The sequence below is a fragment of the Heloderma suspectum genome, chromosome 2 (assembly GCF_057233095.1).
Source record: "Heloderma suspectum isolate Gila_16-S chromosome 2, 16-S_ref, whole genome shotgun sequence".
NCBI lineage: Eukaryota > Metazoa > Chordata > Lepidosauria > Squamata > Helodermatidae > Heloderma > Heloderma suspectum.
In genome coordinates this window covers 367906720-367967937 of record NC_139459.1, presented here as the reverse complement: position 1 = coordinate 367967937, position 61218 = coordinate 367906720, and the positions used below count along the sequence as shown (strand labels likewise).

Here is a 61218-nt window from a genome sequence, read left to right as displayed (position 1 = left end):
CTGTTTCCAAGTGGTTCAACAACATTTACGTCTCATACTAGGTCCGGGGCAACACCACTTAGGATTAAATCCAGGGTCGCCTCCCCTTTGGTTGGTTGCATGACCAACTGTTCAAGGACACAGTCGTTTAGGGCATCAAGAAATTTAACCTTTTTGTCATGACTGGAACATGCCTTGTTCCATTCAATCTGGGGGTAATTGAAGTCACCCATTATTACAACACTTCCTCATTTGGAGGCCTCCCTGATTTCATTTTCCATCTCAAGGTCACCCTGAGCCTTCTGGTCTGGGGAACAATAGCATGTTCCTAGTACTAAATTAGATTTGGAACCCGGTATTGTCACCCACGGTGCTTCTGTGGAAGAGTCTGCCCCTTTTAGGTGTTCTACTCTGCTCAACATTATGCCCTCTTTGACGTACAGGGCAACACCTCCTTCAGTACACCCTTCCCTGTCTTTCCTGTAGAGTTTATATCCAGAGGCTGTAACGCACTGGTTCTCTCCATGCCATCAGGTTTCTGTAATGCTCACTATACATAGCTTATCCTTTAAAACCTGGCACTCCAGCTCTTCTGTTTTGGCATCTAGGATTTGCATACAAACACCTCTACACAGGATCTCTCCCAGATGTCTGTGGCATGTGCATCTTTTTCCATGTCACTTTGGCCTCGTTGATCACTCATTATGTTTCACCATATGCTCATGTTCTATTTCCTCCCTGTCTATATTTGGGCAATAGAAAACATTTTCATCTCCATTCCCTAGGGATGATTTAACCTGAACCGGATGCTTCTAAGCTCCTGTTGGTTTTCCCCCAGGGTTTAATTTAAAAGCTGCTCTGCCACCATCTCTGTTTCGTGCCAGCAGTCTGCTTCCATTTGGGTTTGAGTGCAGCCCGTCCCCTTGTACAGGCCCGGCTAGCTCCAAAATGTTCTCTAGTGCCTAGTAAATCTGAACCCCTCCTCCCTGCACCACAGTCTCATCCACACATAGAGACTTCTCAGCTTTGCCTGTCTAGCTGGCCCTGCACATGGAACAGGTAGAATTTCAAAGAAAGACACCTTGGTCGTCCAGGATTTCAGTCTCCTGCCTAGCAACCTAAATATGGCTTCCTGGACCACATGACTACATTTCCTTACATAGCTGGCACCAACATGGACTACGACCACTGACTCCACCCCGGCACGATCTACTAGGCTATCTAGACGGCACATGATATCCTTGACCTTTGTACTAGGCAGGTAATTTACCATGCGGTCTACACACCCATTACAAACCCAGCTGTCTATATGTGCAATTATCGAATCTCCCACTACCACAAGCCCCCCTTCCCCCAGAAGCACGTCCTCAGTGCGAGAGGACATATGTTAGTCTTCTAAGGGATTATGTCCCTTTTCCTCAGAACGACACCCTCCTTTCCTGAGACCCTTATTCTCCGTCACCGCAGAGGAGCTCTCACCCAGGGAGTGGGACCCCGCTATTAGGTTCCTGAAGGTCTCATCCATCAACCTCACTGCCTCTTTTAGCTTCTCTAGCTCAGCAACCTTGCCTTCAGCAGAACAAAGCTGTTCCCTGAGAGCCCAGAGATCATTACACTGAGAAAACGGAAAAGATTTGTGTGTGTGTAGGTGGGGTTTTTTTTTTGCAACGTTCACTTAGCATAGCAGATAGCACTTGTGGGGTAGGGGGGTAATGCTTTAATGGCTAACAGGACAAGTAGGGGAGCAAAGACGCACAGAAACTACTTAGATGGTACATGTATATTGATGAGGCATATTGTATTATTATTCCCGGTGTGCGAGTCCTTCTGGGAAATAAAGTGACTGTCAGAGGTTATACAAGGGTAGACGTTGTGGCTTGGAATTCCCCTGTCTGCGGAAAAGAAGTAGAAAGCAGCCATCAACTGCATAACACAAGCACAAAGGCCCACTTAAGAGTAAACAGCCTACATCAGAGATAAGAGGGAACTTTTAAGAACAGGGTGGCCTAGAGTGTGACGTAGACCAATAAATCAGAGAATTTTGGAATATGTATTAGGAAGGAGGTCACCAATTTAGAAAAAGGTATTTAAGTCCGAGCAAAATGAGACTCGGGGTCCTCCTCCTGATTGCAGGGCCTTGTTGAAGGTCCTGTATTATGAGACATTTCCCTTTGCTGGTGAAGGAACATCTCCCTTTGCTGATAAAGTACAGGTGCGAGTGGTGACCAAACTGACAGCTGGAGGATTTGTAAGTATGTCTTATCCTTGCTTTGCCAAGTGAAGTTTGTGTGTTTGTTAAACTTGCCTTAATGAATGCATTTAGCGTATGTTGTTTTAATCCATATTTGTAGAATTTAAGTTAATCTGAGTCAATGCAAACATTCTAACTAGAATCCGTGAAGGACCCTAACCTACAACATCTGGGCCAAACTAGGGCTGTTTAAAGTAAATGTGACCAGATATCTAACACTGGGGACCCTGAAATTTTAGCCTCTAGTTTTTCCCTTTCAACACACCCGCAACTTCTTTCCAGAAGGCAGATAGTCATATATGTGGCCCACAGTGCAATACACTGGATAGCCCCCACACCCCTGCTAGCTTTCTACTTTCATAACTGGTTCTATTACTACTACTACAAAACTTAGTTGCTACTATGAGAAGGTTGGGAATTTATTTATAGTCATTTACTTATAGTTACTTACAATGAGTAGAGAGGGAAGAGTTGACTGCTTTAGCTTTCTTGCCCTGTTGCTAAGCTCACACAGGTGCTGAACTTGCTTGTGTGCTGATGCTTTGTCACTGGTGTTCAGATGTTTTGTCACTGCGGCTCCTCACTCTCAGAGAGCTGCCTCCCTTGCACGCCTCCCTCCTTATATAGACAGGCCCAGCTGCTGCTGCAGTGAATCTGATTGGACGGTTTCGTTTCAGAAAAACAAGGGAGGCTGTATATGAACTATTGGTAGGCACTGGCTTCCAGTGGCTGGGAATGGAGGTCAATTGGCCCCCCTGGGAATGGAGATTCCTACTTAGAAAAGAGGATTCTAGAGAATAGTGAATGGCAGACCTATTTAGGGGAGGTGCTCTGTTCAACGGGTTGTTGGAGGGGAGAAGACAAAGGGTAGGTGATTTAGGAAGGATGTGGTTTGCAAGAGCTGACTCCTTTCTCTGTGCATTTAAAAAAACACACTAAATGTTAAGCTAAGGTCTTTAACTCTTATACTTGGGGTAGGCCTTTTTTCCTGCATGTTTTCTAAAAAAAACTAAATGATGTTTAACTTTCAGACGTGGGATGAATCTTTTTCTGTGCTTTGTTTAATGAACTGATCTTTAAGGCCTAAAACCTGAGCCTACACTGAGCCCAAACTGAAGCTAGTCTGCACTTCGTTTTATTAGCAGACTCCTCCACTAGTTAGTCCTGTACAGTGGCTCTTGTCAATATAGAGCCATGAATTGATTTTATTGGCCCTTTCTAAGCTTGGGTTTAGTTTAAATATGTGGTTGAGGTTCTCTTCAACCACTCAGGAATCTCTGTTAGAGCGGCTGCAAGACCTACAAGTTCTTGCTGGATTCCCCCCACCCTGGATTTAACTCCCAACTTTAAGTTTGTAAGGGTTACCCTTCTGGGATTTAGCTCCCTTCACTGTGCCCTTGTTTTGGCTTCAGCTGATAACTTATGAGTTGTAAATGATTACCTGGGATAATTTAACAGGTAATTAAATAATTATACTTACCTTCTCCTCGCACAGGTGCTTAACTCGCTTACATGCTCATGCTTCATCACTGGGGCTCCTCATGCTTGGACATTAAGTAATGTCAAAAATTGTGCTTGCTTACAATCGAGCCCCCACCCCCCACTTTTCCATATTGTTTCTGGCCCAAATCAAGATGGGGAAGATCGTGTGCCTGGACGCAGCAAAAATACCCCATGTTGTCCTGGTCCTGTGTTGTCTTTGAAACAACTCAGCCTCATTGCAGTGCTAGAGGAATCCTCTCATGCCTCTTGGGCTCCCCTGGGGTGGAAGCAGCTGACACTGGATGTCTGATGTAGAAAGGGACGTGGTTTGCAAGGGCTGAATCCTTTTTGTCTGGTTTTAAAGTTAAATGATAAGACGAGCTCTCAAACTTGGGATGAGTCTATTTCTGAGCTCTAAGGTCCCAAACCTGAACTTTTGTCGAGCCCAAACTGAAGCTAGCCTCCATTTTTTTTGTTTATAAGCAGACTCTTCCACTAGCTAGGCTTGCACAGTGGCTCTTGTCAATACAGAGCGATATATTGCTTTTCTTGCCCTCTCTTAAGCTTAGGTTTAGTTAAATGTGCAGTTGAGGTTCTCTTCAACCACTCGGGAATCTCTATTAGAACAAGGATGCAAGAAGTGTAAATTCCTGCTGGATTTCACTGCTGAGATATATCTCCCAACTGTACATTTGTACAGGGTTACCCTTCTGGGATTTATCTCCCTTTGCTGAGCTTTTGTTTGGGGGACAGTATAAAGGCTGGAACAAAACAGGCCGGAATTCTCTCTTTATATTAAAAAAAAAAGCATGCCAAACATAGTGGCATGTGTTAGAAACACTTGAGAATATTTTAGGACTAAAACCTTTGCAATATTATATTATTAACTCCATAAAGCACAGATCACATCTGGAACAGAATGGCCCGGAACAGACACCTCCAAATGCCTCCAAATGAGCCAAATCAACCAAACACATAACTCCATGGCAGGGGTGCAATGAGCCACAGAATGTCCACAGAAACCATGTTCTGATATCCATTCCAGGCCATAGCCCATATTGAAGAAAAATGGCCCAGAACGGCAACTTCCAAGTGAGCCAAATCAACCAAACTCATGTGTCAGATATTACTAGAAAGGACAGATATAATAAGCTCCAAAACCTTTATCATCTTCAGAAATTTCCTCTGCTTTCAGAAGTGGCACATCTAAGACTTTACAAATGGCTGCCAGTTGTCTCCTGTAGGCTGCGGTGAAAAGGCCTTTCACAGTAGTTGACGATGCCCAATAGTTGCCCCTTTGGGGGAGAATTATTATTTCTTTAATTTCTATACAGCCCAGTAGCCGAGGCTCCCTAAGGCGGTTCACAATTCATTAAAAAATACACAAACCACAACATTATAAACTCTATAATAAAATATTATAAGAAAAAGTGGTCTGAAATATTTTCAAGATACAAAATTTAAAACAAATAAATCTGAGTACACAATTTCAAGACAGCTGACAAAAGTGCCCCCTCATAGGCCATTAAATGCATGGGAGTAGAGGGCAGTCTTAACTTGGCACCAATAAGAAGTCACTTTGGTGGCAGGCAGGACTCAGTGGGGAGATGGTTCCACAACTGGGGGTCACCACTGAAAAGGCCCGCTCCCTTGTTGCCACTTGGAGGAGGCACTCGGACAGAGGCCACAGATGTTCATCGTCGCGTCCGGGTAAGTTCATGTCGGGAGGGGTGTTCCATCAGGTACTGCGGTCCCAGGTCATGTAAAGCCTTACAGCTTATAACCAGCACCTTGAATCAGGTTCAGAAACATGCAGGCAGCCAATTCAAGGGGGCCAGAATTGGTCTTACATGCTCAGACCTTCTGGTCTCAGTTGTTATGACTACTGCATTTTGGACAAGCTGCAGCTTCTGAACAGTCTTCAAGGGCAGCCCCATATAGAGTGCACTGCAGTGTTCTAACTTGGAGATTACCAAATAGATTACTGAAACTGAAACCAATTTCAAGACTCCACCCTCCCCATCTGGATTTGGGCCTGAAAGACCGATGGAAAGTGTGGGTGCATGGAAGGTAAGTTGTTGTTTTCTTTTTCTTTTAATTGTTCTTTATTTCATTTCCATTACAATACATACACATTATCTATCTGTACAACTTTGTTCAACAATTGCATAATAAAAGTATACATCAATTTACAAGTTAACCATGTTATTAAGAACGATAAGATGTACATATTTTATTCTTAAGAATAAATATATAAGCTAAACTGAACTTTCGCTGCAATTTTTTGTTTGAAAACATGCATTACAGTTTGTTAATACATATACCTTCTTATTTGTTATTTTAATCATGTATAGTACTTCTTGTGTTCTTATGATAACCACAGAGTTTTGTAGTAGTAGGGAATACTCCATTGTTTCTCTGCATTTGTATGAACAATAAAATTGTACCATTCTGCCGTAAAGCTGTCCTTTTTTCTTTGTCCTTTTGTTAATTTAATATTATTTGTCAATTTTTCTAATAATGCAATCTGCCATACTCTGTTGTACCATTCTTTAAGTGAGATTCCTTTTAGGTATTTCCGTTTGCTGGCTATCAACAATCTAGGCGCAGTTGTTCGAAACCTTATGTTTTATGTAATAAATTCTCATTATTACCTTGAAATATTCCCAGTAATGCTAATTCTGGTCCTTTTATATAAATATACATATGTTTTATGTCCTTTTATTTTACTAATTTCTAGAAAAACAAAGTCCCATATTTTCTTTACTTTCCCACATTCTCACCATATGTGTTGTGTAGTGCCTAATTCTTTACATCTCCAGCAAAATTTATTGTCGTCTGAATTACGATAAGCGTAGTGGAGTGAGATACCAGTCTTGCATTGTTTTAAAAGTTTATTCCCTGATTTTAGAGGATAGTGTTTTAATTGGAAATCTCTGCCAAATTGTATTCCATTCTTCTTCAGCAATTTGAATTTTCCAGTTTAGTTCCCAAACTGAGCACAGGTTTCCAGATGTCCCCATATCCATTTCTAATAATATTTTATACATTTTAGAGATAACACCCTTAGTTTGGTATGTTTGATGAACTATTATATTCTCAAAACTGGCTAATGGTCTACTAGCTTGTTCCATTATTGTTTTATTTCTGATAAAATTTCCCAATTGGTACCAGGAGTACCAGCTAATTTGCATGTTGTGCAACTTTTCTTTCCCATATTTTCGTTCTATTGGTTTTGAATTGATATAAAAGTCCCTTACATAGTAAAAACCTTGTTTTGAATACCCTTTCACATTAATGTGACTTGTTTTGAGTTCTGAATCAGTGGTGATATTTGTGGAAATAGCTTTTCTTTTCTGTTTTTTATTATCGAAAGCAATCCATTTAACATGGATGTGTTTGGAAGTTCACATTTCCATAATTCTTTTTAAATTAAGAGAATAGTATTTAAATTTTTGATGTTCAGCCAATTACTTTCTATTTGTATCCAATGTTTTTCCTGCCTTTCCCCCCCTAATACTGAATGTGCACGGCAAAGATGAAATGCCTCATATTTTAAAGTTAGGTTAGGAACACCCCATCCACCATTCATACATTGCCTATATCTCAAGTTCTTAGCTATTCTGGGTTGCCTGGAGTTAAATATAAAGTATTCCAATTTACTTTGCCATTGTTTCAGCACTGTTTTAGGGACTTCAATAGGTAAAGTATAAAATAAATATGTAAGTTTGGGCAGAAGAATCATTTTTGTTAATGAAATTTGACTAGAAAGTGATACATTTAATTTATTCCATTTTATAATTTTCCGTTTAATGTTGGTCCAAATTTTCCCATAATTAATAAGAAATAAATTATAATTTTTGTTATATTTATTGCAAAATACCTGAAATATTTATTTACTAGAGGGATTCCAAGCTGTTGAGAGATTAAAAGTTGATTTTGGGGGGATATGTTTGGATTCATTAATTCTGATTTATTATAATAATTAAGCCTGCTAAATTTTAAAAGTTATCTAATTCATTCTGTAAGAATGGGGCAGCTTTTATTGGACTTTGTAGGGTTAATAGCATATCATCTGCATAAAGATTGATTAGGTGTTCTGTTTTTCCTATTGCGATTCCTTTTACATTATCATTATTTCTTAAATAGTTAGCTAAAAATTCTATAACAAGAGTAGATAAAGTTGGGGAAAGGGGGCAACCTTGTTTAGTTCCACTTCCTATTTTGAAGTATTCCAAGTCTGAGTTATTTATTTTTCTACAGGCCCATGATGGGGAATATACAGCACCAATGGCACTGGAAAATTTGGGACCAAATTTATAAAATTTCAATGCATTTAATTTTCCCCCACAATTAACACTGCCAAGAGCTTTATATATGTCCAGTGCCACCAGAGTCATGGTGGTTTGTTTTGTTTACAATAACCCATCACGCTAAAAACCCTTCTAACTGGATCAGAAATATGTCTGTTTGGTATACAACCAAATTGATCTGCATTTATTAATTTTTCCATATAATTTTAAATTCTGTTATTCAAGACTGAGGCAACAATTTTATAATCTGTGTTTAATAAGGAGATTGGCCAATAAGAATCGGGTTTTAATGGCTCTTTCCCTGGTTTGATTAAGAGTACGATGCATGACTTTATCCATGTTTCTGGGAGAGGGGCTCCTTCCAGAATTTCATTAAATGGTTCATGCCATTGTGGGATTAAAGTGTCTTTAAATTGTTTGTAGAATTCAGCAGTATATCCATCTACACCTCATGATTTCTGTGTTTTTAGGCTTGAGATGATATTTTTTATTACATTAACTGAGATTCTTTCCTCCAGCATTAAACTATCTTGTAAAAGCATTTGGTTTACTTTAGCTTTTTTCTGATATTCTTCTAACTTCATCTGATCTATATTAATAGTTTTATAAAAAAAAATTTAAATTACGAACTCTTATTTTATTTTGGGTAAATCAAATATTCTATCACCTTCTGAATTCTTTATGGCTACAATTTTATTCTTCATTCTATGATTTCTGACCCTATTCGCTAATAATTTGGATCCTTTCCCATCAAATTCATAATATTTTTGTTTAAGGTATAACAAGTTAATTATTGTCTCATTTATATCTAATTTATCAAATTCTTGCATTTTCCTCCTAATTCTTTCCTAATTTTGATTGGTCCGTACTGTCTGCATCTATCAGTATGTTTTTCAATGTCTAAATTCAAGCTTGCTGTTTGCATTCTTCATTTTCTTATTCTACTTAATGAGTGTGGAAGAAATACCTCCCAATGTGTTCTCTTTTATATACAATTCTAAAATTTCCTGTATTTTTTTCCTACTTGATTTGGTTGCTAGTGTGGAAAGAATCCTTTCACCCTTACCCCTAATGTGTTATGTGTACCCCAGAATGGCAACGCAGTTATAAGAGTGCTGTGACATCACCTTAAGGTGTCCAACAGATGCTTGTGTTTAGCATGAACCAGAGTTACTCCATATTTGTTCACTAGGTCATACTGTCTTGGCTCCACAGTCTTGTGAGAAACAGATTACAGCCTGTCAGCAGTTTCCCTGAGAATTGTTAGGGAGGGTAAGGTTCCTCCCCAGGTTGCGGGCTGATAACATTGTACTTTGTGCAGTAACTGCGTATCAGTAGCTGGCAAGCGTCCATCCTGTCCAGAGAAGGAACATTCAGCCCCTTTTCAGATAACAGACTCTGTGAATGTCTCCAAGTAATGCAGCCACTAGAGCATGGCTAGAGTTCTTCCTTATATGTGACATATTTCTCTGTATAAAAGCCCGCCCCACTGAACATTCAGGGCTCTCTGCCCCTTTGCTGACAGAGTGCCGTGCTGGCCATGCAATAAAGTGCTTTTAGATCCAGAAGCCTTACCTGTGTCTACTGTGATCCATTGTCCGGCTAGACAACGAACAAGGAGTGTGTTCCACTCATACAACACTAGTAAAGTTGGATGGAGTTTCCATGATGGTAAAAGTATCTCTTTACACCCCTCAGTTAATTGTACATTTAGTGTAGCATGAACTGTGACCTTAATTATATTAATTGTAGTGTTACTCACATTAGATAATTCTACTTCTGATATTAGGATAGCATCAATTCTTAAGTATCATGCACTTTTGAGTAAAAAGTATAACTATAGTAATTTGGATTGCATTCTCCCCACACCACACTTCCCTTAGCCCGTGATTCTGAAATATCCTGAAAGCTTTCTTTGCATTTTCTTGTTTTACAAGCTGTCTTGATGAATTTAGTGGAGCTTTTTCCTTATTCTCCAGTTTTCCGGGATCTACCCCTTGGAGATTCCAATTCAGGTCTCCCCCCACTATAGCTGTCGCAGTAGAAAACTTTTTCAGCTTATTAGGTGTGTTGTTTATAAAATTAAGTTGCCCTGCATTTGGTGCATATATTGAAGCTAAAGTATATATTCTATTTTGGTTCAATTTCCCTTCTATGAAGATATAGTGACCTCTAATGTCTCTGATTTTTTTGTAACTGAAAATCAATATCAGATGTGATTAAAATAGCCACGCCATGCACTTTATTGTTTCCATTGCCTAGAATTGTTTAACTCATTTTTTTTGTAGGCATGAATATGTGTTTCTTGTAAGAAAATATTTGCATTCATCTCCTTTAGAAATTTCTATTTCATGTTATTATTGTCCCTCCTCCTTTGATATTTGAGTACTTATCTGTAACTTACTTATATTATCGTTTATATTTCTAGTACTCATATATATTTGACCATCAAATATAGATTCTTTCACAGCTTAAACAACAGCAAAACTACCGAAACCTTGAGAGAACAATCCCACAACTCCCCCTCCCTGGATCCTTCTGCAGTATTTCCTCAACATGGGCTGCTAGACCCCTTAGGAATAGCTTTCCCCCTGAACTCCCTGTTTTAATACAGGAGAGCTTCCTGGGTGATCATATCTCACCCAGGTTTTCTCTTTAAGCTTACAGTGAGCAAGATATATAATGCAGTTAGATATTAACAATGGTTATATCTGAGTCTTTCATGAGACATCCTCAATTTTTAAAGTATAAAGTTTCAAAACAAACTACTATTCTCTCTTCTTTCTCATCTAAACCTAATTGGATTTCTATGTATGATGTTACTTACAGTCCCTCTGCTAGCACACAGTCCTCTTAGACTTTTTTAGGAGTTTATTTCTTCTTACACCGAGTTGTTCTTTGGAATCTCGCTGGTAGTAACTCCTCTGTCAGGTTCTGCTGGTTTTCTTCTCAGTGTTTTCCACCTTTGAGCTAACTCCCATTCCTCATGTTCCACATTCCTGCTTCCTCCTTTCGGGATTCTTCAGATGCAAATTCTATAGGTAAGTCTATTTTCAGAGCTTTGAGTGTCTCTGCCATTTCTTTTAAAGTAGTTGCCACCATTAAAGTAATGGCCGCTATTATGATTACTTGTATTGCTGACAGGAAACCAGTGGCAAATATCAGCTTCTTGTAGCTTTCTAGTAAATGGGCAAAACTCCTGTGGCTTTTTAAAAGTTTCTGAAGCAAGATCTGGCAAGATTGAGACAGGCTTTCTGTTAAATTGTATGTCTTTTGCAGATTTTATCTTTTGCATAAATTCTTCCTTTTTTGCATATCTTGCAAAGCAGATTATCATGAGGTCTGCCAGCATTTGCACTTTTGGGTCTTAATGCTCTGTGTACTCTTTCTTCTTTTATTTGAAAGTCTGGTAGTAACGATGACATCCATTGTGCAAAAAAGGGTTTTAGTTCCCCAGTTTCTGCTGATTCTATCAGTCCTCGTATTCTTACATTAAACTGCTCCAATTTTCTGCTTGTTCTAATGTCATCTTAATCTGAATATTTTCTTGTTGTAATTGTTCAATTTTATTCTTTGCTGCCACAATGCTATGGGCCTTAGATTCCAGTTCTCTGGCTCTGTGGAGCTTGAGCCAGCCTGAGAAAGATTTAACTCTGGTCTTAAATTAGCAGGTTTTTTGATCAATCAATATATGTTGGCTGAAGCTACACAGATCGGAAGCAAAGGCTGCTGCCTTAACAGACACACCTCGTGATCAGTGAGGATGTTGTGCAATGTCACAAACTGTGCTTGCTTATAACATAACCCCACCCCCCACCCCCAATGGACACACAATTTTCCATATTCTTTCAGGCCCAAATCGAGATGGGGAGGATCGAGTGCCTGGAAGCAGCAAAGACGCCCCATGTTGTTCTGGTCCTGTGTTGCCTTATGAAGCATCTGGGCCTTGCTGTCTTGCAGGAGGAATCCTCAATGAGTTGACCCATCCCTGCTCGTTGTGTGCATCAGTAGCAGACCTGTACATGAAGTGCTGTCTTGACCTCAGGAAATCACATGTCCAAACTGAAGGAATAGGCACTGTACATGGAGTCCACTAGATTTCCTCTGCAACATCAAATGCATCTGAAAACTGTGGAATACTGGTAACATTCTACCTTTAGAATGATGCGGAGCACGCATGACATAACTCTGAGAGCAGTTGGTGCCATCGGCTTTAATGGGGCAGGAAAACCGTAATAACTTTGGACCCACTGCTTAGAACCTCACAAAGCCAATGGAAACCTCCCTCCCTTAATAAGCCAAAATACAAAGGATAGATTTTCACCAAAGTTTGAAAAAAATGATCTTGCCTTTCCAAAAAATGGAGATTTACATTTTCTCTGCTGTGTTATTAGTTTGATGCTGAGTGAGATGTTTCTTCTGACTGAAGCTCTTTTCACACTGCAAATGTTTATATGGTTTCTGCCCTGTGTGAGTTCGTTGATGAGAAGTGAGGGTTGTCTTATGACTGAAAGACTTTCCACAATGCAAACATGTATATGGGTTCTCCTCTGTGTGAGTTCTTTGATGAGAAGTGAGAGTTGTCTTATGACTGAAGCTCTTTCCACACTCTAAACAACAATATGGTTTCTTCCCTGTGTGAGTTATTTGATGAGAAATGAGAGTTGTCTTCCGACTGAAGCTCTTTCCACACTCCAAACAATGATATGGTTTCATCCCTGTGTGAAATCTTTCATGATAAGTGAGATGTATCCTCTGACTAAAGCTCTTTTCACACTCCAGGCATTTATATGGTTTCTCCCCTGTGTGAGTTCTTTGATGACGAGTAAGACGATTCTTCTCACTGAAACTCTTTTCACACTCCAGGCATTTATACGGTTTCTCCCCTGTGTGAGTTCTTTGATGACAAGTAAGACGATTCTTCTCAATGAAGCTCTTTCCACATTCCAAGCATTTATATGGTTTCTCACCTGTGTGAGTTCTTTGATGACAAGTAAGATTATTCTTTTCACTGAAGCTCTTTCCACACACCAAACAATTATATGGTTTTTCACCTGTGTGGGTTCTTTGATGACAAGTGAGACGCTTCTTCTCACTGAAACTCTTTTCACACTCCAGGCATTTATATGGTTTATCCCCTGTGTGAGTTCTTTCATGACAAGTAAGATGATTCTTTACACGAAAGCTCCTTCCACACTCCAAACAATGATATGGTTTCTCCCCTGTGTGAGTTTTTTGATGACGAGTGAGATTATGATTGCTCTTGAAGCTCTTTTCACACTCCAGGCATTTATACGGTTTCTCCCCTGTGTGAGTTCTTTGATGACAAGTGAGATGCTTCTTCTCATTGAAGCTCTTTCCACATTCCAAGCATTGATATGGTTTCTCCCCTGTGTGAGTTCTTTGATGACAAGTAAGATGATTCTTTACACTGAAGCTCTTTCCACACGCCAAACAATTATATGGTTTCTCACCTGTGTGAGTTCTTTGATGACGAGTGAGATTATGATTGCTCCTGAAGCTCTTTCCGCACTCCAAACACTGATATGGCTTCTCCCCTGTATGAGATAAGAACATAAGAAGAGCCATGCTGGATCAGACCAAGGGTCCATCTACTCCAGCATTCGGTTCACACATTGGCCAACCAACTGTCAAACAGGAACACACAAGCAACACATGAGCGCAACAGCACCCTCCCACCCACGTTCCCCAGCAACTGGTGTACCAGGCTCACTGCCTCTGGTACTGGAGGTAGCACACAGCCATCAAGACTAGTAGCCATTGATAGCCTTTTCCTCCAGGAATTTGTCCAACCCCCTTTTAAAGCCATCCAAAGTGGTGGCCATCACTACATCCTGTGATAGCGAATTCCATAGTTTAACTATGCGCTGTGTGAAGAAGTCCTTCCTTTTATCTGTCCTGAATCTCCTGCCAATCTGTTTCATGGGATGAACCTGGGTTCTGGTATGAGAGAGGGAGAAAAATGTCTCCCTATCCACATTCTCCACACCATGCATAATTCTGTACCCCTCTATCATGTCTCCCCTTACCCTTCTTTTCTCCAAGCTAAACAAACCCAGCTGTTGTAACTAGCCCTCATAGGGGAAATGCTCCTAGATCATTTTAGTTGCCCTTTTCTGCACCTTTTCCGCCCCTGCTTTCTCTCATGATAATTGAGAAACATTTTCTGACTGAAGCTCTTTCAACACTCTAAGCATTTATATGTTTTCTTCACTGTACGAATTTTGCAATGAGCTTCAACTTTTGATTCAGAATTGAAAGTTTTCCTATGCATATAGAACCTATTCTTTTCCAGTCTTTTATGTATTATCTCTTGGATTGTGATATGATGGGAGCCATTACCCTGAGAAACAAAGGAATTGTTCCCTATTTCAGTTTACTTCAGTTTTCTTTCTCTGCTCACTGCGGTTTTAAATTTGTCCCTTTTTGGTGACATCCCACATGGTTCTCTCTTATTCTCACCTTCCCACCTGTCACCTTCTGCAGTGAAAACATGAAATTGCTTAAAGAGTGAGTTAGCAACAGAACTTCAAATAACTGAGAACCCCTGATTAATGATTTTGATAAAGGAAAGAAAGGAAAAGACTTAGATGGGATGTACTCCTTACCATGGAAATAACCAGCTCAGGTGCTCAGCTATGAATTTCTGAGACTTTCAAGAAAGAAGCAATCCTGAATAGCTGCAGGCTTAGCATCTCCTTTACTGAGCCCCCATCCCAAGTCACCCACTGTTACATTTGAGATGGCTCAAAGGCAAAGAGAAGCAGGTATCTTGCCCATCCCTCCACCCCAGCTATTATGGGTTTCTGTGTGTGAAGAGAGACTGTCGATTGAGTGGGAGACTAAGAGACAAAGAGCTGGGGTTGGGTTCTGTAAACTAACTTCAGTTTGGGTGCTGGCTTCTGAGAGTCTACGTTGGGTCAGTTCTGTGTTTGTATTTTTTATGCTCTTCAGAGCAAAGTAAACCCCAGAATTCTGTTGCTCTCAGACAGAGGGAATCAGCTCTCTTTTGCCTCCCTCCACCTCAGCTAAGGAAGATGTGAGCTGGGTATCTGGGTACCTATATGTGAAGTCAGACTTCAGTTTGATAGAAAGAGACTAAGAGAGAAACAGCTGGATGTGGGTTCTGTAAACTAACTTCGGTTTGGGTTCTGGCTGGCAGTCTAAGCTGGGTCAGTTCTGTGTTTGCATTTGTTGCAGCTCTTAATGTTTCCTGACAATTTCTTGACCAGATGCTAACTGAGGTTTTGATTCTGTTGTTGTCTTCCAATATTTTGTATTGATGTCTCACCAGTATTAGCTCCTCTGTGGATTGCTGTTTAAGGGACTGGCAGGATTACGAATGACTTAGTACATTAAAATAGACAAGTGTTGGTAGACTGAAATAAGTGATTTGGAGGTGCTGAAATATGCAGTTGAACTCCTCAGGGCCCCAGCACACCAGGCCTTCAACTATGCCTGATCTTCCTCATCATGACTGCACAAGAGCTTTACCAAGAGAGGCCACGATCCCACGGTTCTCCTCCATGGTTTGCCAGTGCAGGGCTCTCTGGTCAAGATCAAGCAGTGCCCACTCCTCCTCCGTGAAGCACACAGCAACCTCCTCAAAAGTCACCAGAGCCTGGAGGAAAAAAGAAAATGTTTCCTTCTCAAGGCTTCCCAAGAGGCATAAGGTTGGCTACGGTGAGAAACAGGATGATGGACTAGATGGGCCTTTGGCCCAGTCCACAGGGCTCGCCTTATGACCGTAGCTTTGCCAGAAGGGAACACAGGGAGAGAAGTTCATTCAGGCACTGGGATGGGAGGAGGGGACAGAGGGACCCAGGCTGCTCCTGGCCTGTCTCCTCAGGGATCCTTCCCCCTACCTGATCCGGTTCCACTCCATCACAAAGAGAAAGAGATGGGTGGGTGCCCACTGCTGGCGTCGCTCCAGCCCCTGCAAGAGAGAAAAGTCATGGGAAGCTAGGAGCACGCAGAGTCTCCAAGGTTGACATTACAGTCCCAAACTCTTGGGAAGGAAGCCCCTTGGAACATGATAGGAATGAAGTCCCAGTCAAATAGATAGAATTGCACTGGAAATGATGCACCTGGTACGTTACACCTGGGCGTTACAAGATGTCTCATCCTTGATTTGCCTTTTGATAGTTCAGTTGGATAATTGCAGTTCGATTTGCCTTTTGATAGTTCAGTTGGATAATTCAGTTGGATAATTTATTTCAGATAAATAAATAGGCACAAATCAAACTCTTGATTTCCATGTATAAAGTCTTCAAGTGTTGGAAATTAAACATAGTTCTGAGTTGTGGAAAAGGCTGGAGACAAGCATCTTCCCCCAAAAACAATCCAGGGGAATCATAAAAGGGAGGCTAAGGTTCCCTTAGATTCTCCAGAGAGCCAGACCAGGTAAAAATAAAGCCACCCCCAAATTATTCCTCACCCTGCAGGACGACACGTTCGATACCATCCTGCCTGATCCCTCTCTGTGGGGGGCTCTGCCTGGTGTCTGGTGGAGCCCGCTCTGCTGCAGGGAAGTCAGGCCCCACTTCTGCAAACAGACTCTGCACCTGAAAGAGGAATGACGATGCAAGAAACGGAATGAGGAGAAGGATTAGAGAAGGAACGGGTGAGGCAAAAAAGTTCGAGGTGAGGTATGGGGCCTCTCTCCTTGGGAGATTTCCGGAAGGGGTTGGGCAATTAGTAGGGAGATTTCGGATATCCCCCCTCACATTCCTGACCCCCTGGACAAAATGCTCTCACCTGCTGCTCTTTCTGCTTCTCCTCTTCTGCCTGGCTCAGGAGGAAGCCTTCTGCCAGGGCCACCGCCTGGGAACTGGTCTCCGCTCCACATTCTCTCACCCAGCTCGCCATCTCCCCTGGCAGGACAGTCAGGAACTGCTCCAGGATCACCAGGTCCAGGATTTGGTTCCTGGTGTGTCGCTCTGGCTTCAGCCACCGACAGGAAAGATCGTGGAGTTGGTGGCAAACCTCTCGGGGCCCCTCAGACTCCTGGTAGCAGAACTGCCTGAAACGCCGGCGCTGCACATCTGAGCTGACCGTGTCCTCAGCCTGGATCTTCTGCACCGTTCCTTCCCAGAATTCCCCATTGCTCCCGCTCTTGATGGCATCAGAGTCTCCTTGTGCTTCAGCGCCAGCTGAGCCTTGCTTGGCCATCTTTGATCTGTGACCCAAGAATCCTCAAACTGGTCCAAAGGAACTCTTTCCTCTCATGTATCTGGCCAAAGACTGTCATTGGAGGCAGGGCTACTAAGGCTCCTTAAAGGCAAGGCTTTGTTCTGCTAAAGAATCATTACCGTGTCAGGAAAAGACAAAATGTGCAGGACTTCAACTTGTAAGCAGGTCTTGTCCCGGAAGGGAAGTCAGCCAAGACTGAAAGAGAAGTTAGAGGTTTGAGGGGGTTCCTTCCCCTGAGAGCCACTGACCACAGCCCCTCACTGGCAGGAGTGTCAGAACACATCTCCTTCCCTCCCCGCACACAGGTCCATCTCTCACCAGTCATCCCCCAAAAACTACATTCCCCCTCTTGGCCCTCCCTTGAGGCTTATCTGCTTTTCATCTAAGCCCCCAGCCACACACCATCTCTGTGACACCTGCTGCCGCCGCCATCTTCTCCTTGAGACTCTCTTTCATTAATCTATCCTAAAATTGCTTTAAATCAAGGCTGTCAGTCATTTAAATCCATCTTTGTTGATTAGTCTTCTGGTTTTTAAAAGTCAACGTATTAAGCAAGAGGATTTATAAATACGTACAAGTTAAAAATGCTGATGAACACATATGTTTCTCTTTTAGTAGACTTTGTTTTACATGATACAATTAAAAAATACCCATCACAGTTCTGCCTGATTTTGTGAGGAATACGGCCTCAGCAGATGGAGGCTCCATTCCTAACTATCCTAGCTAGGCACTGCCTCACTGGAGGCACGAAATGTTCTCACAGGGCAGCATCCTCTGTTCGAGGAGACCGCAAAGTTCTGGTATTATCATTATTATTATTTATAAAATGTATTATACAACCAACAACATACACAAACACACACAAATGGCATCATCAATTGGACAATAAAAAGTGACCAAACTATGCACAAAAAATACTTCCAAGAAATGGACAGCCCTCCTTGTTATAAAGCTCATACCCTTATTCTTCTCAACCGTCCATAAAAGAGTTATATAGATGAAAATCACTGCTGATGCACCAAAACTTCCCATAGATTTTCATGAGATATTGGTATATTGAATCCATCAGTATCCCTATTAGCATGGGAAATAAACGGATGCCAAATTGCATAAAAGTCTTCCTCGGGTCCCTCATCCTTTCCACATGTAACTCAAGGTTTTCCATGAGTGCAAGTGACCGTAGTTTATCCGTCCGTTGTCGACTGGACAAGACATTTTGATTTCTCCAGTTCTGTGCAATCATTAATCTTGCTGCTAAACAACAAAAACTGATCAGGTCTTAATGCAATAGCGATCTGTTGGCATCTATAGAGATAAAACATCCAGAGAGGAAGATTGTTCTAGTGATTGGTTGGTAATTATCTGTTTCAGCAAACACTTTGTGCCCAATCTCAAAACACTTGAGGGCAATGCCAACACGTATGAATTTGTTGTTGTTCAGTCATTCAGTCGTGTCCGACTCTTCGTGACCCCATGGACCATAGCACGCCAGGCCTTCCTGTCCTCCGCTCTCTCCCGGAGTGTGCTCAAGTCCATATTCATTGCATCAGTGATGCTATATTCCAGGTTCCTAAACAATATTGTTCTTTACAGCATTGGATTTTCTTTTCACCACCAGACACATCCACAGCTGAGTGTCCTTTCAGCTTTGGCCCAGCTGCTTCACTCTTTCTGGCGCTACTTGGAAATTCCCTCTGCTCTTCCCCAGTAGTATATTGGACACCTTCCGACCTGAGGGGCTCATCTTCCGGCGTCATCTCTTTTAGCCTTGTGATACGTTCCATGGGGTTTTCTTGGCAAGAATACTGAAGTGGGTTGCCATTTCCTTCTCCAGCGGACCACATTTTGTCAGAACTCTCTGCCATGACCTGTCCGTCTTGGGTGGCCCTGCACGGCATAGCTTATGGCTTCACTGAGTTACGCAAGCCCCTTCGCAACAACAAGGCAGTGATCGATGAAGGGGAACACGTATGAATACAGAAGCCAATGTCTTCACCACAGTGCCAACATTTATCTGGGGCATCGTTATTAATATAATGTAATTTAACAGGAATTAAATACCAATGGCTCACAAGTTTAAGGTTATGCTCCTTTAAGCTTCGAGTATGGGGCGGCATATACATGTAATAAATAATTTAGCGGACAAAGAGTACATTGAAGGTCTCTCCCCCGTTCTCTTGAAAACATTGGCTTCTAAGGTAACACCCAACTCTTTTTTCCCAGACCTCTTTCATATCAAGAAAAAATGGATGCATCCCCGAAATCAGGATATTATCAGTGTTCGCAGCTAAACCCTTTGAGCCAGTTTCTGTTTTTAATATCACTTCCTCAAATGGAAGGCGCTCCCTAGGCCCCTGTTCCCAAACCTGTTTTTGCAGAGAAATTTACCACTTGGCATATTTGAACCAGGTATGAGCAGCATCACCAAGCTGCATCCAAATTTGTTCCCCAGATTTGCGGAAAAATTCAGCATATAGATCCCAAGGTTGGTATAAACCCTGCTGTTTCAGAAGTCAAAACTGTAACCACTCATCTATTTCACAGAAAAGTCAGTGATTAAGAAAAGGGATAAGGGGTGATGGTGTAGGAATCAGATATTTCTGCTGTACGTTCCAGATCCCAAAATCATTATGAAGAAATGGATTAGGGATTTTTTCAAGTTTAATTTTTTGGGATGGCAGAAAGAAAACCCCTATAATTTTGACCAATTCACCATCAATTTCCCAAACTGCCCAGACACATTTCCGGGAACCCCCTATAAACCGTATTAGTTGTTTAAGCTGAAAGACTACATAGTAGCAACATAAATTGGATGTCCCAAAACCACCCTCCTTCTGTCTATGGAAACTAGTAGAGTTAGGAACTCTAGGTTTTTTGCTGTCATTAATAAACTTTGACAAGACCTTTTGCCAATAGGACAAAAGATGTGTTGTAACCTCTCTAGGGATAGTTTGAAAAAAGTTAATTTAGGGAGCAAGAACATTTGACAGCAACAATGCTAACCAATAAAGATAGTTTCAGCTTTTCCCATTCCTTCAATTTCTGCCTAAAATAATACAAAAGAGGCTTATAATTCAATGACTTGGTCTTGTTCAATGTTTTAGGCATCACAACTTGTAAATACGTTTATCGGTAATGAATTCACAGGAATTCCAGTGTATGTTTGTAAATAAACCCTATCTATAGCTGGTAAATCTAAAGGCAGTATTTTAGATTTATTTAGATTGACTTGCAAGCTGGCCACTTCACCATAGCTTGAAATCATTTCTAAGATTTTATGGATTGTTTTTGTTGTTTATTCGTTCAGTCGCTTCCGACTCTTGGTGACTTCATGGACCAGCCCACGCCAGAGCTTCCTGTCGGCCGTCGCCACCCCCAGCTCCCCCAAAGTCGAGTCTGTCACCTCTAGAATATCATCCATCCATCTTGCCCTTGGTCGGCCCCTCTTCCTTTTGCCTTCCATTTTCCCTAGCATCAGCATCTTCTCCAGGGTATCCTGTTTTCTCATTATGTGGCCAAAGTACTTCAGTTTTGCCTTTAATATCATTCCCTCAAGTGAGCAGTCTGGCTTTATTTCCTGGAGTATGGACTGGTTTGATCTTCTTGCAGTCCAAGGCACTCCCAGAATTTTCCTCCAGCACCACAATTCAAAAGCATCTATCTTCCTTCCTTATGGTCCAGCTCCCACAGCCATAGGTTACTACGGGGAATACCATTGCTTTGACTATGCGGACCTTTGTTGTCAGCGTGATGTCTCTGCTCTTCACTATTTTATCAAGATTTGTCATTGCTGTCCTCCCAAGAAGTAAACGTCTTCTGATTTCCTGGCTGCAGTCAGCGTCTGCAGTCATCTTTGCGCCTAGAAAGACAAAGTCTGTCACTGCCTCACCGTTTTCTCCCTCTATTTGCCAGTTATCAATCAAGGTTGTTACCATAATCTTGGTTTTTTTGAGGTTTAACTGCAACCCAGCTTTTGCACTTTCTTCTTTCACCTTCGTCATGAGGTTCCTCAGGTTCCTTTAGGGATTACCAGTTTACAGTTGGATACAGAAACCGCCACATCATCAGCAGAGAGAGTCAGAAGACTGGAACAGAGGAAATGTTCGCCCAGGAGGAAACCACAAGTTTTGTGCCCCACAGAAAAACGGAGGCACTGCCCTGCTGAGGAGGCCCAAGGGGCTTCACGGAGCCGGCCCGTGACTCCGAACCCGCGAGGGCCTTGGGGGAGAAGCCCACAGCGGCTGCTCACCAGTGGGGCCCACAGTAACCTCTGAGGTTTGCTTTTTTGCTGTTCAGACCTTTAGCGCCTCTTTGTCTTTCTCCCTTATTTCCCCGCTCCCCATCGATTGAGGGACTGATTGCTTATCAGGCGTCTCCTGCGTCCCGAAAGGTCTCCTCTCCAGCTGCCCCTCTGTGCAGACCCGCAGCACAGGGCTTGGCCAACAGCTTTTGCTGCCTTCAGCAACGACCCGACAACCCACCTTCACCTCTGCCCTCCGCTCCCACCGGAAGTAAAACGTCCGTATTAGGCATTTAATTAGCTACGGCTTTGCTGCCCTTCCAGGGGCCGCCAGATCAGCCGCCGCCGCCGCCGCCGCCGCCAAGGGCGGAGGCTCGTCGCCCCCCGCCCAACCCGGCAGAGAACGGGGGGAGCGTCCCGGCCCATGCAGACCTGCCCCGGGGGCCCCGCATCTGCGGGGGGGCGCCGACCCCGATTAACGGGAATAGCTCAGGCAATGCGGGGCAGGCGAATGCGTGGCTCAGTCCGCGTGGACGCGGCGCGGCAGCTCTCCCGCCGCCCCCGCCGCCCCGGGACCCGCTTCGCCCCGAAGGCCCACGGCGGCGGGGGCCTCACCTGCTCCCGCCCAGCAGGCGCCGAGGCAGCGCCGGCAGGAAGTCTTCGCCGCCTCCCCTCTGCAGGGGCAGGCGGGCCTCGGGCGCACGCTTCCGCCGGGCGCGGCCCCTTCCCCTGCCTCTCTAGGAAGCGGCCGCGGCCGGCCCAGCCGCAGATCCCTCCTCGGCGCCTCTCCCGGCAGGGCCGGGCAAGCGCCGCCTGCGGGCGGCCGCCGCCGCCGCCCTCTCCCGGGCATCCTCCCTCGTCGCGGGACGCGCCGGGCCGGCAGGGGCGCGACCGTCTCGGGCCAGCGCTGCTCGCCCTGCTGTGGCCAGGAGGCCCGAGGGGCTGCACGGCGCCGGCCGCGACTCCGCGCCCGCGAGGGCCTCGGGGAGAAGCCACGGCGGCTGCTCGCCAGCGGGGCCCGTTCGGCTCTGCGGGGCACGTGCGCAGCGGCCTCCTCCGAGGCTCCCGCTCCCCGCTGGAGCCGCTCCCCGCTGTAACGGCTGCTGTACCCAGTCGTAAGGGCGGAGCTTCGCCGTTGCGTGGCCGTTGTTGGGAGCTGTATTTTGACGTGAAAGCGGTTTTAGGGTGAGCCGCCCGAGAGGACTCTACCCTGGAAAGCCGTATAGAAAGCCTTAAATGATCCGTGGCACTTGTTTGGGGAAAAACCCCAATTTAAGCACAAAGTTAGGGGCCTTTAGAGCCCCCTTCACTTCCCTGAAATTAGCTTGCGTTACCTCCTTAACTCTCTTGTCTTAAAAGGTGGGTAATATTGGATGGACTGTATCTGAAGTATGATTATTACACTCATTACAGTGGGGGGAAGCTGTCAGGCAAGAGGGCTTCAGTTTGCCTCCCCCTCGGACTGGGCCCACCTGCTTGCCAGCCTTCACACTCCCCCTGGGCCCAATCCGCCAGGAGAAGACAGCAAGGCAAGGGAGGCTGATGCTCTCTCTGCTCTTGCAAAGGGCCTCCACCAAGAGGAAGAAGACAAGGGCCTGATAGGGTGTGGCCTCAACAGATGCCTGCTAATGGCCATTCCTGATTTTACAATGGTTCTGCAGTGAAACTGAATCCAAACACTGGGGGAAGAGCCAATGGCTATCAGAGGTGGTGACGCAGGGCTCTGCTGGACAGGGTCTCCCTCCACCCCTGAAAGAGGAGGGCTCCTGTTCCCACTCTTGCTCCTGGGAATCAGGTGGCAGCAGCATCCTGGAGTGCCTTTTCCTCCAGGACTGCGATCTGGCCTCCATCATCCCTGCTCAAAGAGCGCTTTTGATGCAGGGCTGCCAGTAAATATGTTGCAGAAATGTTTGACTGCAGGATGAACTATCCAGAGAGCAGAGGACAGTGCAGTTGACTCAGTGGGACGGGACGAAGATCTGCTGGGCGTTGCTGCTCCACCTTGTGCTGCCATGACCAAAAGAGGGGCCTGGACTCAGTGGCGGTGCAAGGTGCCCCAATGCTCGAGGCGGGGGGATGCCTGCTGCCACTGCTGCAACACAGAAGCAGCAGCACCCTCTGCCTCCTCTCCCTCCACCCCAGATGAGAGATCGAGTGGGTGGCGTCTCCAGTGGTGTGTTGCCCAGGCCTCAGTGCCATGCTTTGAGGCCTCTTTCCTCAAAGCACGGCATTGAGAGTTAGCCCTGGAGGTTGCCTGTAGAGAAGCTGCTGTCTCAGAGTCTGTTTAAAGCAGGAAAAAGTGCAGGCTAGCTTCAGATTGGGTTCAGTTTAGGATCAGGCTTTAGGCCTTAAGAAGCAGTTCACCAAATAAAGCAAGTTTAAGGATTCAGCATATCAGTTAAGTTTTAGAAAACACAGGAAAAAAGGATCCAGACCTTGCAAGCCACGGCCTTCCCAAATCACCTACTCTTTGTCAGCTGTCCCCTCCAACCCCATTGAACAGAGGATCTCCCCTCAATAGGTCTCCCATTCGCTATTGTTAAGAATCCTCCTTCCTGAATAGGAATCACCATTCCGGGGGGGGGGGGGGGGCAACTGACCTACACTCCCAGCCACTGAAAGCCAGTGCTGATCAAGAGTTCACACACAGCCTCCTTTGCTTTTCAAAGGAGGCCCTCCAATCAGATTCACTGCAGCAGCAGTTGGGCCCATCTAAATAAGGAGGCAAGCTCGAGAGGGAGCCAACTCTGAGTGCAAGGAGCCCCAGTGACAAAGCGTCAGCAAACAAGCGAGTTAAGCAACTGTGTGAGTTTAGCAACAGAGGGAGGAAGCCGGGGTGGTGAACTCTTCCGTCCTTACTCCATACTCACAGTAACTGTAAATAACTATAATTTCCCCAACTTCTCGTAGTAAACAACCAAGTTTTCCAGGGAGAAAACACCCAAATAAAAAAACAGTTATGAAGGTAGAAAGCCAGCAGGGGGGTGGGGGCTATCCAGTGTATTGCACTGGGTGCAATAAATGATCTGGAATTAGGAGCGAGCAGCGAAGCGGCCAAGTTTGCTGCTGACAGCAAATTATTTAGGGTGGTTAAAACAAAAAGGGATTGTGAAGAGCTCCAAAAGGATTGCTCCAAACTGGGAGAATGGGCAACTAAATGGCAAATGCTGTTCAATGTAAGCAAGTGTAATGTGATACATGTTGGGGCAAAAAATCCCAACTTCAAGTATAGCCTGATGGGATCCAAGCTAGCGGTGACCGACCAGGAAGGAGACCTTGGGGTTGTGGTGCACAGCTCAGTGAAGATGTCAACCCAGTGTGCGGCTGCTGTAAAAAAGGCAAGCTCCATGTGAGGCATAATTAGAAAAGGAATTGAGAATGAAACTGCCAATATCATATTGCCCCTATACAAATCCATGCTGCAGCCACACTTGGAATACTTTGTCCAGTTCTGGTCACCACAACTAAAAAGATATTGTAGAGTTGGGAAAGTGCAGAAAAGGGCAACTAAAATGATTATGGGGCTGGAGCATCTCCCCCATGAGAGAAGGTTACAACAGCTCTTTGTGACATATCTTGACCCTACAACATGGAGAGACAAAACCCTTAAATCACCCATGTGTTCATTACTATTTTAGAGCTGAAGTCTCTGTCCCATGTTGCATCTATGCTCAGAACATACATAGCCAAACATAGCGTCAAACAACAAAAACAATCCTAAGTCAAAACCTCCCACCCTAAATGACCCAGTCTGGGCTTAAGGCCAGGAGACAGTCCCCAGATACTGAGAGCACGCATCCCTGGCCTTCCCGAAGGGATGAAGCGGAGAGGGCCCGTCAGCGAATGATGACTGCCCTCCCCAACCTGTCATTATTGCTGAGTGCCCCCAAATGCATGCATATGCCTGCACAGAAGGGACTGACTAGGCCTTAAACCTCTGAAGATAGAGTAACAAAGGCAAGAGCTACAAAGAAATGGGCTTGAGGGCTAAGATCTGGAGCACAAATATGGGCGCTCTCGCATCAGTGGTCATGTTCGCTGGTGACGTGCAGTTGTTAGAGTTCTTACAAGATGGCCAACTCCTCTTTTCCTTTCACCTAAGAAGTGGTTCCATGTTCTCACACTGCCCAGGCAGTAGAGGATTGTTCTTTCCTATTTCTTCCTCCTCCCAGTGTCCCAAACATTTTGCCAGCCCAAGTCTGCTTTAGGGGGCAGTAAGTGACCCTCCTCATTATCATCTTCAGAAATTTCCTCTGCTTTCAGAAGTGGCACATCTAAGACTTCACAAATGGCCGCCAGTTGTCTTCTGTAGACTGTGGTGAAAAGGTCTTTCACAGTAGTTGACAATACCCAATAGCTGCCCCTTTGGGGGAGAATTATTATTTCTTTCATTTCTATACAGCCCAGTAGCCGAGGCTCCCTAAGGCAGTTAACAATTCATTAAAAACATATACAAACTACAACATTATAAACTTTATAATATTATACTCAAAAGTGGTCTAGTATTTGTTTAAGATACAACGTTTAAAACAAATGGAATTCAGTACACAATTTCAAGAACAGCCCTATTCAAGACAGCGGACAAAAGTGCCCCCTCATAGGCCATTAAATGCGAGAGCAGTCTGAACCTGGCACCAAAATGAATCCACTTTTGGTGGCAGACAGGCCTCAGTGGGGAGATGGTTCCACAACTGGGGGTTCACCACTGAAAAGGCCCACTCCCTTGTTGCCACCTTTCAAGTCTCTGTCGGAGGAGGAACTTGGAAGCCCCTGATAATGATTGTAGTGTCCGGGTAGGTTCATGTCGGGAGGGATGTTCCATCAGGTACTGCGGTCCCGGGTCATGTAAGGCCTTACAGCGTACAAGCAGCACCTTGAATCGGGTTCAGAAACATGCAGGCAGCCAATTCAAGGGGGCGAGAATTGGTCTTACGTGCTCAGACTTTCTGGTCCCAGTTGTTAATCTGACTGCTGCATTTTGCACCATCTGCAGCTTCTGAACAGTCTTCGAGGGCAGCCTCATGTAGAGTGCACTGCAGTGTTCTAACCTGGAGATGACCAGAGAATAGATTACTGAAACCAGGTTATCCCTGTCCAGAAAAGGGCGTAGAGAATGAAAATGTCCTGCAGCATGCCTGCTGGTGGAACTCTCAATGTAGTGGGGAAGGCATGTTTTTTTTCTCCATCATACTGCAGTTCAAAATCCAGGACAAGGAACTCTCATGCAATGCAATCTTACCCTAGTAACACAAAAAACAGCATAAAGATGATGGTTGCTAGAAGAGGGCTCCTTCTCACAGTCTCCTCCCAGAGACTGATGTCAGCAACAAACAGACCTGGAGTCAACACACAGGAGAATTCCTCTGGCATTACATTTAAGACTGAGATGCTTATCATAGAATAGTAGGGTTGGAAGGGGCCTACAAGGCCATCGAGTCCAACCCCCTGCTCAATGCAGGAATCATTCTTCTTAAGGCAATACAATGCCTTATTGCTTCTTAAGGCAATACAATGTGCGGCATCATTCCTGGTCCCAGGGACTCTGCCCTCCCCATCTGGATTTGGGCCTGAAAGACCGATGGAAAGTGTGGGTGCATGGAAGGTATGTTGTCAGAAAGCACAATTTGTGACATTGCACAACATCATCACTGATCACGGGACAAGTCAATTAAGCTATGGGCCTTAGATTCCAGTTCTCTGGCTTTGTGGAGCTTGAGCAAGCCTGGGAAAGGCTTCTCTGGTCTTAAGTTAGCAGGTGTTTTGATCAATTAATATATACTGACTGAAGCTACACAGATCAGAAGCAAAGGCTGCTGCCTTAACAGACATGCCCCGTGATCAGTGAAGATGTTGTGCAATGTCACAAATTGTGCTCGCATATAAAGTAGCGCCCCTTGCCCAATGGACACACAATTTTCCATATTCCTTCAGGCCCAAATCGAGATGGGGAGTGCCTGGAAGCAGCAAAGACGCCCCATGTTGTTCTGGTCCTGTGTTGCCTTATGAAGCATCTGGGCCTTGCTGTCTTGCAGGAGGAATCCTTGATAAGTTGACCCATGCCTGCTCGTTGTATGCATCAGTAGCAGACCTGTACATGAAGTGCTGTCTTGACCTCAGGAAATCACATGTCCAAACTGAAGGATTAGGCACTGCACATGGAGTCCACTAGATTTCCTCTGCAACATCAAATGCATCTGAAAACTGTGGAATACTGGTAACATTCTACCTTTAGAATGATGCAGAGCACGCATGACATAACTCTGAGAGCAGTTGGTGCCATCGGCTTTAATGGGGCAGGAAAACCGTAATAACTTTGGACCCACTGCTTAGAACCTCACCAAGCCAATGGAAACCTCCCTCCCTTAATAAGCCAAAATACAAAGGATAGATTTTCACCAAAGTTTGAAAAAAATGATCTTGCCTTTCCAAAAAATGGAGATTTATAATTTCTCCCCTGTGTTATTAGCTTGACACTGAGTGAGATGTTTCTTCTGACTGAAGCTCTTTTCGCATTCCAAGCAATGATATGGTTTCTGCCCTGTATGAGTTCTTTGATGAAGAGTGAGACGTTCCTTCTTTCTGAAACTCTTTCCACATTGCGAACAGTTACACTGTTTCTCTCCCGTGTGATTTCTTTGATGAGAAGTAACACTGAACTTCTGAATGAAGTTCTTTCGACATTCAAAGCAATTATATGGTTTCTCCCCCATAAGAACTCTTTGATGATCAGTGAGAGTTCTTTTCTAACTGAAGTTGTTACCACACTCTAGGCATTTATAAGGTTTCTCCCCTGTGCGAGTTCTTTGATGACAAGTGAGTTTATGATTTCTCCTGAAGCTCTTTCAGCGCTCCCAACACTCATATGGTTTCTCCCATGTGAGTTCGCTGATGACGAGTGAGATTACGATTGCTCCTGAAGCTCTTCCCGCACTCCAAACACTGATATGGTTTCTCCCCTCTGTGAGTTCTTTGATGAGGAATGAGATTACGATTGCTCCTGAAGCTCTTCCCACACTCCAAACACTGATATGGTTTCTCCCCGGTGTGAGTTCTTTGATGACGAATGAGATTGCACTTCTGAATGAAGTTCTTTCCACATTCAAAGCAATGATATGGTTTCTCCCCTGTGTGAACTCTTTGATGATCAGTGAGAGTTCTTTTCTGACTGAAGTTCTTACCACACTCCAGGCATTTATATGGTTTCTCCCCTGTGTGAGTTCTTTGATGTTGAGAGAGATCGATCTTCTGACAGAAGCCTTTTTCACACTCCAAGCATTTATATGGTTTCTCACCTGTGTGAGTTCTTTGATGACGAGTGAGATTACGATTGCTCCTGAAGCTCTTTCCGCACTCCAAACAATTACATGATTTCTCCCCTGTGTGAGTTCTTTGATGTTGAGTGAGATGTATCCTCTGACTGAAGCTCTTTTCACAGTCCAGACATTTATATGGCTTCTCACCTGTGTGAGTTCTTTGATGACGAGTAAGATGATTCTTCTCCCGGAAACTCTTTCCACATTCCAAGCATTTATATGGTTTCTCCCCTGTGTGAGTTCTTCGATGACAAGTGAGATTATGATTGCTCCTGAAACTCTTTCCACACTCCAAACACTGATACGGCTTCTCCCCTGTGTGAGTTCTTTGATGACAAGTGAGATAACGATTGCTCCTGAAGCTCTTTCCACACTCCAAACACTGATACAGTTTCTCCCCCCTGTGAGTTCTTTGATGGGACTTGAGATGCTTCTTCTCAATGAAGCTCTTTCTGCACTCCAAACACTGATATGGCTTCTCCCCTGTATGAGATAAGAACATAAGAAGAGCCATGCTGGATCAGACCAAGGGTCCATCTACTCCAGCATTCGGTTCACACAGTGGCCAATCAGCTGTCAACCAGGAACCCACAAGCAACACATGAGTGCAACAGCACCCTCCCACCCATGTTCCTCAGCAACTGGTGTATATAGGCTCACTGCCTCTGGTACTGGAGGTAGGACACAGCCATCAAGACTAGTAGCCATTGATAGCCTTTTCCTGCAGAAATTTGTCCAACTTCTGTTTATAACCATCCAAAGTAGGGGCCACCATTACATCCTATGGTAGTGAGTTCCATAGTTTATGCGCTGTGTGAAGAACTCCTTTTTATCTGTCCTGAATCTCCCACCAATCAGCTTCATAGGATGACCCCACTGGGTTCTAGTATGTTGAGAGAGGGAGAAAAATGTTTCCCTAACCACATTCTCCACAATATGCATCAATTTGTACACCTCTATCGTATCTTCCCTTACCCTCCTTTTCTCCAAGCTAAACAATCCCATCTGTTTTAACCATCTCTCATAGGGTAGGTGGTCCAGCCTCTTGATCACTTTAGTTTCCCTTTTCTGCACCAGCTTTCTTTCATGATAATTGAGAAACTTTTTCCGACTAAAGCTCTTTCCGTACTCTTAAGTATTTATATGTTTTTTCAATGTGTGAATTTTGCAATAAGCTTTAACTTTTGATTCAGCATTAGAAGTTTTCCTATGCGTATGGAGCCTATTCTTTTCCAGTCTTTTATATATTTCTTCTTGGATTGTGGTATCATTGTAGCCATAGCCCTGGGAAAGGAATTGTTCCTCCTGTTCCAATTAACTTCAGTTTTCCTCCTCTGCTCATTGCTGTTTATACATTTGTCCTTTTTTGGTGAAATCCCACATGGTTCTGTCTTATTCTCCCCATCCCACCTGTCAACTGCAATGAAAACATGAAATTTCTAAAAGACTGAGTTAGCAACAGAACTTCAAATAATTGAGCACCCTGAATTAAAGATTTCGATAAAGGGAAGAACGGAAAAGACTTAGATGGGATGCACTTCTTGCTATGGACATTACCAGCTCAGGTACTCAGCTATGAATTTCTGAGCCTTTCAGGAAAGAAGCAATCCTGAATCACTGCAGGCTTAGCACCTCCTTTACTGGGCACCCATCCCAAATCGCTCTCTGTTACATTTGAGATGGCTCTGGTAAGCACTTGTCCAAACCTCATGGTTTTCAGCATGGAACCGCTCTTGTCACCACCCAGGAATCTTGTTATACCTCCTTTCTGGCTTGTATGATCAGACCCGGGTCCACACTACTGAACCCTCCTTGATCTTCTGGCCTGTCCACGATCGGCAGGAGTTTGCTTGCTTTTCAGGGCATAGCAAACCCCAGAGTTCTGTTGCTTTCAGGCAGAGCGAAGCAGGTATCTTTCCCATCCCTCCATCCCAGCAAAGGTGGATGTAACCTGGGTATCTGGGTGTCTATGTGTGAAGAGTGACTGGAGGTTGAGAAAAAGACTAAGAGAGAAAAAGCTGGGTCTGGGTTCTGTATACTAACTTCATTTTTGGGTGCTGGCTGCTGGGATTCTATGGTGGGTCAATTCTGTGTTTGCATTTGTTGCAGCTCTTAATGTTTCCAGACCATTGGTTGACTGGATGCTGACTATTGGTTTGATTCTGTTGTGGTTTTTTAAAGTTTTGTATTGATGTCTCACCAGTATTAGCTCCTCTGTGGAATGCTGTTTAAGGGAATGGCAGGATTATGAATGATTTTGTATATAAAAATACACAAGTCCTGGTAGACTGAGAGAAGTGATTTGGAGGTACTGAAACATGCAGTTGAACTGCTCAGGGCCCCAGCGCACCAGACCTTCAACTATGCCTGGTTAGTATCTTCCTCACCATGATTGCACTTGGAAATCCAGAATATCCTTAAGAAGCAAAATAAGGAGCTTTACCAAGAGAGGCCACGATCCCACGGTTCTCCTCCATGATTTGCCAGTGCAGGGCTCTCTGGTGAGAATCCAGCAGTGCCCACTCCTCCTCCGTGAAGCACACAGCAACCTCCTCAAAAGTCACTAGAGCCTGGAGGAAAAAATAAATGTTTCCTTCTCAAGGCTTTGCAAGAGGCATAAGGTCGGCTACAGTGAGAAACAGGATGATGGACTAGATGGGCCTTTCGCCCGGTCCACCAGGGCTCACCTTACGACCGTAGCTTTGCCAGAAGGGAACATAGGGATAGGGGTTCATTCAGGCACTGGGACGGGAGGAGGGGACGGAGGCACCCAGACTGCTCCCTGCCTGTCTCCCCAGGGATCCTTCCCCCTTTAATGAGCTTCCGCCATGCATTAAAAACAAGGTTGTTCAGGCAGGCATTTGGGGTGGGTTAGGGTATTTTTTAGAAATATTGTTTCTAAATGTAGAATTTTATTGTTTTAAATTGTTTTATTATTGTACATGGCCCAGAGTGGCTGGGTGACCAACCAGATGGGCGATTAATAAATTTAATAAATAGAATAAAAATAAAATACCTGATCTGGTTCCACTCCGTCACAAACAAAAAGAGATGGATAAGTGCCCACTGCTGGCATTGCTCCAGCCCCTGCAAGAGAGAAAAGTCATGGGAAGCTAGGAGCACACAGTGTCTCCAAGGCTGACATTACAGTCCTTAACTCTTGGGAAGGAAGCCCCTTGGAACACGATAGGAATGAAGTCCCAGTCAAATAGATAGAATTGCACTGGAAGTGATGCAAGTCCAAGTACACCTGGGCATTACAAGATGTCTCATCCTCGATTTGCCTTTTGATAGTTCAGTTGGGTAAAAATGCGCATGTCCCCCTTGGTGCTCTTAGCCACAAATCAAACTCTTGGTTTCCATGTATAAAGTCTTCAAGTGTTGGAAATTAAACATAGTTCTGCGGTGTGGAAAAGGCTGGAGACAAGCGTCTTCCCCCGAAAGCAATCCAGGGGAATCATAAAAAGGAGGCCAAGGTTCCCTTAGATTCTCCAGAAAGCCAGACCAGGTAGAAATACAGCCACCCCCAAATTAATCCTCACCCTGCAGGGCGACACGTTCGATACCATCCTGCCTGATCCCTCTCTGTGGGGGGCTCTGCCTGGTGTCTGGTGGAGCCCGCTGTGCTGCAGAGAAGTCAGGCCCCACTTCTGTGAACAGACTCTGAACCTGAAAGAGGAATGATGATGCAAGAAATGGAATGAGGAGAAGGATTAGAGAAGGAATGGTAGAGGCAAAAAAAGTTTTGAAGTGAGGTGTGGGGCCTCTCTCCTTGGGAGATTTCCGGAAGGGGTTGGGCAATTAGTAGGGAGATTTCGGATATCCCCCCTCACATTCCTGACCCCCTGGACAAAATGCTCTCACCTGCTGCTCTTTCTGCTTCTCCTCTTCTGCCTGGCTCAGGAGGAAGCCTTCTGCCAGGGCCACCGCCTGGGAACTGGTCTCCGCTCCACATTCTCTCACCCAGCTCGCCATCTCCCCTGGCAGGACAGTCAGGAACTGCTCCAGGATCACCAGGTCCAGGATTTGGTTCCTGGTGTGTCGCTCTGGCTTCAGCCACCGACAGGAAAGATCGTGGAGTTGGTGGCAAACCTCTCGGGGCCCCTCAGACTCCTGGTAGCAGAACTGCCTGAAACGCCGGCGCTGCACATCTGAGCTGACCGTGTCCTCAGCCTGGATCTTCTGCACCGTTCCTTCCCAGAATTCCCCATTGCTCCCGCTCTTGATGGCATCAGAGTCTCCTTGTGCTTCAGCGCCAGCTGAGCCTTGCTTGGCCATCTTTGATCTGTGACCCAAGAATCCTCAAACTGGTCCAAAGGAACTCTTTCCTCTCATGTATCTGGCCAAAGACTGTCATTGGAGGCAGGGCTACTAAGGCTCCTTAAAGGCAAGGCTTTGTTCTGCTAAAGAATCATTACCGTGTCAGGAAAAGACAAAATGTGCAGGACTTCAACTTGTAAGCAGGTCTTGTCCCGGAAGGGAAGTCAGCCAAGACTGAAAGAGAAGTTAGAGGTTTGAGGGGGATCCTTCCCCTGAGAGCCACTGACCACAGCCCCTCACTGGCAGGAGTGTCAGAACACATCTCCTCCCCTCCCCGCACACAGGTCCATCTCTCACCAGTCATCCCCCGAAAACTACATTCCCCCTCTTGGCCCTCCCTTGAGGCTTACCTGCTTTTCATCTAAGTCCCCAGCCACACACCCTCTCTGTGACACCTGCTGCGGCTGCCATCTTCTCCTTGAGACTCTCTTTCATTAATCTATCCTAAAATTGGTTTAAATTAAGGCTGTCAGTCATTTAAATCCATCTTTGTTGATTAGTCTTCTGGTTTTTAAAAGTCAATATATTAAGCAAGAGGATTCATAAATACATACAAGTTAAAAATGCTGATGAACACATATGTTTCTCTTTCAGTAGACTTTGTTTTACGTGATACAATTAAAAAATACCCATCACAGTTCTGCCTGATTTTGTGAGGAATACGGCCTCAGCAGATGGAGGCTCCATTCCTAACTATCCTAGCTAGGCACTGCCTCACTGGAGGCACGAAATGTTCTCACAGGGCAGCATCCTCTGTGCGAGGAGACCGCAAGGTTCTGGTATTATCATTATTATTATTTATAAAATGTATTATACAACCAACAACATACACAAACACACACAAATGGCATCATCAATTGGACAATAAAAAGTGACCAAACTATGCACAAAAAATACTTCCAAGAAATGGACAGCCCTCCTTGTTATAAAGCTCATACCCTTATTCTTCTCAACCGTCCATAAAAAAGTTATATATAGATGAAAATCATTGCTGATGCACCAAAGCTTCCCATAGATGTTCATGAGATATTGGTATACTGAATCCGTCAGTATCCCTATTAGCATGGGAAATAAACGGATGCCAAACTGCATAAAAGTCTTCCTCGGGTCCCTCATCCTTTCCACATGTAACTCAAGGTTTTCCATGAGCGCAATCAACCATAGTTTATCCCTCCGTTGTCGACTGGACATTTTGATTTCTCCAGTTCTGTGCAATCCAGTTCTGTGCAATCCAGAACTGTCACTTGAGGCACAGGTGAACTCAGTGGCACGGAGCACTTTTTTATCAGCTTAGGCTGGTATACCAACTACGCCCTTATCTGGACAGAGATAGCCTAGCTACAGTGATCCATGCTCTGATAACTTCTCGTCTGGACTACCGCAATGCGTTATACGTGGGGCTGCCTTTGAAAACGGTCCGGAAACTTCAGCTGGTCCAAAATAGGGCAGCAAGATTGTTAACAGGGACTGGCCTGCGAGCTCATATTACGCCAGTACTTTTCCAGCTGCACTGGCTGCCAGTCCATTTCCGGGCCCGATTCAAAGTGCTGGTGTTAACATTCAAAGCCCTTAACGGCTTGGGGCCAGGTTACCTGAAGGATCGCCTCCTCCCATATGTGCCTGTCCGGACCTTAAGATCATCGTCAGCGGCCCTTCTCCGTGAGCCCCTGCCAAAGGAAGTGAGGTGGGTGGCTACTAGGAGGAGGGCTTTTTCTGCTGTGGCACCTCGGCTCTGGAATGAGCTCCCTAGTGAGGTTCACCTGGCACCTACATTGTATTCCTTTCGGCGCTAGGTGAAGATCTTTTTATTTTCCCAGGCATTTTAGCTTTCTAAATTTTTAGCTTTGCTGTTTTAAGTCTGTATTTTAAACTCCTGCACTGCTGCTAGGTTTTATTGTGGTTGTATTGTTATATTGTGGTTTTAATGTTCTATATATTTTAAATGGTTTTATTGTGTGTTGTTCGCTTTTAATTTTTGTGAACCGCCCAGACAGCTTCGGCTATTGGGCGGTATAGAAATGAAATAAATAAATAAATAAATCTTGCTGCTAAACAACAAAAACTGATCAGGTCTTAATGCAATAGCGATTTGTTAGCATATACGAATATAGGAGCCTCTGTCTTCACCACAGTGCCAGTATTTATCTGCGGCATCCTTATTAATATAATGTAATTTAACAGGAGTTAAATACCAATGATTCACAAGTTTAATATGCTTATTAGTTGTTTAAGCTGAAAGGCTACATAGTAGCAATGTAAATTGAATATTCCCAAACCACCCTCCTTCTCTCTATGGAAACTAGTAGAATTAGGGCACAATCCTGTTGAGATAGGCAGCCACCTCCGAACTCAGAGGCGACCACCTATCCAAATCAGGGCAGGAGAAGCACGGAGGGGATTGTTCCCTCCGCACTTCTCTTGCCCTGCATTTTTGGCTAGACAGCCGATTGCGGCTGTCTAGCCGTAGGAACTCTGAGCGGGGAAGGAGGCTGCTGTATGAAACACTGGATGTGTCGTACAAGCATTTCTACCCTCCCTTCCCTGGAACTCCCCCAGACATGCCCCTTTTCGGCCACTCCATGCTCCTCTTGTGAGCATATAGGATGGGGCTGTTCCGTGCTGCCTCTGAGGAAGCATGGAAGTGGGGGGAGGTCAGTTCCCGGAAAACAGGATATCCCATGGCCGTCTAGCCGCTGTCTAGTGGCCATAGGGTTGCTCCCTGTTTTAATCCTAAATACTTTAACGGTTAATGAATCCACAGGAATTCCCGTTTATGCTTGTTAATAAACGCTATCTATAGCTTGTAAATCTAAAGGCAATATTTTAGATTTATCTAGATTGACTTGCATGCTGGCCACTTCACCATAGCTTGAAATCATTTCTAAGATTTTAGGGATTACCAGTTTACAGTTGGATACAGAAACCGCCACATCATCAGCAGAGAGAGTCAGAAGGCTGGAACAGAGGAAATGTTCGCCCAGGAGGAAACCACAAGTTTTGTGCCCCACAGAAAAACGGAGGCACTGCCCTGCTGAGGAGGCCCAAGGGGCTTCACGGAGCCGGCCCGTGACTCCGAACCCGCGAGGGCCTTGGGGGAGAAGCCCACAGCGGCTGCTCACCAGTGGGGCCCACAGTAACCTCTGAGGTTTGCTTTTTTGCTGTTCAGACCTTTAGCGCCTCTTTGTCTTTCTCCCTTATTTCCCCGCTCCCCATCGATTGAGGGACTGATTGCTTATCAGGCGTCTCCTGCGTCCCGAAAGGTCTCCTCTCCAGCTGCCCCTCTGTGCAGACCCGCAGCACAGGGCTTGGCCAACAGCTTTTGCTGCCTTCAGCAACGACCCGACAACCCACCTTCACCTCTGCCCTCCGCTCCCACCGGAAGTAAAACGTCCGTATTAGGCATTTAATTAGCTACGGCTTTGCTGCCCTTCCAGGGGCCGCCAGATCAGCCGCCGCCGCCGCCGCCGCCGCCGCCAAGGGCGGAGGCTCGTCGCCCCCCGCCCAACCCGGCAGAGAACGGGGGGAGCGTCCCGGCCCATGCAGACCTGCCCCGGGGGCCCCGCATCTGCGGGGGGGCGCCGACCCCGATTAACGGGAATAGCTCAGGCAATGCGGGGCAGGCGAATGCGTGGCTCAGTCCGCGTGGACGCGGCGCGGCAGCTCTCCCGCCGCCCCCGCCGCCCCGGGACCCGCTTCGCCCCGAAGGCCCACGGCGGCGGGGGCCTCACCTGCTCCCGCCCAGCAGGCGCCGAGGCAGCGCCGGCAGGAAGTCTTCGCCGCCTCCCCTCTGCAGGGGCAGGCGGGCCTCGGGCGCACGCTTCCGCCGGGCGCGGCCCCTTCCCCTGCCTCTCTAGGAAGCGGCCGCGGCCGGCCCAGCCGCAGATCCCTCCTCGGCGCCTCTCCCGGCAGGGCCGGGCAAGCGCCGCCTGCGGGCGGCCGCCGCCGCCGCCCTCTCCCGGGCATCCTCCCTCGTCGCGGGACGCGCCGGGCCGGCAGGGGCGCGACCGTCTCGGGCCAGCGCTGCTCGCCCTGCTGTGGCCAGGAGGCCCGAGGGGCTGCACGGCGCCGGCCGCGACTCCGCGCCCGCGAGGGCCTCGGGGAGAAGCCACGGCGGCTGCTCGCCAGCGGGGCCCGTTCGGCTCTGCGGGGCACGTGCGCAGCGGCCTCCTCCGAGGCTCCCGCTCCCCGCTGGAGCCGCTCCCCGCTGTAACGGCTGCTGTACCCAGTCGTAAGGGCGGAGCTTCGCCGTTGCGTGGCCGTTGTTGGGAGCTGTATTTTGACGTGAAAGCGGTTTTAGGGTGAGCCGCCCGAGAGGACTCTACCCTGGAAAGCCGTATAGAAAGCCTTAAATGATCCGTGGCACTTGTTTAGGGAAAAACCCCAATTTAAGCACAAAGTTAGGGGCCTTTAGAGCCCCCTTCACTTCCCTGAAATTAGCTTGCGTTACCTCCTTAACTCTCTTGTCTTAAAAGGTGGGTAATATTGGATGGACTGTATCTGAAGTATGATTATTACACTCATTACAGTGGGGGGAAGCTGTCAGGCAAGAGGGCTTCAGTTTGCCTCCCCCTCGGACTGGGCCCACCTGCTTGCCAGCCTTCACACTCCCCCTGGGCCCAATCCGCCAGGAGAAGACAGCAAGGCAAGGGAGGCTGATGCTCTCTCTGCTCTTGCAAAGGGCCTCCAAGATGAGGCTTAAACAGCAAGAAGAACGAAAAAGAGTAGAGCCTGATAGGGTGTGGCCTCAACTGTTGCCTGACAATGGCAACTTCTGATTTTACTATTGTTCTGCAGCAAAACTGAATCCCAACATTGGTGGAAGTGCTAACAGCAGTGGGTGGGTGAGTGGCCTTCCTGAAGAGCCAAATCAGCCACACAAAACAGCGGGCACGGATCTCTAGAGAGGTTGCCTCCCCAGTCTCTTGTTTGTGGGACTCTCCCAGAGTGAGAGATCAGTTGGGCAGGCAGACTATCATAAGAATATAAGCAGAGCCATGCTGGATCAGACCAAGGGTCCATCTAGTCCAGCTGTCTGTTCACACAGTGGTCAACCAGCTGTCGACCAGGAACCCAGAAGCAGGGCATGAGTGCAATGGCGCCCTACCACCAGGTTCCTCTGATAAGTTGGCTGCAACTTCTCCTGGAAGACTGAGAACTGGCCTCCATTGTCCCTGCTTCAATAACTTCTGCATCCAATTCTCAAAAGGCTTTTGAAGCAGGGCTGCCTGTAAATATGTTCCAGAAATGTCTGACTCTGCAGAATGAACTACCTAGACAGCAAACGACACTGCAGTTAACTCAGTGGGATGGTGCGGACATCTGCTGAGTACCTCTGAAACTGGAGGTAGCATATAGACATTAGGACTTGTGCTGCCCCCAGTTCTGTATTGTATAAGAAGTATAAGAAATGTATAAGTCTATACTGTGGAGAGATCAGCAGGCCTGGCTAGCAGACCGTTGTAGATGGATCCTAGCAGCCTGAGATGAACTAGTAGAGACTTTCCTTTGGGCGGGAGTTTTTCTTTACCTTTCGGCCCAGTCAGCAAAGAAGCAGGAGGCCCAGAAGACCTGGGAGAGAAGACTGTTTTTACCAGGCCTCACCCCTTTTTATTCAGCATCCACCAATAATTCCCCACTGGACCTAACCTTCATTTGTGACAACCTCCTTATTTCCTAGGAATAGCGCTCCAGCCATAGCCAGAAGCAAGCAGCCAGACTCCCAGAGAGGCTACTCCTGAGTGCTTCTCTCATGTAATGCCACAGGGTAAACACAGAGGAGAAGTAGGGGGGCTCATTAAGTGAACCTGCTCCACGTGCTGGCTAAAGCCTGGTTCTAGAAGGATTAGCCCAAGTTTGCTATCTGCAACAGCTCCTAAGCCACCCAGTGTTAAACAGCAAACTGCTGCTATGACAGAATATCCAGAATAGAGAGCAACAGAAGTCAGTCCAGAGAAAGGGTTTGCAAATGGATTCCCAAGATGAGAGAGTTCTTGGAGATGCAAGAGGCTGAAATCTCCAAGAAGTGTGATGACGCATGGTTGAAAACAGCAAGTGCTATGGAGATGGTCAAACAAGTATCTCATGCAGACTAATTACAGAAGATTAGTGACAGGAGAGCAGAGCGCTGTGATGCATGGCAGCAGTTGCTACAAAGGCAGCACTGCATTCTAGAGAAACTGGATAGAGATACAGGTTAGTGTAATGCAGAAAGCTTAATGGAAATAAGCAGCAGTCATGGGAAGCTAGTTGCTAACTTTCAGTCTGACTTAAGAAATCGGATCCTGGCTGCAGGGGAGAGAGAGCTACAGGAAGCCTTGCAACACGCACCTTGCCATAATGCCACTAGTGAAAGAGAGAGCCTTCCAGAACCCAAAGGTAAAAGCTGTCCCTCATTCAGAGCTTCAACAACATCAAGCTCCAAGGCATCATCTAGGCATACACGGAGGACTAGCGGGTCTAGCCACGCAAGTAGCAACGCTCTTGCTGTCGCTGCAGCACAAGCACTCATGGAAGCGGCGGTGGCAGCAGCAGCAAGAAAACACGCTGAATGTGCAAAAATAGAAAATTCGAAGCTGCAGAATGCGAAGCTGAGGCTGCACGCGAAAGGGCAGAATGTGAAGCCAAGGGGGCAGAAATCAAGGCCGAGGAACCCACAGACAAACCAGGCTGCCTGCAACCTTGGCTGCACTCAGAGGCTGCCCTTGCTAAAGCCTTCCAGGAAACCATACAAGGTGAAGAGGCAGACTTCCAGCCTAAAGAATTCGGAGAAGTGGATCACGGTCATGCCCTACCTGGAGGAGGATTCGTCTGAGGAAGAAGAGGAAGGGGAGAGCCAGCACAATGGGCCCCAGCCAGAGCTAGGCGAGGAACAGGAGGCCTTGACTGACAGTCGTCCTCCGGAAATATTACAGGAGCAGCCTGGCCCCTCTTGAGCAGTTCCTGAATTTCCCCAAATGCTGGAAGCAGAGCCTGAAATGATCCACCCATCCCTCTGAATGGCTTAGAATCAGACAGGAGCAGCAAAAGAACAAAAGGAAGTCACAGCGTGGGGCCTCCCTTAAAAGCAACATGCTGACTTCATTAGCCAGCTGTGCTGATTAACGACCAGCTATAAATTCAACCCCGCGGATGCCAGCTCTCTGCTGCAAACAACAGCGCCTGCACCTTGACTGCATTCCAAGATACCAGATCTGCCAGGCTCCTAGACCCTCAGCTACCCATCTGGACAATGCTTTCGGACACCCCTTAGCTGGCCTTGACACTTGATAAAACTGACACTTGCGAACTTGGACTGCTTTGACCTCACCTCTGCCTGTGCCTGCAAAACCTCCTCAGAACTCCTGTGTATGACCTTGGACTGAACTGGTTGCTCTCTTGCTGCTGTTCCTGGGACTATCTGCGCCTTGTCCAAGGCCCTTGCCTGCGTTGAAACAGGACAACCACGATAGCAGGATAGTGGAATATGTGTCAGCTCAGTGTGCCTTTCTGCTTGAGCCCAACAAGAATGAGTCCTCCATGTCCCAGGTGGATGGAGACACGCCAGCACAACTCACTCCATGCCTGCCAGAGGATGTGGCAGCGCCCAGCCAACCCTGCATTCCAGAGATCAAAAGAGATCACACTGGCCAGCAAGAGCCAAGCATGGTTGTATCGCCCCATGTCAGATGGTGCCGAGTCCCTCTTTGATGACCATACCTCACTGGAGGTATCAGCAGGAAGACCCGACGTGTATGTTCCTCAAAGTGAGTCATAGCCAGTGCCTCTCAAGCAGCATGCAGCATCCTACAATATGTATCAAAGGTCACAGCACACCCAGAAATAAGCCTTTGATGCCTGCGACCTAGCTGCTCAGTTGTCTAAGCGGGACCTGTTACTCAGAGGACTTACAAAATTCAGTGACTGTCCAGAAGACTATAGGCTCTGGAAAAAAACAGTTTCTGAATGCTATCAGGGACATAAGACTTACAGCCAATTACGAACTTAATCTAGTGACTACCTGGCTGGGACCTGAGTCAGCAGCCTAAGCACAGCAGATCCACGCATCCTGCATAGGTGACCCAGACACAGCACTGAACCTGGTGTGGAACATGCATGATTGGAGACATGCTATGGAGCATCTGTAGAGATAGAAAATATTCCCTTGATGAAACTGGGAAATTTTCCTAAGATTCCAAACAAAGACTACCACAAGTTGTGGGACTTAGCAGACTTGCTGCAAGAGATCTCAGCAGCAAAAGCAGACCTGTGTCTGCCAGGGCTCTTGTGCCTTGACCATTACATGTCACAGAAGCCCATCACAGGGAAGCTACCACACTCAATCCAAGAAAAGTGGATCTCTGCGGTTGAGAAATACAGGGAAAGATACCAAAGCGTTTCCTTTCTCTGTCCTTGTCAGTTTTATCGAGAAAATGGCTCAACAGAAGAACGACGCCTGTCTCGACTTCTCTACACCAAGCACCAGCAGTCCTAACTATGACAAGCCATCCTCATGTAACTTCAGACCAAGTCCAGCCATGACCATATGCAAGACAGATGTAGCAGGTGCCACACTGAAGTCCAAGAGGGTAGAAAGGCCAAACCAACTCTGCCCATTGCACAAGAAACCTCATCCTTTAAGCAAGCGTCGAGGGTTCAGAGAGAAGCCCCTACAAGAATGGAAGGCCCTGTTAAAGGACCACGAGATTTGCTATAGGTGCTGTGCCTCTACAGAAACGTTGCTAAGGAATGCAAGGTTACCACAAAATGTGAAGAGCGCAACAGTGGCAGGCATAACGCTGCCTTGCATCCTGACGCCAAAAGAACCAACTTCTCCCAATCTGCCTCTCCCATCACCAAGCACAGCGGGGAGAAGACAGAGCAAGCCAACGCCATCAAACCTGGTAGAGAAGGAGCCAGGTCAACAGGCACTGCGGCAAAGTGCACCCAAGTATGTGGAAATGGGAGGCAAGGCAAGTCTTGTGCCAAAATATGCCTAGCCAAAGTGTTTCCAGAAGGACAGCCTGAGGAATCTGTGAAACTGTATGTTGTGCTGGACAACCAGTGTAATCAGTCACTGGCAAGGCCCGAGTTTTTCAACATGCTTAATCTTTATGGGGACAAAACTCCCTACACAATCAAGACATGCATGGGCATCACCAAGACGGCGGAGAGAAGAGCCACCGGTTTGGGGATATCACCCTGTGACGACAAGGTTCGCTTTCCCCTTCCCATGCTGATAGAATGCGACAGCATACCAGACAACAGGGAAGAGATCCCTACACCAAATGCGGCTTTATGTCATCCTCAACTGAAGCCAATAGCTAAACACATCCCGCCTCTCAGCCCACAGGTTCAAATACTATTACTGCTTGGAAGAGACATCATGCAGGCTCACAAGGTTCGCCAGTGATGTAATGGGCCCAGCGAAGCACCCTCAGCCCTTAAGTATGACCTTGGGTGGGTTGCTGTGGGAAATGTCTGTACAGACCAGCTCCGCAAGTCAAGCAACACAAGTTGCATTGAGCAGGGGGTTGGACTCGATGGCCTTGTAGGCCCCTTCCAACCCTACTATTCTATGATTCTATAAGTGCCTACCTCACAAGTGTGTTAAAGAATGGTTGGACCTTGTTTTGCGAGCCATGTCCAGAACATCTCACGGTAAAGGAAGATCTCCCTCTTGATAGAGAACTTCAGCCATTAAGGAGGAGGAGACACACCCTAGGTGATACAGTGCTTCAAGACGCAAACCAAAATGCAGATATCCGTTCAGAAGTCACCTGCTTGAAAACAGAGACTTCCCCAGAAAACTGCGTAGAAACACACCTTTTTGAGCGCTACTTGAAGTGGTCAGCACTCTCCGGAGGAGTAGCACACTTCATCCATTATGCATGCTCCTTCCATTCTGTACAAGACCATACACCTAGCACTTGCCATCACTGGCACCAGTGCACCGCAACACAGATGGCCGAGGAGCTGCAGCAAGCGGAGGAAGTAATCTTGTGAAGCATCCAAGAAGAATGGATGAGATTTGTTGTGTCAGACAAGGAACGTTCCCCAAAACAGCACCCTGCTAAAGCTAAGCCCTCTTGTTGATGAAGATGGGTTACCAAGAGTTGGCGGCCACTTGAATCAGGCCAAGCTAGAATCAGTAGTGCGCAACCCAGTCATCCTACCAGTGCAGTACCACGTCACTACGCTGTTAGTGTGCCACTGTCATGAATGTGTCTGGAACCAAGGTTGTCACTTCACCGAAGGTGCAATTGGAGCTGCAGGTTTTTGGATCTTAGGAGCCAAGAGATGCATCACCACAGTGATCCTGTGTCAAGTGTCATAAGCTGAGAGGAAAATACCAAGAACAAAAGATGGCAGATTTGCCACCAGACCGACTCACTGAACCTTTCACCTACGTAGGTCTACATAGGACGTTTTTGGCCCTTGGAATGTGATAGCGCGTTAGACCAGAGGTGGACAAGGCAACGGTAAGCGATGGGCCATCCTTTTCGCCTGTCTAAGCATTTGTGCCATCCACATTGAAGTAACTGAAGCCATGGATACTTTTTGCAGCTTTCTCTCCATATGAGGCCCAGTCAAACAACTGAGATCCGACTGTGGCACCAACTCCATAGGAGGCTGCCGAGAATTAGGAATCAAAGAGGCAGACAATCTCGACCTGGCCCTCAGTCACTTTTTGAGCACTCAGAACTGCACTTGGGTATTCAACCCTCCCCATGCCTCTCATATGGGTGGAGCATGGGAACGAATGATTGGCATTGCATGCAGAATTCTGGACTCAATGCTGACAGGACCTCACTTCCTCACCCATGAAACCTTAACTACTCTCTTGGCAGAGGTGGCAGCTATCATCCATGCTAGGCCACTGGTTCCTGTTTCGTCTGACCCAGAGAACCCAATGATTTGGACACCTTCCACCTTGCTGACACAAAAAACAGGTGAATGGGTTGCCCCTCCAGGACAATTTGATGCCAGAGACCTGTACAAGCGGCAGTGGAGACAGGTGCAATTACTAGCCAACACCTTCTGGAAGTGATGGAGAAATGAGTACTTGACAACACTACAAAGTCACCCGAAGTGGCAGGACTCCGGACCCAATTTGCAGGAAGGAGATGTCATTCTTCTGAGAGACAAAGAGGCATGACATAAATAACGCATGGCCTATGGGAATAATTTCAAAAGTCATTCCTAGAGTAGATGGGAAGGTCCGCAAAACTTGAGATATGAACAGCCAAACAAGGTATCCCAAAGACAATCATGAGGCCAGCCACCAAAGTTGTACTTCTAGTGTCTTCCAAAAAAGTTCTGGCATAAAAGAGACTAATGACAGTAACTATTATTAACTAAAGTTGGTATCAGTTGATATCAGTGTTGTATTTTGTTAATATAAAAAGGAGATAGTGGGACTGGCGGAGAGTGTGCTGCCCCCAGTTTTGTATTGTATTAAAGTATAGGGAATATATATGTTTATACTGTGGGTGGAGAGATCAAGGGTCTGCTAGCCAGGCCTGCTGTAGCTGGATCCTAGCAGGCTAAGATGTAGTAGACTTTCCTTTGAGCAGGAGTTTTTCTTTACCTTTCGGCCCAGTCAGCAAAGAGGCAGGAGGCCCAGAAGACCTGGGAGGGAAGACTGTTTTTACCAGGCCTCACCCCTTTTCCTCCAGCATCCACCAATAATTCCCCACTGGACCTAACCCTCATTTGTGGCAGCCTTATTGTTTCTTTGTTGTTCCATTGAAAGAGATTGTTCAATAGAGAATTGTTTGTTGGATTTAAAGAGATGCTTGAGTTAAACTTGCTGAAAAGTGTCTGTACGCAGGGCACGTAGGCATAGAGACAGCACAGGCCTAATGCAGGCTTTTACTGACTTTTGGTATTAAACACAGAGTTTTAATTCAGGAACAACTCTCGGAGACCAAGCTGTCTTCTTTTTTGTCCTTTAATTATTTCAAGTAGCTCCCTACTACAGAATACTAATCATATGATGTTGGTACAAGCAGAAATTGGAACAACACGTCTCTAGAAGCAAGGCCTATGAAGAACAAAAAATCATAGTAAATAGGGGATCTTACCAGTCTTCTCAAATCAGCAAGGTAATTGAGTTGTCCCAGGGAGCGCTGAAATTACGATCACTGGAGTGCCTTTTATACAAGTTAAGCATTTGTACACGTGTTTATCTGTTTACGTACATTCAGATTTTATGTTTTCTCTTAATACTATAGAAACATCAACACATTACTAAATATGCCCTAAAAGGTTGTATCTCCTGGTTTGAAAACCAGATTTCTAGATATAAAAACATGACTGTGAAACAACAGGCATGATCATCATAACATGCAATTGATATGTCAACAACAAATGAATTGTCTCAAAATAGATATATTTGTGTTTTAGCCTGGGAGACCTAATGTGTCCTGTTTCAAGCATACCTGCCTGATTGATATCATTCCTAGTTCATGGCTATAATTTCTCATGACAGAATACCATTGTGACCTGCTTGATTTACACTCTCTGTTTTTGTTTTTGTTTCTTTTTTAAACATTTTTTATCATAATTTAACAAAGTAAAATATGGTTCAGGACATAACCACATATAGGAACAGATAAAGTTCTTTCACAATGAATTCAAACAGTGACTCTCCAGAATTTACATTTTGCATTCGGAGGACATTTCACCCCACGGTCCTTATTCACATACAAAAGAAACTACTTCTCAATAAATTTGTCACAAGTTTCAATCCCTCTTGTTATCCTTATTTTTTGCATTAATTCTGAGAGTGCCAACACCCACACCCTTTCCATCCATCTCCAGAAGTTTCATCAAGTCTTTGTGGATCAGCTGTTTATTTTCTTTAATTAAGATGGACAATAAAACAATGCACCACAAAAGTTAACTTTTTCCTTGTCTTTTCACTAAGAACTTGGAGCACAGCCTGAAAGAACCCCTTGTCCGCCAGGCAATTAAGCCACTTACATATTAGCGTGTAAAACTTTGGATGACCCCTCTCAGTGGGGGACAAAACTGACCCCTGAGGAACCCCATGCTGGAGCAACATTGCCTGAGCACCACCTTTTGGAGCTGGCCATCCAAGTAGGAGCAGAACCACTGCAATGCTTTGCCCCCACTCCCAGCTCAGACAGTTGCACAAAAAGGATACTTTGGTCGATTGTATTGAAAGCTGCCGACAGATCCAGGAGTATCAACGGGGTCGCACTCGCTCTCTCTCCCGACATAGGTCATCATACAGGGCAACCAAGGCTATTTCTATGCTGAACCCTGACTGAAATGGGATCCAGATAATCAGTCTGATCCAAGGATGTCTGGAGCTGGGTGGCCACCAACTACTCAAGGATCTTACCCAGGAAATGCACATTTGGCACCGGCCTAAATTTGTTAAGACCTTCTGGGTCCAGGGAAGATTTCCTCAGGAGTGGTCTTGGAGAGCACTGAATATTTATGCTGTATTTTATCTTGTGGATTCTTGTAAATTGCCCAGAGAGCTTTGGCTATTGGGTGGTATAGAAGTGAAAAAATAAATGAATTAGGGGTCTAACTTATGAAGCACCTTTGACCAATCTTCCTGCCATTCACTGCAAGTTGCTGGAGTAACACCCATATATTCTCACCCTCCTGTGGAGTGGGGCCACCCTTGGGAATCTTGGCAGGCTTGGATGGGCCTGGTACCATGTTTACCAGATTTATCCTACTAGATGAGGGGGCATATCAGGGGTTTCCTTTGGAGGAAAATAGTTCTTTATATCTCTTTCTGGGGCCAGATCAAGGTTCCAATTTGATTTCTCAAAAAGAAATTGATTACATCTCCATTACAAGTCATCAAAAGGCTATAAATGATAGGTAGATGTGGGAGCAAGAAACATCTGTGTCAATCTTAGGTCAATCACAAGCTATGCCCCCCTATGCTGTCTGGATTTTACTCTAGAACATCAATTGTCAGATATTCACCACTCTACATCGTGGTACAGATGTTTCCCAGAATGTTAAGGATCACCATAAGATTCCATGAGACGGTACTTGGAGAAACATTTTACTCTCGGCCTAAGAGGCCCAGTTGTGTGGGATTGGGTGCTGGGAAAAAGTGGAAACCTAATGCAGAATATCCTTTGATGCATTTGATCATGAATCCCTCAATTGCTTTGCTAAGTCAGGCAGGGCAATATGGGTCCCAATATTTGCACAAACTACAACACTCAACCTGTTTTATCCCGAAGGATCAAACTCAAAGCAACCAGAAATAGGTTGCCCAGCATGTGCGCTGGTGAAAATCAACATGAGGTAGAGAATGAATAGTTTTCATTCATACCCCCCAAACCCATTCTGCCCCAACCAAGCATCTCAGGTTCCAAAGCAACCCCAAATCTCTTGCAGCATGACTGCTGGTGGAAATGTCAATGCAGTGGTGAGGGCTTTTTTCTGTCATTCATCATGGCGCAGTTCAAAACCCAAAAGAAGAAACCTGAACTCTCATGCAATCCTGTCTTGCCCTCTGCCACAAAAAACAGCAGAAGTACTATGAAGGTTGTAAGAAGACAGCTCCCTCTCAGTGCTTAACCCATCCTCCCAGCGACTGATGTAAGCAACAAACAGGCTTGGGTCAACTCACAGGAGGGCTCCTTTAACATTACATTAAGACTCAGATGTTTCATAAGGCAATACAATGTGGGGTATCATTGCTGGTCCCAGACACTCCACCTTTCCCCTCTGGATTTGAGCATGACAGACCGATGGAAAGTGTGAGTGCATGGAAGGTAAGTTGTGAGAAAACACAATTTGTGGCACAGCACAACCTCATCACCAATCCCGTGGCAGGTCAGTTAAGCTGTGGGCCTTAGATTCCAATTATCTGGCTTTGTGGAGCTGGAGCCAGCATGAGAAAGGCTTAACCCTGGTCTTAAAGTAGCAGGATTTTGATCACTGAATATATTGGCTGAAGCTGAACAAAATTTGGAAGCTAAGGCAGATGCCTTAGCAGACATGTCCCATGATCAGTGATGGCATTGTGCAATGTCACAAACTATGCTTGCTTACAACGTTTGTTGTTTATTCACTCAGTCGCTTCCGACTCTTCCTGACTTCATGGACCAGCCCACGCCAGAGCTTCCTGTCAGCTGTAGCCACCCCCAGCTCCCCCAAGGTCGAGTCCGTCAACTTCAGAATATCATCCATCCATCCTGCCCTTGGTCGGCCTCTCTTCCTTTGGCCTTCCATTTTCCCTAGCATCAGCATCTTCTCCAGGGTATCCTGTCTTCTCATTATGTGGCCAAAGTACTTCAGTTTTGCCTTTGATATTCCCTCAAGTGAGCAGTCTGGCTTTATTTCCTGGAGTATGGACTGGTTTGATCTTCTTGCAGTCCAAGGCACTCTCAGAATTTTCCTCCAGCACCACAGTTCAAAAGCATCTATCTTCCTTCGCTCAGCCTTCCTTATGGTCCAGCTCTCGCAGCCATAGGTTACTACAGGGAATACCATTGCTTTAACTATGCGGACCTTTGTTGTCAGTGTGATGTCTCTGCTCTTAACTATTTTATCAAGGTTTGTCATTGCTCTCCTCCCAAGAAGTAAACGCCTTCTGATTTCCTGGCTGCAGTCAGCATCTGCTTACAACATAGCCCCTCCATAAATGCACCCACGATTTTCCTTATTCTTTCAGAAGCAAATAGAGATGGAGACAATCAAGTGCCTGGAAGCAGCAAAGATGCCCAATCTGGTCCTGTGTTGTCTTACAAAGCATCTGAGCCTTACGAGTTTTGCTAGACGAAAGCCTCTGTGAGTCGACCCAAGCCTGCTTGATGCGTACATCAGTAGCAGTCATATAGTAACATGTCTGACCACATGGGACCACATCATTCTCAGTGAAGGAATAGGCACAGTGAAGGAATAGGCACAGTGAAGGAATAGGCACAGCACATAGAATCCACTAGATTTCCTCTGCAACAGCAAATGCCTCCAAAAACAGTGGATGACTGGCACCATTCTAGCTTGAGAATGATGCACAGCCCCCCGAAGAAGAGATCAGGTAAGCAACCTCTCCAGATGATCATGTCGGCAGCTTTGTGTGGCTGATTTAATTCTCCAGAAAGGTGACTCACCCACCCAACCTCTGCAACATAGAATCCATCTGAAGACTGGAGTACTGGCATCATTCTAGCTTTAGAATAATACAGAGCATAAAAGACACAACTTCAATACCAGTTGCTGCTGTAGGCTTTAATGGGTCAGGAAAACTTGAATAACTTTTGACCTGCTACTTAAAACATCATCAAACCAATGAAAGCTTCCCTTCCTTAATAAGCCAGAATATGATGCTTAGGTTTTCACCAAAGTCTTCCTGTTTCAAAAATTGGAGATTTACAATTTCTCCCCTGTATGATTAGTTTGATGTTGAATGAGATGTTTCTTCTGACTGAAGTTCTTTCCACATGCCAAACAATGATATGGTTTCTCCCCTGTATGAAATCTTTCATGATGAGTGAGATGTATCCTCTGAATGAAGCTCTTTTCACACTCTAGGCATTTATATGGTTTCTCACCTGTGTGAGTCTTTTGATGTTGGGTGAGATTTCTCTTCTGACTGAAACTTTTTTCACACTCCAGGCATTTATATGGTTTCTCACCTGTGTGTGTTCTTTGATGAGAAGTGAGAAGTGTTTTCTGACTGAAGCTTTTTTCACACTCCAGGCATTTATATGGTTTCTCCCCTGTGTGAGTTCTTTGATGACACGTGAGATATTCTTTTTTACTGAAGCTCTTTCCACACGCCAAACAATGATAAGGTTTCTCCCCTGTGTGAGTTCTTTGATGATGAGTGAGATGTGCCTTCTGACTGAAGAACTTTCCACACTCCAAACAAATATATGGCTTCTCCCCTGTGTGAATTCTTTGATGAGAAGTGAGTTGTGTCTTCAGACTGAAGCTCTTCTCACAGTCCAAACAATGATAAGGTTTCTCCCCTGTGTGAGTTCTTTGGTGATAAGTGAGATGTGTCTTCTGACTGAAGCTCTTTCCACACGCCAAACAAGGATATGGCTTCTCCCCTGTATGAGTTCTTTGATGAGGAGTAAGATATGTCTTCAGACTGAAGCGCTTTCCACACTCCAAACAATGATATGGTTTCTCTCCTGTGTGAGTTCTTTGATGTTGAGTGAGATTTCTATTGTGACTGAAGCTTTTTTCGCACTCAAAGCATTTATATGGTTTCTCCCCTGTGTGAGTTCTTTGATGAGAAGTGAGATATTTCTTCTGACTGAAGCTCTTTCCACACTCCAAACAATGATATGGTTTCTCCCCTGTGTGAGTTCTTTGATGTCGAGTAAGAGTTACCTGATGACTGAAGCTCTTTTCACACTCCAAGCATTTATATCGTTTTTCACCTGTGTAGCTTTTTTGATGAGAAGTAAGGAGTATTTTCTGACTGAAGCTTTTTTCACACTCCAAACAATTACACAGCTTTCCTCCTGTGTTAGTTCTTTGATGATGCATGAGATTTGTCTTCTGATTGAAGAACTTTCCACTTTCCAGGTATTTATATGTTTTCTTCAGTGGTTTAATATTTGATTCAGAATTGAAGGTTTCCCTATGCATATGGAACCTATTCCTTTCCAGTCTTTTATGTATTATTTCTTGGATTGTGATATGATGGTAGCTATGTCCCCGAGAAGGAAAGCAATTCTTCCTCCTATTGTTATTTTCTTTAGTTTTCCTTATCTGCGGTTTGCTATTTATACATCTGTCTTTTTTCAGTGACATCCCACATGGTTCTCTCTGATTTTCCACTTCCCTCCTATCAGCTTCTGGAATGAGGAAAATAAATTAGTGAAAGCCTCAGTTAGCAACAGAACATCAAATAGTTGAACATCCTCAGTTAATGATTTTGATTAAGGGAAGAACTGAAAATACTTAGATGGGATACAGTTCTTTCCATGTGTGTAACTGCCTCTGTTGACTGCCACTAACATACTGTTGGAGTGGTACAGTGTATTTGATTGAGCCCCTGGAGACCTGGGTTCTCCTTTCAGCTGAGAAATGAAATGTACAGTGTGATATTTATTATGTATTTATTATTAAATTTATTAATCGCCCATCTGGCTGGTCACCCAGTTACTGGGTTACTGGATAGTGGGCCAGTTACTTGCGCTCAGCCTAGTTGACCTCACAGGCTCATTATCAGGCTGCTCATCAATACGGCCAGTACTGCAGACTCCAATTACATTTGGGAACAATGGACATGGGTCCTTCAAAAAGTCCTTGCCTGCACAAAGGCGAGAAAACTAACGTCAAAGTCATCTTACTCAGTTCCTTATAGGTCACATACACAAGGTAAAACCTGGCATTACCAAGCTAATCAAAAGTGCTCAAAAGAAATAAAAAATAATCAAAATTCAGAAAAACTTGGGACGGGCGAATGCAAATCTAACTATACAAGCATAGTCCAGCCCTGCATTGATCTTGAGATGAGAAAATTACCAGCTCAGGTGTCTGACCAGGAATTTCATAGCCTTTTGGAAAAGATGTAATCTTGAATAGCTGCATGCTCATCACCTCCTTCACTGGGCACCCGTCCCAAATCGCCCACTGTTACATTTGAGATGGCTCTGGCAAGGGGTTGTGCAAACCTCATTGTTTTCAGCATGGAACACCTAGGAATCTTCCTGTAAGTCCTTTGTGGCTTTGTAAGAGCAGACCTGATACCCTTTGTGCCTTTGAAGGTGTTGCAGAAACTGGAGAAACATCCTTAGCTTCGTGCATTCAGTGCGTTGACTTATTAGACCAATTCCATTTGTAACTGTTGGACCAGTACCACCCTGGGTTCACACAACTGAAACCACCTTGGTCTTGTGGCCTACCCACAATTGGCTGGATTCTACATGCTTTTCAGAGCAAACCCGGAGTTCTGTTGCGCTCAAACAAAGGGAAGCAGATCTCTTTCCCATCGCTCCACCCTAGCTAAGGAGAATGTATTCTGGGTGTCTATGTGTGAAGGGAAACTGAAGTTTGAGAGAAAGAGCTGGGTTTGGGTTCTGTAATCTAACTGCATTTTGGGTTGCTGGCAGCTGGAATTCAACAATGGGACAGTTCTGTGTTTATATTTGTTGCAGCTCTTAAAGTTTCCTGGTGATTTGTTGACTGGATGCTGATTGTTGTTTTGATTCTGTTGTGGTGTTCTAATATTTTGTATTGATGTCTCACCAGTATTAGCTCCTGTGGGGATTGTTGTCTAGTGGAAAGGCAGGATTAGGAATGTTTTAGCACATAAAAATTGACAACAACTGGTAGACTGAAATAAGGGATCTGGAGGAGCTGAAATACACATAGGGATGGACGAAAGTCCCTTACCTGGTCCCACAGCTGTTTTTTTGGGGGGGGAGGCGCCCCGTCCCTCCCCACCGAAATTCTGGCCGGGGGGGGAGGCACCCCATCCCTCCCCGCCGAAATTCTGGCCGGGGGGGAGCGCCCCGCCTCTCCGGCCACGAAAGAAAAATGTTAAAAAAAAAAAAAGTGATAGGCTACGTAAAGATTTACATAGCCTATCACGGCTGACTTTGAAGGAAAAAAAAAAGCGCGTACGCAAAGGGCGGCACCCATGGGCACCGCCATTTGCGTTCCTTATTTGGGCACGGGTAGTCTACGTAAAGATTTACGTAGACTACGGCGAAAATAAGGGCAACGCAAATAGCGTTGCCCTTATTTTCGCCGTAGTCTACGTAAATCTTTACGTAGACTACCCGTGCCCAAATAAGGAACGCAAATGGCGGTGCCCATGGGCGCTGCCATTTGCGTACGTGCTTTTTTTTTTTTTTCAAAGTCAGCCGTGATAGGCTATGTAAATCTTTACGTAGCCTATCATGCCTGACTTTGAAAATCTAGCCGTGATAGGCTTCATAAATATTTACGCAGCCTATCACGTTTTTTTTTTTTTTTACTTTACTTGGAAATAGTGGTGGCGGCGGCCGGTCAGAAGACCGGCCGCCGCCACACCGCCGCCAGGACCCGCCGCCGAGAGGGACGTTCGCACGAGGTAAGTCCCATCCTGGGGGCGGGGGTAGGGAGGGGTCGGAGAATTTCCCCACCAATTTCAGGGGGCCGAATGCGTTGGCATTCAGCCTCCCGGAGATTCGTGGAGAAATTCTCCGACATCCCTACACAATTAAACTCCACATGGCCCTTGCAGGGGAGGCCTTCAACTATGCCTTGAAAATGTGTGCTGATTTTCTCTAATCAGTGTTTTGCTGCTGGTGGTTTTTGAGACTGAGTTGTCTTACTGTGTCTTGTCAAAAATTTGTAGCACGTTTGAGGCTTGTGTTCTTTAAGCTGCTGCTCTGAAATGGTGTTTAATTATTAGCTGATTTTAATATAACGCCGTATATCTTATTTTCTTTTTGAACACTGCCTACTAGGGGCAATTTCCTAAAAGGCAGCCTCAAAATGCTAAATGAATGAATAATATAGGATATGTGACAAAAATGGTGATACTATCTTCCTCATCATTGGAATCTGATATTATCATGATGAGGAAAACAGGGAGCCTTACTGAGAGAGGCCATGATCCCACGGTTCTCCACCATGATTTGTCTGTGCAGGGCTCTCTGGTCAGGATCCAGCAGTGCCCACTCTTCCTTGGTGAAGCACACAGCAACCTCCTCAAAAGTCACCAGACCCTGGATGAAAAAAGGAAAAGTTTCCTTCTCAAGGATAACATAAAGTGAGGCAGCTGGGGATTATCCTGCAGGATTGAAACATGCTTGCTGTGAAAGCCAGTTGCTGGAGGAAAACAGCAAGAAATGGCTGTGACCCTCCTGTCCTGCTTCTGGGCTTCCCAAGAGGCATCTGGTCGGCCACTGTAAGAAACAGGATGCGGGACTATACGGGCCTTTGGTTCCATCCAGCAGGGCTCTCCGTTGGATCTTAGCTTTGCCAGAACCAAACAGAAAGAGAGAACTGTATTCTGGGCCTGCTAGGTAATCAGGGGATGGAGGCACCCAAGCTGCTCCCTGTCTGTCTGCCTACTGATCATTCCCCCTACCTGATACGGTTCCACTCCGTCACAAAGAAAAATTGATTGCTTGGTATCCATTCCCGGCATCATTCCAGACCCTGCAAGAGACAAAACTAATGGGAAGCCAGGAGCACATGGCGTCTCAAAGATTAAGATTATAATCCTAAACTCTCCAGAAATAACTCCCTTGGAACACAACAGGAATGATTTTTCAGTCAAATATATAGAATTGCAATAGAAGTGATGCAGGTCTAAGTACACCTGGGCATTACGAGATGTCCCATCTTCAATTTGCATTTTGATCTTCAGTTGGGTAAAAATGCGTATTTCCCCATTTGGACTCTTGGCCACAAATCAAATGGTTGGTTTCCATGTATAAAGTCTTCAAGTTTTGAAAATTAAGCATAGTTTTTAATTGTGGAAAAGAGTGGAGCCAAGCATCTTCCCCTGAAAAAATTTTGGGGAATATAAAAGCAGCCCAAGGATTTCTCACATTCTCCACAGAGCTAGACCAGGTTGAAATACAGCCAACCCCAAATTAATGCTTACCCTGCAAGGTGGCACATCCATCACCCTCCTGCCTGATCCCCCTTTGTGGGAGGCTCTGTCTGGTGTCTGATGGAGCCCTCTCTGCCGCGGGGAAATCAGGCCCCACATCTGCAAACAGACTCTGTACCTGAAACAGCAATGAGGATTCAAGACACGGAATGACGAGAAGGATTAGGAAAGGAATAGGAGACGCAAAAATGTTGGGGGCGAGGTATGGGACATCTCTCCTCGGGTGATTTCCAGAATGGGTTGGGCAGTTAATAGAATTCTGGGATGCCCCCCCTCACATTCCTGACCCCCTGGATGAAATGCTCTCACCTGCTGCTCTTCTGGCTTCCTGTCCTCTGCCTGGCTCAGGAGGAAGCCTTCTGCCAGGGCCACCGCCTCGGAACTGGTCTCTGCTCCACATTCTCTCACCCAGCTCGCCATCTCCCCTGGCAGGATGGTCAGGAACTGCTCCAGGATCACCAGGTCCAGCATTTGGCTTTTTGTGTGTCGCTCTGGCTCCAGCCACAGACAGGAAAGATCATGGAGTTGGTTGTAAGTCTCTCGGGGGCCCTCAGTAGCCTGATAGCAGAACTGCCTGAAACGCTGGAGAGGCACGTCTGAGCTGACCACATCCTCAATCTGGACCTTCTTCACTGTTCTTTCCCAGAATTCCCCACTGCTCCTCAGTTCAGTGGCATCAGGATCTCTTTGTGCTTCAGGGCCAGCTGAGCCTTGCTTGGCCATTTCTGATCTGTGTTTCAAAAAAACTTCCAACTTCATCCAAGTCCCCAGCCACACACCTTCTTTGTGACACCTTCTGCAGCTGCCATCTTCTCCTGAACCCTCGCTTACACTAAACTTCCTTAAAATTGGTTTAAATTAGGGCTGTCAGTCATTTAAAGAAAGCTTTGTGGCTTAGTCATCTCATTTTTAAAGATCAATGTATTAATCAACCACATTCATGATTGTATAAAAGCTAGAAATTCTGATAAGCTCATATGTTTCTCTTTAGTTTAGGCAGCCTTTATTTTACGTAATTAAAAAAGACCCATAACATTTCTCCCTGATTTTCTGAGGCACACTGCCTCAGCAGATGGAGGTTTCCTTCCTAACTGTCACAGCTACGAGCTACCTCACTGAAACGGAGCAAAAGGTCTCCCAGGAGGAGACCACACAATTTGTGCCCCACAGAAAGACAGAATGACTGCTCTGTTCAGGGTTGCTTTTTTCCTGTTCAGACTCTATAACACCTCTTTTTCATTGTCTTTCATCTCCGTTCTCCTCATTTTATTTATTCACTTATCATCAGCCTTCTCCTCATTCTCGACAGGTCTCCTCTCCGGCTGCCAGTCTCTGCAGGCGCGCACCACAGGACTGGCCCAAGATCTTTCGCTGCCTTTAGCACACACACAAAAACACTCGCGACTACTTCTCCCCTCTGGAAGTAAAATGTCAATAATAGTCATGTGGGGTGCAATCCTATGCATGTTTAGACAGAAAAAAAAGTCCTACAGTTCCCAGCATTCCCCAGCAAGCTGGGGAATGCTGGGAACTGTAGGACTTTTTTTTCTGTCTAAACATGCATAGGATTGCACCCTACATGGCTAAGAATTGGCTCCCCTCTCAGGGCTCCCCAAATCCGCTGCCCCAAGGGAGGGCCGGCCTTAGAGGGGCACCTCGTCTCCCTCCGCCCACCTCGTTGCTGTTGCCCAGCCCTTCACCCCAGTGCACAAGGCCGGGGCGGGGGTAATCTCACCTGCTCCCACACAGGAGGCGCCGGTGCAGCGCCCGGAGCAAGCGCCAAGGCCTCTTTCCTCTGGAGGAAGAAGGGGTCTGGGGGGGTGCATTTCCTGTGGGGGACACGGCCCCGCCCCTCCTTCCCAAATCCCCTCCCTCTCTAGGAATCTAGTTCGGTCCCTTTAACCCTTTCTCCGCTTCTCTCCGAGCAGGACCAGAGAAACATCTTGCATCGCACCACCCTGGTTTTCGGCTTCCCCTCGGCTGCTGCGAGCAATGAGTTCTCTTTTCTGTTCCGGACATTTTCTCGTCTTGCAATGAATGAATAACTCTGATCAGCCTGTGTGTGTGTGTGTGTGGTTTTTGCTTGTCAAACCTCGTCGTCCCTGTTCTTGCCAGGAGGCTCAAAAGGTCACAGGAGCTGCAACAGCCCGCCCCGGACGCTGAAACGTTTGGAGGTGAAAGCTACAGGGCCATCCTGTATGAGTCTGCTCACAAGTAACCCCCATTCAGTTACCAGTGTGCTCCCTCATATGCGCGTATAGCAGCCTTCCCCAACGCTCCCCCCCTCCGCCGATCACAGCTGGATCCCTCTTGGAGCCAAAGTGGTTGGTGGCAGAGCCAGGCTTTGGGGCTAAAAGGCCTGATCCTAATCGGTGCTGGCAGTTACTGCACTGAAAACGACTTTGAATTGCTGGGTGGTTTTGCCAGCGTAAGCGGCGTCCCCCTAGGGGTCAGCAATGACCCGGCTCCCCTCTTGGTGCACAGTGAGCGAAATGTGTTGAAAAGCAAGGAAAGACAGAGTTGCGAACCAGCCGGCCTTTCCTTCTGCCTAGAAAAGAGAGAAACATTTCAGACCTGGTGGGGCAGGGAGAACGCCTCTCCCACGCTGGAGGCGTTCAAGACGAGGCTGGACAGCCCTCTGTCAGGGATGCTTTGACTCGGATTCTTGCATTGAGCAGGGGGTTGGACGCGATGGCCTTGTAGGCCCCTTCCAACCCTACTATTCTATGATGCTATGAAGGATCCGAAGCTTAGCCTTGCCTTGGCTGTTCTTCTGCAGCTTGTGAAACAGGGAAACTTGTTTAAAGTTACGTGTGCTGACACCTACATTTTTATGAATCCCTGAGAAGAAGCTTTACATTTGTATGACTCTGCGAGGCATTTTTGAAGTCACAAAAAATACACGAGTCTGTAATAAGGAGGCACCTTCTGTGCTCCCTATTGTAAGGACTGCTGTATTTTAGTCTCAGCATGGAGATAATGTTCTTATCTTGCCATTATTGGGATCTGCATTTTTACCTTTTAAATTGTTTTATGGTTTTAGTGTGACCTGAGATGACATTCTGCCCTGAAAGATGTATTAGAAATACTTCAATGATGTATGTGACTTGCTTAGAAAAAAAAAATCCCAATCTAAGCACAAAGTTAAAAGTCTTTTAGTGCCCCATTTGCTTATCTGAAACTGACTTGTGTTATGTGCATAATTCTGTTGTCTTAAAAGGTGCTTAACGTTGGCTGGGTTGTACCCCAAATATGAATTTTGCACTCAGCATTGCTTCTTAAATTGGGAGGGGGGATTTAACCCTCAGGCAAAAGGGCCTCAGTGGGTGTGACCCCCCCCCCTGCTGTCGCCAGTTGGGCCCACCTGCTTGCCAGCATCCAAACTCTCTTGCCTTCTCCCCCTGGGCCCAATCTGCCTAGGAGAAGAGAGCAAGGCAAAGGGAGGAGGTGGCTGCTCAACCCTTGGAAAGGGCCTCCGATGAGGCCTAAAGAGCAAGAGGAAAGAGGAGGAGCCAGGCCAGAGGGCTTGGCGGGAGATCCCTGGTAGGATGCGGCCTCCACAGTTGCCTGACAAGGCCGACTCCTGATTTTACTATTGCTTTGCAGTGAAACCGAATCCAGACATTGGTGGAGTGGTGAATGGCTAATGGCTATCAAAGGTGGAGATGCAGGGCAGGTGGGACTGTGTCTCCTAGGCAGGTCTCTCTCCACCTTTGAAAGAGGACCCAGTCCAGGAGGGCTCCTGCTCCCACTCTTGCTCCTGGAAATCCAGTGGTGGCAGCATCATGGAGTGGCCCTTTTCCCCTGACAGGTACCTCTGATAAGATGGCTGCAACTTTTCTTGGAGGGCCGAGATCTGGCCTACATTGTTGTTGTTCAGTCGTTCAGTCGTGTGCGACTCTTCGTGACCCCATGGACCATAGCACGCCAGGCCTTCCTGTCCTGCGCTCTCTCCCGCAGCGTGCTCAAGTTCATATTCATTGCATCCGTGATGCTATCTAGCCATCTCATCCTCTGCCGTCCCCTTCTCCTTTTGCCTTCAGTCTTTCCCAGCATCAGGGTCTTTTCCAGGGAGTTTTCTCTTCGCATTAGGTGGCCAAAATATTTGAGTTTCAGCTTCAGTATCCGTCCCTGCAATGAGCAGTCAGGGTTGATTTCCTTTAGGATGGACAGATTTGACCTCCTTGCAGTCCAGGGGACTCGTAAGAGTCTTCTCCAGCACCACAGTTCGAAAGCATCAATTCTTCAGCGCTCAGCCTTCCTTATAGTCCAGCTCTCACAGCCATACATTACTACTGGGAAAACCATAGCTTTGATTAGACGGACCTTTGTTGGCAAGGTGATGTCTCTGCTTCTTACTATGCTGTCTAGGTTTGCCATAGCTTTCCTCCCAAAGAGCAAGCGTCTTTTAATTTCATGGCTACAGTCACCGTCTGCGGTGATCTTGGAGCCCAAGAAAGTAAAATCTGTCACTGCTGCCATTTCTTCCCCTTCTATATGCCAGGAAGTGATGGGGCCAGATGCCATGATCTTCGTTTTTTTAATGTTGAGTTTCAAACCAGCTTTTGCACTCTCCTGTTTCACCCTCAACAAGAGGCTCTTTAGATCCTCTTCGCTTTCTGCCATTAGGGTGGTATCGTCTGCATATCTGAGGTTGTTGATAATTCTCCCGGCATTCTTAATTCCGACCTGTGATTCATCCAACCCGGCGTTTCTCATGATGTACTCTGCATATAAGTTAAATAAGCAGGGCGACAATATGCAGCCTTGTCGTACTCCTTTCCCAATTTTGAACCACTCGGTTGTTCCATGTCTGGTTCTTACTGTTGCTTCTTGACCCTCGTACAGGTTTCTCAGGAGTCAGGTAAGGTGGTCTGGTACTCCCATCACTTTAAGAATTTGCCACAGTTTGTTGTGATCCACACAATCAAAGGCTTTAGCGTAGTCAATGAAGCAGAAATAGAGGTTTTTCTGGAATTCTCTTGCTTTCTCCATGATCCAGCGAAAGTTGGCGATTTGATCCCTAGTTCCTCTGCCTCTTCGGAACTCAGCTTGTACTTCCGGTAGTTCTCGGTTCGCATACTGCTGAAGCCTAGCTTGTAGGATTTTGAGCATCACCTTGCTGGCATGTGAAATGAGCGCAACTGTGCGGTAGTTTGAACACTCTTTGGCGTTTCCTTTCTTTGGAATTGGAATGTAAACTGACCTTTTCCAGTCTTGCGGCCATTGTTGAGTGTTCCAAATTTGTTGGCATATTGAATGCAGCACTTTAACAGCATCATCTTTTAGGATTTTAAATAGCTCAGCTAGAATACTGTCATCTCCTCTAGCTTTGTTGTTACTAATGCTTCCTAGGGCCCACTTGACTTCACTCTTGAGGATGCCCGGCTCAAGTTCAGTGACCGCACTATCATGGCTATCAGGGACATTCAGATCTTTCCTGTAGAGTTCTTCTGTGTATTCTTGCCACCTCTTCTTAATCTCATCTGCTTCTGTTAGGTCCCTGCCTTCTTTGTCCTTTATCATGCCCGTCTTTGCACAAAACGTTCCCTTGAGATCTCCAATTTTCTTGAAGAGATCTCTAGTCTTTCCCATTCTGTTGTTTTCCTCGATTTCTTTGCATTGTTCATTTAAGAAGGCCTTCTTTTCTCTCCTTGCTATTCTCTGGAACTCTGCATTCAGTTGGATATATCTTCCCCTTTCTCCCTTGCTTTTCGCTTCCCTTCTTTCCTCAGCTACTTGTAAAGCCTCATCAGACAGCCACTTGGCTTTCTTGCATTTCTTTTTCTTTGGGATGGATTTCGTTGCTGCCTCCTGAACAATGTTACGGACCTCCGTCCATAGTTCCTCAGGCACTCTGTCTATCAGGTCTAATCCCTTAAATCTATTCCTCACCTCCACTGTATATTCATAAGGGAAATGATTTAGGTCATACCTGAACGGTTTAGTGGTTTTCCCTACGTTCTTCAATTTAAGCTGAAATTTTGCAACAAGAAGCTCATGATCTGAGCCACAGTCAGCTCCAGGTCTTGTTTTTACTGACTGTATAGAGCTTCTCCATCTTTGACTGCAAAGGACATAATCAATCTGATTTCGATATTGACCATCTGGTGATGTCCATGTGTAGAGTTGCCTCTTGTGCTGTTGGAAAAGAGTGTTTGCTACGATCAGCGTGTTCTCTTGGCAAAACTCTATTAGCTTTTGTCCTGCTTCATTTTGTACACCAAGGCCATGCCTGCCTGTTATCCCGGTGTTTTCTTGACTTCCTACTTTAGCATTCCAATCCCCTATGATGAAGAGGACATCTTTTTTTGGTGTTAGTTCTAGAAGGTGTTGTAGGTCTTCATAGAACCGATCAACCTCAGCTTCTTCGGCCTCAGTGGTTGGGGCATAGACTTGAATTACTGTGATGTTGAATGGTTTGCCTTGGATTCGTACTGAGATCATTCTATCATTTTTAAGATTGTACCCCAGTACTGCTTTTCCCACCCTTTTGTTGACTATGAGTGCTACTCCATTTCTTCTAAGGGATTGTTGCCCACAGTAGT

The 61218-nt window shown here is 45.8% G+C and overlaps 2 protein-coding genes across 5 annotated transcripts; both read right to left on the bottom strand.

Moving 5' to 3' along the window:
- Window positions 1–3645: 3645 nt before the first annotated feature.
- On the bottom strand, window positions 3646–22154 carry LOC146355945 (uncharacterized). 3 transcript variants are annotated; one of them, XM_084830840.1, is made up of 6 exons: window positions 21720–22154; window positions 16804–17703; window positions 16484–16610; window positions 15912–15982; window positions 15541–15667; window positions 3646–13583 (listed from the first exon to the last, which is right to left on the bottom strand). In XM_084830840.1, the coding sequence occupies exons 2-6, from the start codon at window positions 17215–17217 to the stop codon at window positions 12394–12396; spliced, it is 1929 nt and encodes a 642-aa protein (XP_084686966.1). In that variant the 5' UTR covers window positions 17218–17703; window positions 21720–22154; the 3' UTR covers window positions 3646–12393. The 3 variants fall into 3 exon arrangements, with proteins under 3 accessions (XP_084686966.1, XP_084686968.1, XP_084686967.1); XM_084830842.1 differs by lacking the exon at window positions 21720–22154 and adding an exon at window positions 20642–20966 and having other exon boundaries at window positions 16804–17433; XM_084830841.1 differs by lacking the exon at window positions 21720–22154 and adding an exon at window positions 18198–20635 and having other exon boundaries at window positions 16804–17433.
- Window positions 22155–25936: 3782 nt separating this feature from the next.
- Window positions 25937–56467, bottom strand: LOC146355944 (uncharacterized). Of its 2 annotated transcripts, XM_084830764.1 has the most exons (8): window positions 56406–56467; window positions 54980–55400; window positions 54662–54788; window positions 54140–54210; window positions 53648–53774; window positions 49625–50909; window position 47805; window positions 25937–29164 (listed from the first exon to the last, which is right to left on the bottom strand). In XM_084830764.1, the coding sequence occupies exons 2-8, from the start codon at window positions 55391–55393 to the stop codon at window positions 28337–28339; spliced, it is 2853 nt and encodes a 950-aa protein (XP_084686890.1). In that variant the 5' UTR covers window positions 55394–55400; window positions 56406–56467; the 3' UTR covers window positions 25937–28336. The 2 variants fall into 2 exon arrangements, with proteins under 2 accessions (XP_084686890.1, XP_084686889.1); XM_084830763.1 differs by lacking the exon at window positions 25937–29164 and having other exon boundaries at window positions 44481–50909; window positions 54980–55511.
- Between the last annotated feature and the right edge of the window lie 4751 nt (window positions 56468–61218).

Bases quoted from the DNA above. Each gene is read 5' to 3' on its own strand.
- LOC146355945 (XM_084830840.1), bottom strand. From the start codon at position 17,217: ATGGCCAAGCAAGGCTCAGCTGGCGCTGAAGCACAAGGAGACTCTGAT. The intron at 16,611-16,803 runs GTGAGAGCATTT...TTCCTCTTTCAG, and splicing joins AGAAGCAGAAAGAGCAGCAG to GTGCAGAGTCTGTTTGCAGA. The intron at 13,584-15,540 runs GTAAAGCTCTTG...TATCTCATACAG, and splicing joins TGGGATCGTGGCCTCTCTTG to GGGAGAAGCCATATCAGTGT.
- LOC146355944 (XM_084830764.1), bottom strand. From the start codon at position 55,393: ATGGCCAAGCAAGGCTCAGCTGGCCCTGAAGCACAAAGAGATCCTGAT. The intron at 54,789-54,979 runs GTGAGAGCATTT...TTGCTGTTTCAG, and splicing joins GGAAGCCAGAAGAGCAGCAG to GTACAGAGTCTGTTTGCAGA. The intron at 54,211-54,661 runs GTAAGCATTAAT...TGTCTCTTGCAG, and splicing joins TGGATGTGCCACCTTGCAGG to GGTCTGGAATGATGCCGGGA.